The sequence below is a fragment of the Hyla sarda genome, chromosome 11 (assembly GCF_029499605.1).
Source record: "Hyla sarda isolate aHylSar1 chromosome 11, aHylSar1.hap1, whole genome shotgun sequence".
NCBI lineage: Eukaryota > Metazoa > Chordata > Amphibia > Anura > Hylidae > Hyla > Hyla sarda.
In genome coordinates this window covers 17,791,678-17,863,766 of record NC_079199.1, presented here as the reverse complement: position 1 = coordinate 17,863,766, position 72,089 = coordinate 17,791,678, and the positions used below count along the sequence as shown (strand labels likewise).

Sequence of the window (72,089 nt, the reverse complement as noted above, 5' to 3'; positions counted from 1 at the left end):
ACTTAGCTGCTGTATGCTCCAAAGGAAGTTGTATGATTCTTTCCAGTCTGACCGCAGTGCTCTCTGCTGACACCTCTGTCCATGTCAGGAACTGTCCAAAGCATAGTAAACCTCTCCTGCTCTGGACAGTTCCTCACATAGGTGTCAACAGAGAGACTGGAAAGAACTACACAACTTCCTCTGAAGCATACAGCAGCTGATAAGTACTGAAAGGATTACGATTTTTAAATAGAAGTAATTTACAAATCTGTTCAACTATCTGGAACCAGTTGATTTGAAAACATTTGTTTTCCAATGGAGTACCCCTTTAAAATAAACTTCATGGGACATTCCCTAATGGATGATACGGATTGTAATGGTCAAACAGCAGACTGAGCCAATAAAATTGCATTTATTTGTTAAAAACTTAAAAATAAAGAAAGCAGACAGAAATATTACCGCGCTATAACGAACATGTTAACGGTGCCTGTACTGCACTCATGACTAAATGTGCAGTCAAAAAAAGGGAATTTTATTGCACCGCGTTCGCCTGCAGTTTATAGGTCTGTCCGGGGGTGCGATACTTTAGAAGTCTCATCTAAAGTCTCATTTAAATTAATTTAGTTACTTGTTGTGGGATCTGATGATTTAGGGGTCAGAGTTGGGGTTACATAGCCAGATAAGTTGGCTCTATGAAATGTGTGCCCTGCTATCAATGCGCATCCTGCAATGTGCTATGTATTTAGTTTAAGGATCATTAAATTTACATATGTGGGAAAGATCTGCTTAAATTTAAATATTTAAATAACATCCTCAATTCGGCCATATTAAAAAGTAAACCCTGTATTGCATGTTTAAGCAAAACTACAAATCCCAGCAGCTCTCCAGGCATGCTGGAAGTTGTAGTTTTTCCACAGTTTGAAGACCACTGGTAAAGAGGGGTCGCATTAACATTAAAGGGGTACTCCACTAGCCAGCGTTCAGAACATTTAGTTCCAAACGTTGTGTTCGCTCTGTGGGGGTTGTCCACGTTCCCTCGTGATGTCATGCCCCCTTAATGCATGTCCCATAGACTTGCATTGAGGGGGGGACATGATGACATGAGGGGCGTGGCCGTGACATCTAACCCCAGCAACCCACACCAAGCATTCGGAACAAAATATTCCAAACACTGGGGCAGTGGAGTACCCCTTTAAACCTGTCCGGGACCAACAGAATGCAAGTTAATGGACATAAAAGTGTCCCTATACTTTAACGCTATCTCGGAAGAGCCGGAGCACAGCCTATTCCTCAACATCACAGGAACTACATACAGGGTCTTATGTGTATGTACCATCTAGTAACACAGTTCATAAGGTTTATAAAAGACCAGAGTCCATCAAGTTCAGCCTATAACCCTAATGAGTCCCTACTGAGTTGATTCAGAGGAAGGCAAAAAACCCTCATACTAGAGGTAAAAATTCCTTCCCAACTCCAAATATGGCATCAGAATAAATCCCTGGATCATCATTCTGTCCCTATAAATCTAGAATCCATTACCTGTAATATTCTACACAAATGCATCCAGACCCCTTTTGAACTCTTTTACAAAGTTCACCATGATCTCCTCCTCCGGGAGAGAATTCGCCAGTCTCACTGCTCTTACAGTAAAGAACCCCCGTCTGTGCTGGTGTAGAATCCTTCTTTCCTCTAAACGTAGAGGATGCCCCCTTGTTATAATTTTATCAAGATATTCCAAAATAGCATCTCTTAGAAAACCCTCAAACAATTTACACATAATGGAGGTTAAACTACCAGGCCTCTAATTCCCGGGGTCCCTTTTTAAATATTGGCACCACATTTGCTATGCGCCAGTCTTGGGGAACCTTCCCTGTTACTATAGAATCCCTGAATATTAAAAATAGGGGTCTGTCTATTACATTACTTAAGTCCTTTAGAACATGGAGGTGAATGCCATCTGGACCTGGTGATTTGTCTATTTTGATTTTTTGTAGATGGCACTGTACTTCTTCCTGGGTTACACAGGTCACCTGTACTTCTTCCTGGGTTACACAGGAGACCTGTACTGGGGAGTTTACCTTATCTTGCTGTATTTCACCTCGAGAGGTTCCCTTTTTACAGAACAAGTTATAATGTTTTATATTATGATCACTATTCCCTAGGTATCCTTCTACCTTCCTGGGTGAGGCAGCGTATAAACATCTATAATGTTTCTATACTGCCTCACCCAGGTCTGCAGCAGACTAATAGAGCTTTTATCTGTCAATAAACTCCCTACTTTCTAATGAGACAACTGTGAAGACCTTGTCTCATCCTGCACAGCAAAGCTGAAACATTAGTTGCTGGCAATATGCTGTGTGTGAACTAGTGTGAAAAGTAAAATACTCTGTTAGATTGATTATATAATATGTCCATTTCCGTGTACGCACCCAAACTAGTGAACCAGACCCCTATGCAAAATGTAGTGCCTCAATTCTGTAGCATTACGTGCTCTTTGCTTTATGTTCAGCACCTTCTATGTCTAGAGTACAAACCCATTGAAAGCTACTTGCAATATTTCAGCCGCACACGTGGCTTCGCGCACAGCCATAGCCACCCTTGGGCTAAGAATGTAAGTGGCCCACCTACAGAACCTAGTAATTACTATGCCATATGTGATATCACAGCATAGTAAACAACTAGACTTTGTAGCTTATGAAATCTCCTCTCTCATCAAGGGGCTTTATGTATTATGGAGCCTCTCACCGTTCACGTAATACAAAGCCGATACAATTACCTTCATGACATTCGGCTGCAGGTATTAGAGTGAGTTAGGAGAGGAGAACTCTGGGTACATTTATGCCATTTTAATTGCTTTTACTGGATTTCCAGCAGGGACAATTGGTTAAATGCAGGTGCAAGGTCTTCATGTCGCCCTCCGCATTTAGTGATCATCAAGCTCGTTGTCAGAAAAAAAGCAATTCTGTGTTTATTCCTAAACTAAAGTGCCTTTGTGCTACAGACCAAGTCTACAACCTCTATAATCCCCGGGCTAGTGAGACAATATCACAATCATATCGTGTGCAATACGACGCGTTTCTAGACTACATCTGATGAAGAGGCTTTTATATGCATGGTAATATCAGTAATCCCACCACTTCAATAGGTTTAAATAGTACACTGCATTGTAAACCTCTTTAGGTGGCCAAACAATTAAGTTGCAAAGGATACCTATTGTTTTGCTCGTACAGTGGTCCCTCAACATACGATGGTAATTCGTTCCAAATGAACCATCGTTAGTTGAAACCATCGTATGTTGAGGGATCCGTGCAATGAAAAGAATAGGAAGTTATACTCACCTGTTCCCGCCGCTCCGGACCATCACCGCTGCCCTGGATGTCGCCCTCCATCGCTGTCGCCGCGTCCCCGGGGTGTCCCCGTCGCTCTGGACCGTCTCTGCTGGCCGGGAACGACGCTCTCCATCGCCATCATCACGTCGCTGCGCACGCCGCTCCTATTGGATGAGGGGACGGCGTGCGCGGTGACGTGATGACGACGACGGAGAGCGACGGCGATGCAGGGGATCCCGAAGAGGACGGTCGGGAGCGCCGGGGACAGGTGAGTTGTTACGCCGAGCGCTCCGGGTCCCCGTTCCTCCCCGGAGCGCTCGCCTCATCTTCATTGTTGCAGCGCCCCGGTCAGATCCACTGACCGGGTGCGCTGCGGTCCCGCCTTCAGCCGGGATGCGATTCGCGATGCGGATAGCGCCCGCTCGCGATGCGCACCCCGGTCCCCGTACCTGACTCGCTCTCCCTCGGTCCTGTCCCGGCGCGCGCGGCCCCGCTCCCTAGGGCGCGCGCGCGCCGGGTCTCTGCGATTTAAAGGGCCAGTGCACCAATGATGGTGCCTGGCCCAATCTTCCCAATTAGCTTAATTGGTTCCCACCTGTTCCCTGCTTATATCTAGTCTCCTCCCTTGCACTCCCTTGCCGGATCTTGTTGCCTTAGTGCCTAGTGAAAGCGTTCCCTAGTCTGTTCCTAGTCCGTGTTCCTGACCTCCTGCCGTTGCCCCTGACTACGATCCTTGCCGCCTGCCCCCGACCTTCTGCTACGTCCGACCTTGCTTCTGCCTACTCCATTGTACCGCGCCTATCTTCAGCATCTTCAGCAGCCAGAGAGGTAAGCCGTTGCTAGTGGATACGACCTGGTCACTACCGCCGCAGCAAGACCATCCCGCTTTGCGGCGGGCTCTGGTGAAAACCTGTAGTGGCTTAGAACCGGTCCACTAGCGCGGTCCTCGCCATCCCTCTCTGGCACAGGGGATCCACTACCTGCCAGCCGGCATCGTGACAGTAGATCCGGCCATGGATCCCGCTGAAGTTCCTCTGTCAGTGGTCGCTGACCTCACCACGGTGGCCGCCCAGCAAGCCCGACTGATCGCCCTTCTAACCCGTCAGCTGTCGGAAATGTCCACCATTTCGCACCAACTTCAGTCGCAACTTCTCCAGCAATCTTCTCCTCCGCCAGCTCCTGCACCTCCTCCGCAGCGAGTGGCCACTCCTAGCCTCTGCCTGTCCTTGCCGGACAAATTTGATGGGGACTCTAAGTATTGCCGTGGCTTTCTTTCGCAATGTTCCCAGCACTTGGAGATGATGTCGGACCAGTTTCCTACTGAGAGGTCTATGGTGGCTTTCGTAGTCAGCCTTCTGTCTGGAAAAGCCCTGTCATGGGCCGCACCGCTCTGGGACCGCAATGACCCCGTCACTGCCTCTGTACACTCCTTCTTCTCGGAAATTCGAAGTGTCTTTGAGGAACCTGCCCGAGCTTCTTCAGCCGAGATTGCCCTGCTGAACCTGGCCCAGGGTGTTTCTTCCGTTGGCGAGTACGCCATTCAGTTCCGTGCTCTTGCTTACGAGTTGTCCTGGAATAGTGAGGTTCTCTGCGCGACCTTTAAAAAAGGCCTATCCAGCAACATTAAAGATGTTCTGGCCGCACGAGAGACTCCTGCTGACCTACATGAACTCATTCATCTTGCCACTCGCATTGACATGCGTTCTTCCGGATGGCGTCTGGAGCTTCGCCTGGATATGGACTTTGTTCGCACGAAGCGTTTTTTCTCCCCGGCTCCTCTCTCCTCTGGTCCTCTGCAATCTGTTCCTGTGCTTCCCGCCGCGGAGGCTATGCAAGTTGACCGGTCTCGCTTGACACCTCAAGAGAGGACACGATGCCGTATGGAGAACCTCTGCCTGTACTGTGCTAGTACCGAACACTTCCTAAGAGATTGTCCTATCCGTCCTCCCCGCCAGGAAAGACGTACGCTGACTCCGCACAAAGGTGAGACAGTCCTTGATGTCTACTCTGCTTCTCCACGTCTTACTGTGCCTGTGCGGATGTCTGCCTCTGCCTTCTCCTTCTCTACAGTGGCCTTCTTGGATTCCGGATCTGCAGGAAAATTTTTTTTGGCCTCTCTCATCAACAGGTTCTACGTTCCTGTGACCAGTCTCGCCAGACCCCTCTACATCTATTGTTTTTACAATAAAAGATTGGACTGTCTCGTACGTTTCCACACAGAACCCCTCCTAATTTGCATCGGACCTCATCACGGAAAAATTGAGTTTTTTTTCCTCAGGTTCTTTGGCCCCAAGAAGAGGGGGAGACCCAAGGGGGGGGGTACTGTTACGCCGAGCGCTCCGGGTCCCCGTTCCTCCCCGGAGCGCTCGCCTCATCTTCATTGTTGCAGCGCCCCGGTCAGATCCACTGACCGGGTGCGCTGCGGTCCCGCCTTCAGCCGGGATGCGATTCGCGATGCGGATAGCGCCCGCTCGCGATGCGCACCCCGGTCCCCGTACCTGACTCGCTCTCCCTCGGTCCTGTCCCGGCGCGCGCGGCCCCGCTCCCTAGGGCGCGCGCGCGCCGGGTCTCTGCGATTTAAAGGGCCAGTGCACCAATGATGGTGCCTGGCCCAATCTTCCCAATTAGCTTAATTGGTTCCCACCTGTTCCCTGCTTATATCTAGTCTCCTCCCTTGCACTCCCTTGCCGGATCTTGTTGCCTTAGTGCCTAGTGAAAGCGTTCCCTAGTCTGTTCCTAGTCCGTGTTCCTGACCTCCTGCCGTTGCCCCTGACTACGATCCTTGCCGCCTGCCCCCGACCTTCTGCTACGTCCGACCTTGCTTCTGCCTACTCCATTGTACCGCGCCTATCTTCAGCATCTTCAGCAGCCAGAGAGGTAAGCCGTTGCTAGTGGATACGACCTGGTCACTACCGCCGCAGCAAGACCATCCCGCTTTGCGGCGGGCTCTGGTGAAAACCTGTAGTGGCTTAGAACCGGTCCACTAGCGCGGTCCTCGCCATCCCTCTCTGGCACAGGGGATCCACTACCTGCCAGCCGGCATCGTGACATGAGTGATCATCACCGGACCACACGGGGCACCTTAAACGGCTATCCGGTGGCAGCTGAAGCAGTCTGCGCTACCGGATAGCCGTATATGCCATGGCCCCAACATATAAAAGCATGCTGCATTCAACATGCGATGGCCTCTGAGGGGCCATCGTATTTTGAAATTATCGTATGTCAGGGCCATCGTAGGTCGGGGGGTCACTGTATTGTTATTTATTAGTAGTTTATAGTTTATTATAGTTTTTGGGGGCCATGTTTCGTTGTCCATGGTGCCTGGACAGTGGAAACCTCTACATGTGACTCAATTTTGAAAAAAGCACCCCTTAGGGGTGCAATGAGCATTTGGACACCATAAAAATGAAACATTTTGGTAAAGCCACAAACTTCAAATTTTTACAATGGGTAAAATGAGAATAAACACCATGAAATTGTAACCCGATTTTTCCCGATCACGGAAATACCTCATATGTGAACATAAAGTGCTCTGCAGGGGCACAGCAGGGCTCAGAAGTGAAGGCTTTTGGAGAATGCATTTGGCTGGAATCGATGTTGGGGGCCATGTTGCGTTTATAAATCTCCCACATGTGACCCCATTTTGGAAACTGCACCCTCCAAGGAATCTAATAAGTTTAGTGAGCATTTATACCCCACTGGTGTTTGACACATTTTTGGAACAGTGGGCCGTGATCATGAAAAATGTAATTTTTTATTTTCACTGACCTATGGGCTCTAAATGCTGACTGAACTTATTAGATTCCTTGTGGGGTGTAGTTTCCAAAATGTGGTCAAATGTGTTTGTTTTTTTTGTTATGTCAGAACCCTTGCCAACTATCAGCCATTCTAATGCAAATCACAAATTGAGACCTCAAATGTACATGGTGCTCACCACACAGGTGTATATAGACCCCAAGTTTTCCTTTTCATAGGAGGTAAAAGAAGCAAAAAGCCACCATCACGTCACGCCCCATAGACTTGAATGGAGAGGGCATGGAGTGATGTCACTAGGGGGTGTGGCCGTGACATCACGCCCCCGTCTCTAAGGCAGCGCCCAGTACAGAATGCCAGTACAGAAGGTCTGAACAGAGATAGCGGGGGGTCCTCTGCGGCAGGACCCCTGCGATCATACATCTTATCCCTTTAGATAGGGCATAAGATGTATAAAGCCGGAATACCCCTTTAAACTGTTGCCTTGAGTGAGAGCTCCATGCGCATTTGAGGCCTAAATTGGCGATTTGCATGGTGGAGGCTGACAGTCGCAGGGTTTGTCTCGCTTTAAAGGAGCGGGCCAGGGGGCATGTCCTTCTCAAATTTAGTGATGACTTGCAACATGTAAAATCGCTAAAATAGATATCTCCTCTATAGGTGGTGTATATATTTGTGACCAGCACAAGGGCAGCAACAAAGCCGCTGGGTTTACTGAGAAGCAAGTCTTTTTATGGCCATAAGTGAGTGCAGTGTTGTACAGAACCCCCCCCCCCCCCCCCTCCAGCATTACCTAATAATAATTATTTTTTGACTAGGCCCATATGCAGGACAAGGACCCAATAGGTCCTCATCTCGGCTGCATTGATGGGGGTCCATCTATTGGGCCTAGTCAAAAAAGCATCGGGGTGCTGAGCCACAAACTGCTGGGAGGATAAATTTGTTTGAGCCGCCTTCAAAATGTCCTCACTGACAAAAAATTTAAGGCCATTTCATGTGGCTCAATCGTCTGGAACCGGGGTCGCCTATATGGGGGACAGGGAAAATTGTACGGGGACAGATTCACTAGTAGTGATGAGCGGCATAGGCCATATTCGAATTCGCAATATATTTCGCCTCCAAGTTAAAAATGGCAGTCTGAGTGGCCTTTCATATTGTCCTGACACGTATCTCAATATCTTATTTTTTCTTGTAGGTATGAAAACTTAAAGGGGTACCCGGCGCTTAGACATCTTATCCCCTATCCAAAGGATAGCGGATAAGATGCCTGATCGCGGGGGTCCCGCTGCTGGGGACCCAGTGATCTTGCAGGCCCCCCCGCCGTTAGAATCAGTCCTCGGAGCGTGTTCACTCCGTTTCTGATTACTGCCGATCACGGGGCCGGAGCATTGTGACTAGTGTTGCTCGTGAATATTCGCAATTCTAATTTTATTCGCGAATATCGCATAATCGCAAATTCGCGAATATTCGCGAATATAGCACTATATATTCGCAATTACGAATATTGTTTTTTTTTTCCACATAACACATCACAGTGATCATCCCTCTCTGCTTCCAGCTTGTGTGGCGTAAAGAAAGCTCTAATACTACTGTGTGAGACTGGCGTGCGAATTTTCGCATATGCGAACATTTGCATATTCAGATTTTCGCATATTAGAATTTTCGCATATGCAAATTTTTGTATATGCAAATTTACGTATATACAAATATACCGCGAATATTACGAATATGCGAATTTAGCGAATATATGACGAATATTCGTCCATATATTTGTGAAATATCGCGAATTTGAATATGGCCTATGCCGCTCAACACTAATTGTGACGTCAAAGCTCCACCCCATGTGATGTTGCGCTTTGCCCCCTCAATGCAAGCCTATGGGAGGGGGCGTGACAGCTGTCACGCCCCCTCCCATAGGCTTGCATTGAGGGGGGCGGAGCGTGACATCACACGGGGAGGAGCCTTGACGTCACAATGCTCCGGGGACTGATTTTAATCAGTAATCAGACCCGGAGCGAACATGTTCCGGGGACTTATTTTAATGAGGTGCGGCGTGCAAGATCACGCGGGTCCCCAGCGGCGGGACCCCTGCGATCAGGCATCTTATCCCCTATCATTTGGATAGGGAATAAGATGTCTAAGCGCCGGAGTTCTTTTTTTTCCTCAGGTCATGATGTATTTTCTGCGCTATTACAAAGGTAAACGAACTGTAAGACACAACCAACAATAATAAGAAGGAGTTACGGAACATGTTCAGCCGCGCCTGTGTATATGGTGTAATGTTTGCTCTACAATATGTCCTTGAATCTCTTTGTAAGATTCTGTAAACTAAATGATACACAGTAGGGATCCACAGTGAGAGGAATTGTTAATAAGTCTGCCTGGGAAAGACAAAAACAACACATTTTAGATGTTGAATAAAAATAAAAATTGACCCTGACATTAACTGGGGAAGACGGAAAGGAGAAGGTCGAGACTCATGTAAATGAGATGATTACATAATAGAAAGAACTAAGGCGATCGGAGGAAGGGGAACGCACAACAGGACGCCGGCGGAATATCTATGAAAATATCACATCAACAATTAAAACTACAATATATATATATATGTTTCTAGGGATCATCATTTTAAGAAAAATGATGCAGATTCCCAGGTCTAAAGTTTAATTCTTATGTAGTTATTGAAATTCATATTTCTTACTTTATCCATTATAGAATGTCACATGTAATCAATCAGTGTTCTAATACCAAATCAATTGCACCCATTAATAGAATCCATCTCACCATTTCCGGCCTATCTCTCCTTTCAACCCAACAAGCCTTAGTTGTCTTGCCCAGAGAACAGTATCTTGCTGTTTAGGGGTTAATAGAACCCCCTCCTTGACCTTTGATGTACTGTATATGTATGTAATAATGTCAAGGGAAAGGGAGACTGGGTACAGAGTGGGCTCAGGTGCTTAAAGGGGTATTCCAGGCCAAAACCTTTTTTTTATATATCAACTGGTTCCGGAAAGTTAAACAGATTTGTAAATTACTTCGATTAAAAAATATTAATCCTTCCAATAGATATTAGCTTCTGAAGTTGAGTTGTTGTTTTCTGTCTAACTGCTCTCTGATGACTCATGTCCCGGGAGCTGTGCAGTTCCTATGGGGATATTTTCCCATCATGCACAGCTCTCGGGACGTGACATCATCAATGAGCTGTTAGACAGAAAACTTCAGAAGCTAATAACTATTGGAAGGATTAAAATTTTTTAATAGAAGTAATTTACAAATCTGTTTAACTTTCTGGAGCCAGTTGATATATAAAAAAAAGTTTTTGCCTGGAATACCCCTTTAAAGCATGCTGGGATCCTATATACCTTAGAGTCTGGCCTTTTAACCACTTATATGCCACAGTCAATGGAACACCCCAAAGTCTATTGGCCAGCTGTGCCCACCCACTCCTGAATTGTGCAAGGGAGATGCCAGCAAGCAGAGTTGAATAGCTGGCACTGTAGGTGGAGGAAGCCTAGGAAAGCTGAGTGGGCTCACGTTCAAGGTGACAGAAATCTTGATAAGTTTTAAAGGGGTACTCCGGTGGAAAAAAATTTTTTTTAATCAACTGGTGCCAGAAAGTTAAACAGATTTGTAAATTACTTCTATTTAAAAATCTTATTCCTTCCATCACTTATTAGCTGCTAAATACTACAGAGGAAGTTATTTTCTTTTTGGAACACAGAGCTCTCTGCTGACATCATGACCACAGTGCTCTCTGCTGCCATTTTAAGAACTGTCCAGAGTAGGAGAAAATCCCCATAGGAAACATATGCTGCTCTGGACAGTTCCTAAAATGGACAGAGATGTCAGCATGTTTTCTGTGTTCCAAAAAGAAAAGAATTTCCTCTGTAGTATTCAGCAGCAAGTGCTGGAAGGATTAGGATTTTTTTTTAATAGAAGTAATTTACAAATCTGTTTAACTTTCTGGCACCAGTTGATAAAAAAAAAAAAAAAGTTTTCCACTGGAGTACCCCTTTAAAGACATGGTCAAGAGTACAGGTCAGGCACAGGAGAGTTACCGAGATACAGTGGCACTGATCAGAGCAGGACAGGAACAGACACCTTTACTAGTAATAAACTACAATATCGATCAGGCACCAGAGCATAGGAGGAACAAGCTATATACCGTATTTTTCGCCCCATAGGACGCACTGCGATCGGTGATGTCCTGTATTAGCCGCGGGTCCCGGCCGTTGATGGCCGCAGGTATTCGCCGTATAAGGCGCACCAACTTTTCCCCCCCAGTTTTGGGGAAGAAAAAGTGCGTCTTATACGGCGAAAAATACGGTAGATGGTGCCTTGCAGTGATTGGTGGGAGAAGTCAGGAAAGACTGGTCCTTATAGAAGTATCCTGTGCACAGGGCCGGATTGGGGCTAAAAACCAGCCCTGGAAAAATGATCAAACCAGCCGCACAGCGTCATTGTGTCATTGTGGCCGCCGCCGGCTGCAGGGAAGGGACAGGGAAGCTTGGCACATGATTTGCCAGGCCTCCACAAGAGAACTATGTCGTGACTGCGCTCTGAAGTTAAAGGGCGCAGCCGCAACATACAAGACAGAAACGCTATATAAAATCCACTTGGAGAAGACAGTAGAAAGAGGAAAAAAAAAAAAAACATCTCTTCTTTGCTCTTGCGCTACCGGCAGAATCTCGAAACTCAGTTCCTGGTGTCCAGCGTTTCTGAATTAGGTGACGTGACGTTACACAGCTGCTCATTCAATTACCGTCGAAGCAATGTCCAGCCTCAGCCGCTGATTGGATGGCTAGCCATATGACGTCACGTCGCCTAACCCGGAAGTGCCAGATACCAGGAACAGAATTCTGTAATTCCAGTAGCAGTGCGAAAGTGAAGAATTTAAAGGGAACCAATCATCAGATTTTACCCTATATAATGCTTGGTAAAGCGTTATATAGGGTAAAATCTTTATTTTCACCATTCCCGGGGTGACGCTCCTGCCCCCAGGGATGGTGAAGATATGAAGTTATAAACTAGTCAACGCCGCCGCTGTAAGTAGTCACCTGGGCGGGGAGCTCTTCTCATCTACTCCCGTTCTTCGGCCGGCAGCGACGCCCCCTCCGCTTGATTGATGGCAGCGTCATCACTCTGCTCCGTCTGTTCAGTGAGCGGAACAATGACGCGGCCCATCAATCAAGCGGAGGGGGCGTCGCTGCCGGCCGAAGAACGGGAGTAGGGGAGAAGAGCTCCCCGCCCAGGTGACTACTTACGGCGGCGGCGGTGACTAGTTTATAACTTCACATCTTCACCATCCCTGGGGGCAGGAGCATCCCCCGGGAATGGTGAAAATAAAGATTTTACCCTATATAACGCTTTACCAAGTGTTATATAGGGTAAAATCTGATGATTGGTTCCCTTTAAGTGTATAGGGAATAGGTCTCCAAACTGTGGACTGCTGGCTGTTCCAACAAGGGTCTGGGCATGCTGGAAGTTGTAGTTTTGCTGGGAGTTTTAGTTATGCAACAGCTGGAGGTCCACAGTTTGGAGACCATTGGCATAGGGAGAGATGCGTCACCCACCCCGCTGGGACCGGCCCCAGGGACTAATTACTCGGGTTTCAGTGGGATTTTCAAACTAAGATTACTCTGAATGAACAAATTCATAGTGTCCTGGGATCGTGACGCCTGCACCAGTTTTATGCTGCCCACGGTTTGGGCAGCACAAAACTGAGAAAACATTCCCCTTAACTGTAGCTAAATATAAAAAATAGTTAATTAAAAATAATAAAACAACTTAAATTGCAAAAAAAGAGAACCAAAGTGCCTCTCTCTTCTCTCCCCAAGTAGTAATAACAGCAGGTCTTCTCTCCCCAGAGGCCACACCCCAACCCACATCACAGGTCCCCCTTCTCCAGCCTCCACATCACAGGTCCCCCCCTCTGCAGCCACCCCCCCTCTTCAGTCCCCCACATCACAGGTCCCCCTCTGCAGCCCCTAACATCACAGGCCCCCCCTGCAGCCCCCCATATCACAGGTCCCCCCATCTGCAGCCCCCCATATCACAGGTCCCCCTCTGCAGCCCCCCACATCACAGGTCCCCCCTCTGCAGCCCCCCATATCACAGGTCCCCCCTCTGCAGCCCTCCACATCACAGGTCAACCCTCTCCAGCCCCCACATCACAGGTCCCCCTCTGCAGCCCCCCACATCACAGGTCCCCCCCTCTGCAGCCCCCACATCTCAGGTCCCCCCTATGCAGCCCCCCACATCACATGTCCCCCTCTGCAGCCAACACCACAGGTCCCCCTCTCCAGACCCCCACATCACAGGTCCCCCCTCTGCAGCCAACATCACAGGTCCCCCTCTCAAGCCTCCACATTACAGTTTCCTTCTGCTTCCCCCTACATCACAGGTCCCCCTCTGCAGCCCCCACATCACTGGTCCCCCCTCTGCAGCCCCCCACATCACAGGTCCCCCCTCTCCAGCCTCCACATCACAGGTCCCCCCTCTCCAGCCTCCATATCACAGGTCCCCCCTCTGCAGACCCCCACATAGCAGGTCCCCCCTCGGCAGACCCCCACATAGCAGGTCCCCCCTCTGCAGACCCCCACAACACAGGTCTTCCCTCTGCAGCCCCCTACATCACAGATTCCCCCTCTCCAGCCCCCCACATGACACGTCCCCCCTCTGCAGACCCCCACATCACAGGTCCCCCCCTATGCAGCACCCCACATCACAGATACCCTCTCTCCAGCCCCCCACATCACAGGTCCCCCCTCTCTCCAGCCCCCCACATCACAGGTCCCCCACCCCACACACTCTATATAACAGGACTCTCACCCCGTTCCCTTACATAGTAATAGCATTAGGCCCCCTCTCCTCTCACACAGTATAGTAGATCTTCCCCCAAGTAGCTCCAGTCACTGTGTGCCGACAGGAGGAGGGGCCAGGAGCAGTGAGAAGGCCAAGAGAAGAGGCCAAGGTGTCCTGTCTGTACAGATCCCAGTTCAGAATCTGTAGCCCCGGACCGCCGCTCACTGTATAAGCCTGTCAGGATTCTCAGGACATGTGTGTAATGCTTCAGCTGCCATGCACACAGGTCCGAATACAGTGATTTGTCTGGACTCCAGACACTGCCAGCCCACAGGTCGACTGGCCTACTGGGAACTTTCCCGGTATCCCTTTAGACCAATCCGCCCTGCCTGTGTAGCCCCTATGAGGAGCATCACAAACGGATGAAGTGTACAACAGTGCTGGAGAGGAGAAGGAATGGAGCTGAGCATGCAGCTAGGTGGAGATAGACAGTGGCGCACACAGTAGGCAGGTAGATGTCAACTTGGCGTTAGTCAATAGTGACTGTAGCATCTAAGCTGTAACACTGGGAGCTGTAGCCCTGTCTGTCATCTAAATGCTTACCCTTATCTCTAAAAAAGAAGTGATCCTAAAAGTCATAAAGTATGTATTCCAGAATAGTGCCACGGAAAACTAAAGCATAATTTCTCACATTGGTCTATAGATAGAAATATGGTGACACAAATCAAATTTATAGAAAAAAATTAAAAGTAAAACTAAACTAAGCTGTGTTGCTGGGATCATACTAACCTGCAGAATAAAATGAACATGTATTTATGCCACTTAATCTGTTATTACCCAAAACAATAAGAAGATGGCACCTTTTATTTTTTTATTCTAACCAACTTTACACATTTTGTAAAAAAACTTTAGATACAAGATATGGTACATGTAATGGTGCCATTAAGTGCAATAGGGATCTTATGGAAATGCTTTGAATGCTGGGACATCTGTTGCTCTGCACAAAGACTTTTGTGTATGCTTAGCTTGTGCTTGGATTCCCTCATTGTTTGGTGCTTCACGATGATACATCACCTAAGGCATGGTTGATGTACATTTGTTTTATTATGCTTAAATATTTGGTGCCACTTGTTTTTGCCCCTTTTTTTTTTCTCTGTGAAAAATTCTGTAAAACTTTATTAAAAAAAAGTTTATAAAAAAAATGGTGCCATTAAAAACATCAACTTATCCCGCAAAAAACAAGCTCTCATAGAGCTAGTAAAGGAATACCCCAGGATAGAGAATATGTTTCTGATTGCGGGGATCCGACCAATACTCTGTAAAGGCTACAGCTACTCACCCATCCTCAGTGTGCTTTGGCCCCCACCCTCGGAGACGAGTTTCAGTGATGCCCCGATCAGCCAATCACCAGCTGATCCATACTGGCGTAGTGGGCTCTCACTGCTAAGACTAGTATAAGTGTGGGTTCACACCACGATTTTACTATACGGTTTCGGCATACGGTTTCATAAAAATAACGAATGTAACCGTACAGGAAACCGTGCCCATAGACTTCCCATTCAAAATCATATGCACCATAATGTATACGGTTGTCTCCGTTTTTCAAACCACACGGTTTTTTACTTTTTTTTTCCGGACAGAAAACCGTGGCCTACCACGGTTTTTGGTCCAGGTGAAAAACTGTATTAAACCGTATACGTTTTTTGTTTTTTTTACATGGGAGTCAATGGGAACCGTACAGAACCGCATGTGCGTACGGCTCCATCCGGTTTTCACCATACGGTTTTTGGCTTTGCTCAGTTTTTTTTTCTTGGAATTTCAATCCAACAAGTAAAACTTTATTCATAACGGAGTGAAAAAGTTAAAAACGTATACGTTTTTTTCTTAAAAAACGGATGCAACCGGACATCATTTTTCAAACCATATACAGATAAAAATGTGTACACACGTTGTGATTCAGTTTAGTCAGGTTTTGAGGAATCCGTTTTTTTTAATCAAAAACCTGATACAGGAACTGTATTGCAAAAACATGGATGAAACACTCAGCAAGGAGAGATAGGCCCCATTCTGGAAATTTTGGGGGGGGTCCCAGCAGTCCAATTCCCTGCGATCAAACACTTTGACCTCTCCACATAATAGGGGATATCAGTGGGGGAGAGTTGGTCCCTGTTCTGGAGATTTTGTGGGGGTCTCAGCAGTTGGACCCCCACTATCAGACACTTATCCCCATCCTTTGGCTGGAGTACCCCTTTAAATTTAGAAAAAAGTAAAAAAAAAAAGATGGCTCTTGGATGGTGGGGGTTGAAGGATGGGGGAATCCTCAAAAAGGTTTGTACCTTTTCTATGAGTCTCTATCTCTATGCTGAGATTTGTCAGTATTGTATTTTTTGAGTACTACTATGACCCCTGCACACGGGATGAATCACAAAGGAACGATTAGATCCTTATTAAAAGAGGCTCCCGGTATACAAGGACTAACTAATGGCACTCTATCTGCCATACACCTTCCAGATCACTGCAGAACCTTCCCCTGAACACATATTATTTCTGAGAATGGGTTCTGCTCCTTTCAAGCCACAGAAGAGTACATGACAGCGAATACGTTCCATTTAGAAGTGAGGCCATTGATAAATTAGTTCTTGTTCGGAATTGGCATTCTGTCTGTAAATTGAAGGAAAGTGCTGCAAGTGCTGCAATTAGAGCTCCCCACAGAGCTGAGGCAGCGCGCGGCTGCCTTTGCACACACACGGAATAAAGCCAGATAATATTACACCAGCAGCGCTCCGATCACGCCTCAAGCACGTGGATGGCTTCTACAATCACTATAGGGGACACCGGGGATGGGACTACCATGGTCTACCAGGATCAAGTCACATATTGGCAGTAGTGGTCTTCAATCTGTAGCCCTGAAGATGTCTCGAAACTACAACTCTCTACATGCCCGGACAGCCGTTGGCTGTCCGGGCATGCAGAAAGTTGTAGTTTTGAGAAATCTTGAGGGCCACTGTATGGGCATGCAAAAAGTTGTAGTTTTGAGACATCTTCAAGGCCACAGATTGAAGACCACTACTTTTTTTTTTTTGCTGTAAATGTTCCCATATCATGACAAAAATGGAGGTATTGTACCACAATTGCGCAACATATGTTGAAAACATTGAATTTTTTACCACAGTTTTACATAATCGCTGCAAAAACCTCTAAATTGCCGTAAAAATTTGTGAATACATAAAGCACCTCAATTGTGATTATAGGTGAAATCATTTTTGCCTCATAAAAGTGTGGTGTCCCGGTACCGTATTGCATCCAGTACCTAGTGTAGAGGTCCCCAAAGTCAGAGTAACTACATTCAGGTAGGGTTCCTCCGGTGGGACAACCCCTAGTCGCCTCTCCTTAAGTCTAACTTTAATGTTCATGATATTAATAATTATAGCTATATTGTATAGAAATGTATAGTATTTACCTTGTTCAGCGTCGCAGGACCTTCGGTCATGTGACCATGCTAGTAACCTCTATGGTATGTTGTAGGACCTTAGGAGGTCCTTGGGTCACGTGTTACCCACAAATCTCTGTAATGGTGATTGACATCCGTTTGGACCAATTAGCGTTAGTCCAGCCCCTGCCCATATAAGGGAACGGCGCCCAATTATCGCTCTCTTAGGTTGCTGCTCTCGTGGATGCCGGACTAACAGGATGGTGCTACGCAACTTTCAAAGACACGCTAGGCCTCAAAACCTACGGCCTCAGCAGAACCAAAAATCGTGAGTTTTACTCTAATTCCTGCTAATGGTAGCCTGACTACTGGACCGCAACTAATTCCCCTAAATCCAGTGGAACAGCGCAATAGACTAAAGACTTTTAAAGCTAAAGTCTCAACCATTGTCAATCTCCAAAAGGAAGCTGTATTGATGAAAGACTGTTATGTTAATGAAGTGTACAGAAATTCTTCAGTAAAGTTAACGCTGTTTACAGAAGCTTTCCGGTTGTGGACAATCCATTATTACTCACTACCTCAAACCTAGTATCATCTACCTCCCTATCGTTCCTGGGAAGGGCGGCGGTAGGAAAAGCTTTATTGAGGAGCCCTCACCCTGGCGTCACGAATAGGAAGGGTTAACAAGCACACTTTATTACCTGCACAGCTACACTCCCCATACCCTACATCCCCAGGCTACCACAAAAAAGTTAAAAATATTTGAGAAAATGCATGAAAACGGCAGTACGACTGACCTCAATCCATTTATGATTCTCATGAGTTCACCTAGCTGGTCCCCAAAACCAGCAGTCTGACGAGATGACCAGGTGCAGTAATCAAACACCACACCCCCAGCCAGAGGATTCATGGGAAATGTTGATAGCATTATCAAGTCATTTCAGAGATTCTGTGTACATCCATCATGGAGCCTGACCCATGCCTGCCACATCAGCTAACACAGGTAAGCACAGGGCATACACAATAATCTCTATATTATTCTCTAATAATAGCTTATGTTGCACAATAGAAGCAAAAAAATTTATAAAAATTAAATAACATCCCAGAGATCTTCTTTAAATAATGTTTTCTGCAAGGGTATGCAAATGTTTGAGCACCACTGTATCTATCTATGTCTACTATCTCTATCATTACTAATATACAGATTCGTTATTCCCCAATATATTGCTTTTATATTGCCTCTTCATTACGGCCTGAAGCCATTTTCCCTAATAAAAACGTGATAACTGCGTGTGATTCGGGGTCCCGTCCTCTCTCCTCTCCATTTCATGCTCTCCTGATGTCTTTATATAGTAATTATACATTAAAGATTATTGGCGTAATAATTTGGAATAACATGTTTGCAGGTCATGAAAATTCCCGGTCGTTCTCTTTTGCTGATCTCTAACCCGTATTATCCCTCATTTAATTATATCCATAAAAAGCTTCAGAGGCCGCGCTTGTCTTCCTGGTGGGATCATTTTGTTTTATGGGGCCATATCTAACAAAGATGAGTATTGTTATCTGGGGAAATAAGTTGGCGTTGTCACAGATTAATGAACCTGGGATTTTTAATGGGGACAAGCAATGTTCTCTGTAGGTGAAACTTTAAGGGGTTGTCCCACAAGTAAACATTACATTACGGATTCTTATAGCGTCACTCAACCAATGGGATTGTACATTTTCATCCTACTCAATTTTTGAAAGAATTAAACAGATTCCTTTCAAATTCTTAGTCTAAACCTCAATGCACCTGGGTGGGATGTGGCTCATGATGAATGGGCTATCACTTCACTTTGACCCCACTAATCTCTCCATGTGAGATATGGAGGGGGGGGGGGGGTATTTATCATTGGTATTTGTGTGTGTTTTTGTTTTTTTCTGTGTTGAATTTTGTAGACATTTATTAAAAGTCTGCACTGTGTGTGCTTGGGGTGGTATAGAAGTGCAATTTTTTGGTGGGTTTGCACTCTATGTTTTATGCGAATGGTGGTGGATTTATATTGCTAGATTCAAGTCTTTGTTCTGTTAGCCTGTCCAGTGCAATGTCACCCGCACTGTGTTATGGCATAGCAGGGAGGAGTATGTAATGTGTCGTGCTGTGATTTGCTAGAGAAGTAAGGAAGGAATTAACTATGTGTGCACTATTAACAAACATTTTGTCCTGGCCCTGCTACCTAAAATAGAGAAAAAAAGAAATAGATGTCCACCATAAAGGAGGCTCTTAGGGGCTCAAAAACAATAGTGAGAACAACTAAATCACCTTGTGACCTTTATAAAGGGTTAAAGTGGTTTCCTGGGAACTCAAAGTATCCCCTTTCCACGGGAAAGATAGAGGATAAGTGTTTGATTATGGGAGGTCCTGTACGGGGCCTGCAAACTCATCTATCCTCAGCATGCTCTTGCCTCCACACTTGGAGGTTAGCAGGAGTGAAGGCCCGTTTCACCTATCACCAGCTGGGATGGGATCCCCTGACAACAGACATTTTTGAAACAAAAGGAACCCTTTAAATTTAAGGGCAGAGGTGTAACATGAATCCCCCTGAAGAATAATGATATAGGATACTCCAGTTATAGGATAGGAGGATAGAGCCTCTACACTGAAGACTCATATCAACTGGGCCCCAATGCAGAATCTGTGACAGAAATATTTAATGTGTTGTGATGTGATTGGCCAGAGAATTAAGATGAATTAACTACATTATATGTGTACTACTAGCAGACATCCAACTCTGGTCCTACTCCTTAAAATGGAGAAAATGAGAAATAGCTGTGCACCATGAAGGTGGCTCTTTGGGTTTTAATAACAAAAGTGAGAACAACTTGTGAGCTCACTAAATGGTTAAAGGGATTCTCGTGGGAACTCAACTGAGATTGCACTGTAGGTACTTTTTAAAAAATTAAACAACACCTGAGCATGCTCTTAGATGAACCCCCCCCCCCCCCCCCCCCCCGCCCACCTCCTTTGAGTTATTATGCAGGGGATCTAATTCTAATAGAGATCTCATCTCTACTATATACAAAATGTTGTCCTTAGAAGGAAGCGTCTCTAATCATCGACATACCTATATGGATGAGTGGGAATCTTACATTGGTCAACTGCTATCCACATTAAAATGGCAAAACATTTGGGCAGCTGCAGCCAAATCATCTTCCTGCATTTCTTATCAAGATAATGAGAACAAAATCCTTATTTTCTGGTACCATATCCCTGAAAAGTTGCATTATCTATTTCCAAACATGTCTCTTCCAGGCTGGACCTGGTTCTCTCCAACACATTTTCTGGGATTGTCCCTTATTCAGGCATTTTTGGCTCGAGGTCCAATCTTTAATCAGACAGGTTGTGGGCATTCATCTTTCATTCCACCCGATCACATACCTTCTGGACCTCTCCCCCCTCTGGTATGTCCAATAACTCATCTCAATTACTTCTTCATATATTAACTGTCTCCAAATGCCTTATGCTGGTGGAAACGTCCTCCGATCCAGGCTTTATTGGATAAAATCAGAGAGATTCACAGGATGGAACGTCTGTCTGCAATCTTTGAGAACAATTTACATATTTACCAGAAGATATGGAGGTCATGGGAGGAATATGTATGTAGGAAGATGTAGTTTCATAGTAGTATTCTATCTACCATGATCATGCGAGAATCTGTCCTTCAATCTTTACTCTCCCCCTTCCCTCTTTTCTTACCTCAACATTCTACTCTCCAGTGGTGATCCATTTTTTGCTACTTACTCTTTAATTTGTTTTATATCATTAAATACCATCTCATTTCCCATAAGTAATTTGACTTACTGTTACTGATAATCTCATGTATTTTCGTATCCCTATATGGATATAGTACCCCTTATTTTTGTTTGATTCATTACTGTGGTGGCCCGGTACAGGAGGTGTTACCCCGTACCCTTGCTGCCCTGTCCGGCAGCCTCCCTTCACTGTCCCTTGCGCCCCTTGTACTTGTTCCCTCCCCCTGTATATATGTTTTGCTATGTATAATTATATATAATGTGTTGTTGCTTTAAGAAATGTACCATGTGATTGTTATCCAGGAGGTACCAGTGACCAGGTGACCCCAAGAGTGACCTATGGGTTCCCTGCTAGTCTCCCCCATATAAGCCCTGGGAGCTCGCTTTCTCGGGGCTTAGACCTCTTGTTGCTGAGGTCCAGTACAGTGAAGCCGAGTCCTAGTGTGTCCAGAGTCATATGAGACCTCAAGTCAAGTCTGCATCCACAGTCAAATGCATCCACAGTCAAAAGCTACAGTCATAGCTTTGTTACTCATCAGTCAAGTCAAGTCAGTCCCTGTCATCTGTCAAGGCAGCGTGGCCTGCATTAAATTGTCCAGTCCTACTACAAGTCCAAGCAAGCCCTTAAGGTCTTTGAGTCACTGGTCACCTCCGTGGGCCCTGGCTGAACTGTATAGACTTTACCATCTGTCTACCCTCCGTAACTTGGCGTCGGAGTCATTATTGCCCCTGTGCCTAGCCCAGGATCCAGCTGTATACCTTCGGGTGGTATCGAGGATAAACCACACCCTGGCATCACGAATACAAAGGGTCAATGCTATCTGCCTTTGGGTAACAACATCTGCCCTCATCACACCCCATTACCACATTATGATAATATTTTGACATTCCTCTTCATACCTTTCTCTTCCACTTGCCCTGTTGATTTTTTCCCTCTTCCCCTTTTCCTTTATTATTTCCATGGTTTAACCTGTATACTGGCATATAAGATGTTAACTTTATGCTTTAATTGTACGTGCTGTTTACTCTTTTACGTAAAAAAATAATTAAACAGTTATATATAAAAAAAATAAAAAAAACCTTGGAGGCGCTCTGTCACCTGAAGCCCCCTGAAGAATAACAAAATAGAATACACAAGTTATGGGACAGGGAGATATAGCTTCTGATCTGATGGCTCATGTCAACTGGGTCCCAGAGCAAAATCTGTGACAGCCCCCCCATTTCTAAAATGTGCTAAATTGTCCAATGCTAAACATAACAACCAAGAATATCAAAAGGTTAAATCCAGAATGTAGACAAGAAAAAGATAAATAAAAGTCAGTATGAGCTTAACAGGATGCATCTATAAATAGGAGGCAATTACCATAGAAGTCATCAAATGCACACGTTAGATATCTGTAGAAGGCTGCCTGAGACGCCACTTAAAACACCGTCGCCTTCCGTGCAATTTGTCTATTGTCTTAGCATCAACAATGACGGGGATCAGTGCGACGTCTTTTCCGAGAACTTTCTTGACTGTTGCGCTAGACAGGAAGCTTTTGACTTCATATCCCGTCCTCATATATTGTTGTCATATCCCGACCCCACATCCCGACCTCCTATCCCGACCTCCTATCTCGACCTCCTGTCCCGACCTCCTATACCTTCCTCCTATCCCGTCCCCCTATCCCGACCTCCTATCCCGTCCTTCTATCCCGATCTCCTATCCCGACCTCCAATCTCAACCTCCTATCCCATCCTCCTATCCCGACCTCCTTTCCCATCCTCATATCTCGACCTCCTATCTCGACCTCCTTTCCCGTCCTCATATCTGGACCTCCTATCCCAACCTCCTATCCAGACCTCCTATCCCGTCCTCATATCCCGACCTCCTATCTCGACCTCCTATCCCGACCTCCTATCTCGACCTCCTATCCCGACCTCCCATCCCGTCCTCATATCCCGACTCGTAATATGTGTACCAGGTAATGAAATAGCTCCAGCCGTACGGAAATTATATGGGAGGGCAAAGTTTCATGTTAATATCTTAAGCCATTTGAAAGTTTTTGTGGAACATTCATACATACATAGAAACACACACACACACACACGTTGAGTTTTATATATATAGATATACACTAGCTGAGTACGCGGCGTTGCCCGTTTTTTCCTTCCTAATCCTTTTTGGGGAGGAAAATAAACAAAGGAGGATGCTTTTGACTTCATATCCCATCCTTATATATTGTTGTCATATCCCGACCCCACATCCCGACCTCCTATCCCGACCTCCTATCTCGACCTGCTATCCCGTCCTCCTATCCCGACCTCCTATCCCGACCTCCTATCCCGTCCTCCTATCCCGTCCTCCTATCCCGTCCTGCTATCCAGTCCTCGACCTCCTATCCCGTCCTCCTATCTTGACCTCCTATCTCGACCTCCTATCCCGTCCTCCTATCCCGACCTCCTATCCCGATCTCCTATCCCGTCCTCCTATCCCGTCCTTCTATCCTGTCCGGCTATCCAGTCCTCGACCTCCTATCCCGTCCTCCTATCTCGACCTCCTATCCCGACCTTCTATCCCGTCCTCCAATCTCGACCTCCTATCCCGGCCTCCTATCCTGACCTCCTATCCCGACCTCCTATCCCGACCTCCTATCCCGTCCTCCTATCTCGACCTCCTATCTCAACCTCCTATCCCGTCCTCCTATCCCGACCTCCTATCATGACCTCCTATCCCGTCCTCCTATCCAGACCTCCTTTCCCGTCCTCATATCTCGACCTTCTATCTTGACCTCCTATCTCGACCTCCTATCCTGACCTCCTATCCCGACCTCCTATCCCGTCCTCCTATCCCGACCTCCTTGCCCGTCCTCATATCTCGACCTCCTATCTTGACCTCCTATCCCATCCTCCTATCTTGACCTCCTATCCTGACCTCCTATCCAGACCTCCTATCTTGACCTCCTATCCCATCCTCCTATCTCGACCTCCTATCCCAACTTCCTATCCAGACCTCCTATCCCGTCCTCATATCCCGTTCTCCCATCTTGTCCTCCTATCCCGAACTCCTATCCTAACATCCTATCCCGACCTCCTATCTTGACCTCCTATCCCGTCCTCATATCCCGACCTCCTATCCCGACCTCCTTTCCCGTCCTCATATCTCGACCTCCTATCTTGACCTCCTATCCCATCCTCCTATCTTGACCTCCTATCCTGACCTCCTATCCAGACCTCCTATCCCGACCTCCTTTCCCGTTCTCATATCTGGGGGGAGCTGGAGATCATGTCACCTCCCCAGCTGTCCGACCAATAGCAACCACACCATGGACATCTTATCCCCTATCGAAAAGATAGGGCATAAGATGTCTGATCGCTGGGGTGGTCCGGTTGCTGGGAGCCCCCCACGAACTCTGAGTACTCCTTTAACCACTAAAGGACACCGGCCTAGCTCCCTGGTACTTAAGGATCCTGGGCGTACCTGTATGCCCGTGGGAATTCTGGTCCCCGCCACCGCACGTGTGAGCCAATAACCCGGAATTAGAAGGTCATCGATGGTATATTATAATCACCTCCTGATCCTGGGGGGAGCTGGTGATCATGTCACCTCCCCAGCTGTCCAACCAATAGCAGCCAGCAGAGGAGGGGTTAATGTCTTCATCTCTCAGCTCTGCCAGCCCACCGATCTCAGTCAACGGGCAGAGCTGAGAGAAGGTGCCAGGGACCCCCCACTGCGAAGATCTGTGACCAGGGCAGAGAAAGTGGCCTCCTGCCATCCTTAGTGCAGGGACAGATAAAGTGAGGGAAAGATAGTGAGGGTGTTAAAAAAAAAGTTTTTAATAGGTCCCTAAGTGTCCGCTACACATTTTTTTTTAGTGTGGCCCGGGCCCTATTAGGAGTTCAGGGTGCTGCGATATGCCACCCTTTTTTTTGTGGGGGGGGGCCCGCAGCGTTTTTTTTTCTGTTGAAATATAACGGTGTGTGACTTATAATCACACACCATTATATAGTTTGCACCCAAGCACACACACACATACACACTTCCCCCCTCCCCCCCCACACACACATCCCCTCCCCTATTTCAGCAAAATTCTCTCTCCAAAGGCCAAATGTGACTCCTTCTCTTCTGAGCATGGTAGTGCGCCTGCAGAGCACATGATGTCCACATATGGGGTATTTCCATACTCAGAAGAAATGAGGTTACAAATTTTGGGGGGCATTTTCTCCTATTACCCCTTGTAAAAATTGTACTTTGGGGGGGGGGGGGGGGTGGGGGGACTGCATTTTAGTAAAAAAAAAAAAAAAAAAATGTACACATCCAAATTTATCGAAAAGTCGTCAAACACCTGTGGGGTGTTAAGGCTCACTGGACCCCTTGTTACGTTGCTTTAGGGGTGAAGTTTCCCAAATAGTATGCCTTTTTTTTTTTTTGCTGTTATGGCACCATAGGGGCATCCTAAATGTGACATGCCCCCCAAAAATCATTTCATCAAAATTCTCTCTCAAAAAGCCAAATGTGACTCCTTCTTTTCTGAGCATTGTAGTGCGCCAGCAGAGCACATGACGTCCACATATGGGGTATTTCCATACTCAGAAGAAATGGGGTTACAAATTTTGGGGGGCATTTTCTCCTACTTTATCTTGTAAAAATTTGGGGAAAAAAATTGCATTTAAGTGAAAAAAATAAATTTCATTTACACATTCGAATTTACCGAAAAATCGACAAACACCTGTGGGGCGTTAAGGCTCAATGGACCACTTGTTGGGTGTAGTTTCAGAAATAGTATGCTATGTGGTTTATTTTATTTATTTATTATTATTTTTTGCTGTTATGGCACCATAGGGGCATCATAAATGGGACATGCCCCCCAAAAGACATATCAGCAAAATTCACTCTCCAAAATCCCATTGTCGCTCCTTCCCTTCTAAGCCCTCTAGTGCACCCAAAGAGCACTTTACATCCACATATGAGGTATTTCCTTACTCGTGAGAAATTGGGTTGCAAATTTTGGGGGGCTTTTTTTCCTTTTACCCCTTGTAAAAATACAAAAACTGGGTCTACAAGAACATGCGAGTGTAAAAAAATGAAGATTATTTAACAGATTGTTTCACAGATATTCCTGTGAAACACCTAAAGGGTTAACAAACTTTCTGAATGTCATTTTGAATACTTTGAGGGTTGCAGTTTTTATCATGGGGTCATTTATGGGTTATTTCTGATATGAAGGCCCTTCAAATCCATTACAATACTGCACTGATCCATGAAAAATTCTGATTTTGGAAAATTTCGTGAAAATTGCTGCTGAACTTTGAAGCCCTCTGGTGTCTTCCAAAAGTAAAAACATGTCAACTCTATGATGCAAATATAAAGTAGACATATTGTTTATGTGAATCAATATATAATTTATTTGGGATGTCCATTTTCCTTACAAGCAGAGAGCTTAAAAGTTAGAAAAATTTTCATGAAATATTGGAATTTTTTACCAAGAAATGATGCAAGTATCGATGACAATTTACCACTAACATAAAGTAGAATATGTCACGAAAAAACAATCTCAGAATCATCAGAATGATTAGGAAAAGCATCCCAGAGTTATTAATGTTTAAAGTGACCAGATGTGCAGATAATGCTCTGGTCCTTAAAGGGGTACTCCGCCCCTAGCATCTTATCCCCTATCCAAAGGATAGGGGATAAGATGTCAGATTGCCGGGGTTCCGCTGCTGGGGACCCCCGGGATCTCCGCTGCAGCACTGCGCTATCATTACTGCACAGAGCAAACTCGCTCTCTGCGTAATGACCGGGGGCCGGAGCATTGTGACGTCACGGCTCCGCCCCCTCAATGTCACGGCCATGCCCCCTTAATGCCATGCCCCCTCAATACTCTCATAGACTTGAATTGAGGGGGCGGGCTGTGATGTCACGGGGGGGGGGGGGGGGGACCCGTGACATAACGATGCTCTGGCCCCTGTATTGCCGATCATTAGGCACAGAGTGAGTTTGCTCTGTGCAGTAATGATAGAGGGGTGCTGCAGCGGACATCCTGGGGGTCCCCAGCGGCGGGACCCCCGTGATCAGACATCTTATCCCCTATGTAATGTAATGTAAGGCTATATTCACACGGCTTAAAATGTGTGGAATGTCGTCCCCCCTCCCTGCCGGTAAAACAAGGAAAGACATTACGCACATTTTAGTCTGAACACTATAAACATTCAGATCCTGACTGATAAAAGCTTTGTCTCTATGACATATCAAAAGTTTTTATAAATGCCAGGTACCAGGTTAAATTTTTTATATCCTTGTAGCAGCCACATATCTATTTTTTTTACCCCTTTGTTACCCATGTGTATAGAGTGTATAGGTGGGGGCTCCCGACTTGAGCCCGCTCCATACCCGGCGGCTCCCAGCTGATATCAGTATGCAGGATGATATCAGTAGCTGAGGATGCAGTGATCGCCACAGCCAGCTATTAATCCTTTAGATCACCGCTGTCAAAGCTGACAGGAGCGTCTAAAGGGAGCTTTAAACCATCCCTGGTGCATTAATGGGGTGGATCGCCCCACTCACGCAGCATGACCGCGGGAGGGCAATTCACTGTAGAGGTAGCCGGAGGGCTTAGCTCTTGTTTCCTGGTGTCTGTGGCTCTGTCATTGAAAGACCCTGGCTGGATGAGGCTTTATCAATGGAGTGCAGAGCACACAGATCAATAGAGTTCAATAGAACTGCATTGATCTGTATGAGGAATGTAATGATTCCTCCTAAAATTCTCCATAGGGACCCATAAATTGTAAAAAAAAAAAAAAAAAAAAAGTTTAATAAAGTTTAAAAAAACAACAACACATTAACCATTTCCATATTAAAAGTCCAAATCATCCCCCTTTTCCCATTTTCCATATATATATAAAAAATAAAAATAAACATATTGGGTATCACTGTTTTTATATTTCCATATAATGGCATTGTCACGATGCCGGCTGGCAGGTAGTGGATCCTCTGTGCCAGAGAGGGATGGCGAGGACCGCGCTAGTGGACCGGTTCTAAGCCACTACAGGTTTTCACCAGAGCCCGCCGCAAAGCGGGATGGTCTTGCTGCGGCGGTAGTGACCAGGTCGTATCCACTAGCAACGGCTCACCTCTCTGACTGCTGAAGATAGGCGAGGTACAAGGGAGTAGGCAGAAGCAAGGTCGGACGTAGCAGAAGGTCGGGGGCAGGCGGCAAGGATCGTAGTCAGGGGCAACGGCTGGAGGTCAGGAACACGGGCTAGGAACAAACAAGGGAACGCTTTCACTAGGCACAAGTGCAACAAGATCCGGCAAGGGAGTGCAGGGGAAGTGAGGTGATATAGGGAAGTGCACAGGTGGAAACTAATTAAGCTAATTGGAAGATTGGGCCAGGCACCATCATAGGTGCACTGGCCCTTTAAATCGCAGAGACCCGGCGCGCGCGCGCCCTAGGGAGCGGGGCCGCGCGCGCCGGGACAGGACCGACGGAGAGCGAGTCAGGTACGGGGACCGGGGTGCGCATCGCGAGCGGGCGCCACCCGCATCGCGAATCGCATCCCGGCTGGAGGCGGGACCGCAGCGCACCCGGTCAGTGGATCTGACCGGGGCGCTGCAGCAACGAGGATGAGGCGAGCGCTCCGGGGAGGAACGGGGACCCGGAGCGCTCGGCGTAACAGTACCCCCCCCCTTGGGTCTCCCCCTCTTCTTGGGGCCAAAGAACCTGAGGAAAAAAAAGTCAATTTTTCCGTGATGAGGTCCGATGCACATTAGGAGGGGTTCTGTGCGGAAACGCATGAGACAGTCCAATCTTTCATTGTTAATATAATAGATGTAGAGGGGTCTGGCGAGACTGGTCACAGGGACGTAGAACCTGTTGATAAGAGAGGCCAAAAAAAATTTTCCTGCAGATCCGGAATCCAAGAAGACCATAGTAGAGAAGGAGAAGGTAGAGGCAGATATCCGCACAGGCACAGTAAGGCGTGGAGAAGCAGAGTTGACATCAAGAACTGTGTCACCTTTGTGCGGAGTCAGCGTACGTCTTTCCAGGCGGGGAGGACGGATAGGACAATCCTTCAGGAAGTGTTCGGTACCGGCATAGTACAGGCAAAGATTCTCCATGCGGCGTCGTGTCCTCTCTTGAGGTGTCAAGCGAGACCGGTCAACTTGCATAGCCTCCGCGGTGGGAAGCACAGGAACGGATTGCAGAGGACCAGAGGAGAGAGGAGCCGGGGAGAAAAAACGCCTCGTGCGAACAAAGTCCATATCCAGGCGGAGCTCCAGACGCCATCCGGAAGAACGCATGTCAATGCGAGTGGCAAGATGAATGAGTTCATGCAGGTTAGCAGGAGTTTCTCGTGCGGCCAGAACATCTTTAATGTTGCTGGATAGGCCTTTTTTAAAGGTCGCGCAGAGAATCTCACTATTCCAGGACAACTCGGAAGCAAGAGCACGGAACTGAATGGCGTACTCGCCAACGGAAGAAACACCCTGGACCAGGTTCAGCAGGGCAGTCTTGGCAGAAGAGGCTCGGGCAGGCTCCTCGAAGACACCACGGACCTCAGCGAAGTAGGACTGGACTGTGGCTGTGGCAGGATCATTGCGGACCCCATCAAATTTGTCCGGCAGGGACAAGCAGGGGTTAGGAGCGGCCGGTTGCTGCGGAGGAGTTGCAGGAGCCGGCGGAGGAGATGGTTGTTGCAGCTGTAGCTGTGACTGAATTTGCTGTATCTGTGACTGAAGATGCAGTGTCACGGAGGTCAAGTATGCCAGCTGTTGATTTCGCTGGGCGATCTTTAGGGCTTGCTGGGCGACCAGTGTAGGGAGGTCGGTGACAACTGGCAGAGGAACTTCAGCGGGATCCATGGCCGGATCTACTGTCACGATGCCGGCTGGCAGGTAGTGGATCCTCTGTGCCAGAGAGGGATGGCGAGGACCGCGCTAGTGGACCGGTACTAAGCCACTACAGGTTTTCACCAGAGCCCGCCGCAAAGCGGGATGGTCTTGCTGCGGCGGTAGTGACCAGGTCGTATCCACTAGCAACGGCTCACCTCTCTGACTGCTGAAGATAGGCGAGGTACAAGGGAGTAGGCAGAAGCAAGGTCGGACGTAGCAGAAGGTCGGGGGCAGGCGGCAAGGATCGTAGTCAGGGGCAACGGCTGGAGGTCAGGAACACGGGCTAGGAACAAACAAGGGAACGCTTTCACTAGGCACAAGTGCAACAAGATCCGGCAAGGGAGTGCAGGGGAAGTGAGGTGATATAGGGAAGTGCACAGGTGGAAACTAATTAAGCTAATTGGAAGATTGGGCCAGGCACCATCATAGGTGCACTGGCCCTTTAAATCGCAGAGACCCGGCGCGCGCGCGCCCTAGGGAGCGGGCCGCGCGCGCCGGGACAGGACCGACGGAGAGCGAGTCAGGTACGGGGACCGGGGTGCACATCGCGAGCGGGCGCCACCCGCATCGCGAATCGCATCCCGGCTGGAGGCGGGACCGCAGCGCACCCGGTCAGTGGATCTGACCGGGGCGCTGCAGCAACGAGGATGAGGCGAGCGCTCCGGGGAGGAACGGGGACCCGGAGCGCTCGGCGTAACAGGCATGGCCGGAGGAAGCACGATCACCGTGCGAAACGGAACTTGGTCGCCATCCTGTGTCCCCCCCATTACCCTCTTCCCATGTAACATATTTGTGAGTATGAAATAAAAGAAGATTTATTCAGCCGGTTGCGGTGAGTTGCCGATTATTTTCCTGCTTCTTTGAAACGTTTTCATGTACTATTGTTAATCAGAGCACCACCTCCAGCATTCCTAGTCCAAGTCTGCCATTTCATCATTGTTCTACACTCAAATAGGGAAGCAGTGCCGTGCTGGCTTTCTACGAACTGTGTCTAAAAATTCTTGATGACCTATCCATAGAATAATCCGTCGATAGTTGACCGGTGGGGACCATAACTCAGCACCCTAATCAGCATCAGTTGATTGACACATCACCAATGTATAGAAAATAGAAGCCTCAGCTCTGTACCATTTATTTAGGTGGGATAGGCCATCAATAATTTTTGGCCAGAAAACGTCTTTTGAACGGTCGGAATTGCATCCAAAGGATGACCATGCAACGGCATTAACCTCTGTACTGAGATCAATACCAATGCATGGTCATCCCTTCGGGAGCAATTCCAACTGGCAAAAAGGTGTTTTGGAGCCCCTTAAATAGCCATGGAAAAGTAAAACAACTAAAGCTCATGCATGAAACGACAGTGACTACTTTTGCTGCATCAAACAATCCATCGAAGAAACATGTGGCTAGTGCTTGAGGAATAAAATATCTTTTTTATTATATTTTCATGAAATCCAACTTCATCATAGATTGAGGAGTGGTCCCTGTACAGGATCCTTATCACTTTGCCAATATAGAAAATGGTTAAGGGGCAAAGGTTTAAAAGTAATATCAGGAATTATTACTTTACTAAGAGGGTAGTGGATGCATGGAATAGCCTTCCTGCAGAAGTGGTAGCTGCAAACACAGTGAAGGAGTTTAAACATGCATAGGATAAGCATAAGACTATGCTTCATATAAGATAGGGCCAGGGACTATTCATAGGATTCAGATTATTGGGCAGACTAGATGGGCCAAATGGTTCTTATCTGCCGACACATTCTATGTTTCTATGGTTACAAAAAGTATCTCTTTACTCTGGAGGACCTGTCCTTCCCTGAATTACGCAAACAACCCATTGATTTTTATGGGAACATTGTAATGCTTAGTTTCCCCTATAGTAGTGCTATGGTAGTGTGGTGCCTGGGGTGTTGCAATGATATTACAGGGTCTGGTGGTGTTAACCCTTACTTGTCGTGATGCCATGGTGAGGTTTGCTTAGTATTGGAGGTCCTGCCGCCAAAGGCCACAAATGGCAGGGATAACAAACGGAATGTCAACAGCAGATTTTATGAGATAACTGGAAACTTTTGAAATTGAACTTGAACTTTTATGCAAACAGTATTTACAATTGTACAGTTTCTCTTGAGGTACCCGGGATGCAGGTTCCTCATAGGCTTTGCTGGGACTTGTAGCTTTTAGCAGGCCACTGTGCTACTAATTATAAGATTTGAGTGGAATAGTAGTCACACAGGATTGGTAGGTTGAGCTTTATAACTCACGGTTTTAGTGGTTGTTGGTCCTTTAGGCTTTGGCCTAGTTGCAATTGGGCTTGAATTGGTATGGCTGAAGTGTACGGGATGATGAGCAGGAAACAAGAGAAAGAATGTTGTGACTACAGCCCCATATATATCCAAAAGGGCTGGACTAATCCCATTGGCTGCAAAGCCTGTAGGTCCTGAACCCAGAGAACTCTGGGTACATCCCATGACATTACCACATGACCCAGGAAGGTCCTAAATATCTGTACAACCATTATAACATATCACATGACCTAGGAAGGTCCTTTACATTTAGATTATCTCTAAATACTTTAAATAATATACAGTAACAGATTTATGTGAGGCGAACAAGGTGTAAGCCCTGCAGGAGAGCCCTGTGGAAATGGAGGGACTCTAGCTGAGGGGACTTTAGACAGGGACAGGACAAGGTCCTGTACCGGGACACCACAGTAGTGTTAAAGGGGTACTCCACTGCTCAGCGTTTGGAACAAACGGCAGCTCGTGACACCATAGCCCCGCCCCCTCATGGGGCATGATAGCTGAGTACCCCTTTAAACACTTTCTACCAGATTTCTTCCAAAATCCCATTTGATTGTTGGGGGGTCCGATGGATTCTCAGGCCTTGTTTACCCAAGTGCTTCACACCTACAATAAGCTTATATTTATTTTAGTCATTTCTTATGAAGTTATCTAAAATGGCCAACTAGGTTGCAGGTTGGGAGAAACCGCTAACCTCTTCCTAATAGATCGATATGACTATAAAAAAAATGCAGATCTGTATCCTTGTAGCTTTTTCCGAACACGAGTCATCACGGTTCAAGGAGTTACAGCTCACACGTTCAATCCATCACTTGTGTCAATGTCACCGATCCGTCTTCCATGGAGACCCATTGCTCATTCCGACAGGCCTTGCTGAGGGGGCACTATCTGTGCTACCTGCCTCCGCGACATGAAAATAATGCACTTGACGAGATCCACTCCCGATATCCGAGAACGCTTGTTGAGTTTTTATTTATCAACGTTCCACACCACTGGACATTATGCAAAGTACTCGCTCTTCTAGGAAATTCTCTAGTGGTCGAGACTGACAGTCACACTGAGTCCAGCTGCTGCCACATCTGCAGTCTCTGACACAATAGGACACCATGCTGAGGCCCAGAGACCGATTATGTGTCTTTCTGGAGAAATCCCACATGGGGAGGAGATAGCAGCAATGTGGCATCTTTCTAGCATATGGTGTGAAGATGATTTTGATGGAAATTATATATTTTACGGCTAAAGAGCCAAAAAATTCATCAAATATATTGACAATTTCAATAATGAGTAATCAACTAATAGTTGACTATTGTAGCAAAAATGTAGCCTTTCACCTTCCTTGTCATCAGTCCAGTGGGGTGCAGACCCTAAGAAAGCTTTGATCTTAAAGGGGTACTCCACTGCTCAGCGTTTGGAACAAACTGTTCCGAACACTGGAACCGGGAGCTTGTGACGTCATAGCCCCGCCCCCCCCCCAATGATGTCACGCACAGCCCCCTCAATGCAAGTCCCTTGGAGGGGGCGTGACAGCCGTCACGCCCCCTCCAAGAGACTTGCATTGAGGGGGCGGTGCGTGACATCATAAGGGGGTGGGGCTGTGATGTCACGAGCTCCCAGCTCCAGCATTTGGAACAGTTTGTACCCCTTTAACCCGGAGTACCCCTTTAACCCATATGCCCCAATGTGATGTGATATTTGCTCCAAAGGAATTCCTAGGTCGCAGTCGTCAAATGATGCCCTGAAGAATATCCTGGCAGACTGGAGGCGAGGGATCCCTGGTTCATGTAAGAAACAGGACATAAGATGGTAGACCAGCCTCAAGGATCCATATTGAAATATGTATCTTAAGGATCAATAAAAAGTAGTGTGGAGAAAATACTTTCACTTTCCTTTTTGTTCAAAAGTTTGACAAAAAATGAACCTACACTTGAGGTCATCAGTGGTATTAATACCTAATGATAAATAAACAAGGGTGGTGCATGGATTTTTGCCACCCTAGGCAAAAGCTAATTTTGCCGCCCCCTTGACTCCGCCCATTGACACACCCCAACTTACTACTGGGTTGACACACTGTAACAAACCTCCTCCTCATGTAATCTTCTTACTACTGGGGTGACACACTGTAACAAGCCTCCTCCTCATGTAATTACCTTACTACTGGGGTGACACACTGTAACAACCCCCCTCCTCATGTAATCTCCTTACTACTAGGGTGACACACTGTAACAAACCTCCTCCTCATGTAATCTCCTTACTACTGGGGTGACACACTGTAACAAGCCTCCTTATGTAATCACCTATTACTGGGGTGACACACTGTAACAAATCTCCTTATGTATTCACCTACTACTGGGGTGACACACTGTAACAAACCTCCTCCTCATGTAATCCTCTTACTACTGGGGTGACACACTGTTACAAACCTCCTCCTTGTGTACTTACCTTACTACTGGGCTGACACACATAAAAGCGGGGATTTCCGTGGTGCTGCTGGCTGAGCTGGTTACGTGAGTGGTTCAGATAATGGCTGCCTAACTTTCTTGTGGCGAACAGAGCTGCACCCCCATCAGGAGTGCGCTCTAGGCAGCTGCCTATTTTGCCTATATACATAGCTGGCCCTGTAGATAAATAGATAGATATATATGAGCAGGGCCGGCTCTAGGTTTATGTGACAAGTTCCCCTGGATCCATCTGATGGACTCTCTTGTGTATAATGGGCTCCCTCTAAGTGTCTGTCTTTTTGACGTGAACCATAAAGCTGCATTCTGCACTAAATCTGGTGGAACTACCAATGGAAGCTCCAAACCTCTCACAATAGTACGAACACAGTGTAAGTCAATGGGGTCTGTCAAACCATTAGTTACCATAGTTACCGTTGTTTAACAGACCCGGCACTGCCGTCATGGTTTCCGAAACAACAATAGCAACATGAACAGAACTTTATAATGACGCCTGTCGGGTTCTGTCATTTTGATGGGAAGAATAATGATGTTTCCTTCTCTATTCATACCTAAAAACTTTTCAAAACGGACATTATAGAAAGCTGGAATAACTAGTAAGATAGATAGATATGACATAGATAGATAGATATGAGATAGATAAATAGATATGAGATAGATAGATAGATAGATAGATATGAGATAGATAGATAGATAGATATGACATAGATAGATAGATATGAGATAGATAAATAGATATGAGATAGATAGATAGATAGATAGATAGATAGATATGAGATAGATAGATAGATAGATAGATATGAGATAGATAGATATGAGATAGATAGATAGATAGATATATAGCTATGAGATAGATAGATAGATATTAGATAGATAGATAGATAGATAGATAGATAGATATTAGATAGATAGATAGATAGATATGAGATTGAAAGATAGATAGATATGAGATAGATAGATATGATATAGATAGATATGAGATAGATAGATAAATAGATAGATAGATATGAGATAGATAGAAATGAGATAGATAGATAGATAGATAAATAGATATGAGATTGATAGATAGATATGAGACAGATAGATAGATAGATAGATATGAGATATATAGATATGAGATTGATAGATAGATATGAGATAGATAGATAGATATATAGATAGATAGATATGAGCCAGATATTAGATAGATAGATAGATATGAGATAGATAGATAGATATATATGAGATAGATAGATATGAGATAGAAAGATATGAGATAGATATGAGATAGATAGATATGAGACAGATAGATAGATAGATAGATAGATATGAGATAGATATGAGCTAGATCGATAGATAGATATGAGATAGATAGATATGAGATAGATTGATAGATATGAAATAAATATTTAGATATGAGATAGATTGATAGATATGAAATAGATAGATATGAGATAGATAGATAGATATGAGATAGATAGATATGAGATAGATAGATAAATAGATATGAGATAAATAGACAGATATGAGATAGACAGATAGATAGATATTAGATAGATAGATATGAGATAGACAGATAGATAGATAGATATGAGATAGACAGATAGATAGATAGAAAAATAGATATGAGATAGATAGATAAATATGAGATAGATAGATAGATAGATAGATGTGCAGAATGAGATAGTATAATATAAATATGCAGTGGCGCAGTCCTTTACAATAAGTATTTTTTTAACAACAATAATATAAATCACCTGATCTCATGTTGCATTTTGGTAAACAAATTCCAGTGTTTTTCCATTCTATCCCATAAGGATTAATCTAATTCTGTGCATATTCTGGGCGTACAGTATGGTTAGATAATGAAATAATTGTATCTCTGGTGCTTTATCTAATTACAATAACAATGAATTAGTGAGCTATATCCATGTTATGATGGAAGTAATCTCATCACCATTTGTAGATGTGGTCGATGTCAATGCTGTAATTTAAAGGGATATTAATTTTTGCTTTGATACATTTGGTGGATTTGTGCTGCGCTATTCTAAGTTCAATTAAGTTTTATGAATATGAGAGCAATGGAAAAGGATATATTGTTGATTACTTGTATACATATTTATTATAGCTTGACTTATAAACATCCCCTATTCATATGCCCCCTTAGGGTGTAGGGGGGGGGGGGGGGGTTCTTCCGGACCCCTCTATGAGCCAGGAGATCCAGCCATCCATACATTACACAATCAGACATTAATTTGGATGGCTGACATGTAATGTTATGTAATGATACAAGAGAATTAATTATTCAGAAATAACTTCCCCTAGGGGCTAGAGAAGCAGGGCCCACCATAATCTGCTGATGTACAGACAGCTGCTTCATGAGAAACAATCCCTTTAATGGGCCGACATGTGTCTATAGCTATTTCCTAGTTTCGTGAGTCTTGATAATGGATCCTCAAAGTCATAACAAGGTCAGATGCAGAATCTAAGAAAACTCTTGTCCCAACCATTAATTTTTGCAAAGAGATATTAAAATTTCTCTACACCTGTCCTTAAAGAGTACCTCTCATGATTTTGTTACATTTTATAATCCTCCCAGGTCACTGCCCCATCATGATAAACCACCCCCTGACTTTATTTTTATAATTTTTTAGTTTTCTACCTTGATATTTCTCTGTATTTTCTGCTCAGTCTCAGATTCACAGATTGGGAAGGGGCATTCCCCAGCAGACGGAGAACTTCTCTATCCATACAGGGGAGAACTTCCTCCCTCACTCTGCTACACACAGCCCAGAGCAGTTCAGTGTGAGGAGAGCTGTGATTGGCTAAGGCTGCACACAACCCCCTTAGCATTTCCAAATTTTGGACTTCTGCCAGGCCAGCCGGAGTCCAAAGTCTGTGCAAGAGTTGAAATGTACTCTGGACAATTAGGGAGACACCTTTTTTTCTTAACACAAATAAAACATAGAAAACTTCATTGTTTTTTTTTTTTTAAAGCAAAGTACATTAGAAAGATTTTTTTTTATTTTCTATAAGGAGTGTTTAAAAAAAATGAAGTTTTCTATGTTTTATTTGTGTTTAGAAAAGGTTCCACTACTGGACTCTGCTGCTGGGGGAAGGATGGAGTTGACAGCACTGGATAGCACTAATATGTGTTAGGTTACAGCATGCATTAGGACCAGGGCTCAAGTCCTGCAGGAACACATGGGAATGCAAATCATGCACTTTTTTTTCACAGCAAGACCACTGTTCCCATTAGTAGGAGTCCTGCAGGACCATCCCTTGAGTGGAAATTTTGGGTGAGTTCCCAGACTTATTTCTCAGGACTTGACCCCTGATTAGGACTAGTGTTGGGCGCAAATATTTGCATTTCAAATTTTTATCGCAAATTCGCGAATTCACAAATATTGCGAATATATTCACTATATATTCGAAATCACGAATATTCCCTTTTTTTCCGCATATGTGCATATTCCTTCTTTTCACTTGTGAGCCAATTACAATGATGCAAATACACTTGTCAGAGGTTATCAACAACATCCCTAGCAACCAATAGTAAAGTTGCCCTCCCCATCACTATTTTCTTCCTCGAATACGCGAATATGTGAATATGCGAATATAATGAATACACAAAATTTTCGAATATAGGGCGAATATTCGTCTATAAATGCGCGAAATATCGCAAATTCGAATATAACCAATGCCGCTCATCACTAATTCGGACACTAAGTGCCACTAGAATGTGGGTAAAGTAAGAGTTTAGTTTAGAGCTCCTCCTATAGACAATCTAATCCAAGTCAAGTCTTTCATGATGATGACAAGCTTAACTGGGCACTGTCATTAAATGTTACATTTAAAATGTTCTTCCTTAACTTATTATAAAAATATTTCTAATATACTTTAATGAAATTTTTTTAACTATATAAATTCAGTGTCTCCAGCAGACCTGACTTTTGTTCTCTTGCTTGCCGGGTATGAGACCAAAGTCAGGAAGTTTGGGCGGGACCTCCTCTATACACTGCATTCGCTCTCTGCCTTGTCAATCATGCCGGGCAGAGTAAATGCTGTGTGCAACCAATCACAGCAGTTCTGCTCTAATCCCCCCTCTCTCTGTGATACACATGCAGAGAGGAAAGGAGCGAGAACAGGCTGTGACTCTTCTATGCTGCCCTCCTAGTGCTTCGCGCCTGCTAGGGAATGCCCCCTCCCACCCGCCGATGCTCACATGCAGTAAACCAAAAAAAAAGGGGCCAAAGAAAGGGCCAAAAATGTTTTAAAAAAAAGAAAAAAAAACGAAAATTTAAAATAAAGGCTGGTGGAGGGTTATCTGGGTGGTGGGAATGTACAGGGAGGGGCATTACTTCGTGACAGGTACTCTTTAAAATAAATCTGTCATCTGTCGGTACAGACAGGTAGTGCAGGTGACACTGATGACAACGGTACTTACCTTGTCGTGTTCTGTGCTGTCGTTCTGTCAATCCTCTTCGGTATCTTCAGCTCGACTTGGAGAATGGGCGGAGCTTAGTGATGTCACCGCTGTTGTTTGCTAGCAGTGGGACCCAGCAGAGAACAGCAGCGTTGACGTCACTAAGTTCCGCCCATGCTCCATGTCGGGCCCAGAGCTGAAGATACCGAAGAGGATTGTCGGAGAATGACAGCATGAAACGGGATAAGGTAAGTACCGTTGTCATCAGTGTCAGCTGCACTACCTGTCTGTACTGACAGGTTAGTGCAGGTGAAACTGATGACAGATTTCCTTTAAAAGAATATCAACCATCAGACAAACAAAGCCCTAATAATTGACAAGAAGTGGGCGCAACTCAAAGTGCTGATCCGAGTAGGAAGGCAGAAATTATGGTGCATCTACTACTTAGCCGTCAGGACCAATCACCTATTTTTAAGGGGCGCCCTATCGGTATTCTCCGGGCCTGTAGTCATTGGATATTTTACAGATGCCATTTATGGGGTCTACAGTATGACAAATGGATCATCTCTAATGATATTTACTTCCAATCATTTATTGATACTGTTTATTGAGTAGAAAGAGGGGAAGCAGGATGTGTTTAGAGCTTTTTTTTTTGTGAAAAAAAATGCAATCAAAATGTTGATGTCACATCAGTTCCATAAGTCATACATTCAGAGGCAAATGGGTTATGGATTTCTTCCATTATTATTGTCCCCTGCTGTATTCCTTCCTGTGGAGAAGTAATCACCTTAAATGTGAGTAAGATAATTATATCATTAACTCAATACCGACTGTCGAAACTGACAGGAACATAAGGTAAGTCGTCTCCATTACAAAGTCTATGCTTAGGAAACAGGATTCCTCAATTAAAACAATGGAATGACTTCTCCATAATGTCCCAAAACCCCATATATCATATATATGGGATAATGTAGCTGTAGGGTAGGTGTACCTTGGAACATGGAACATTGGAACTGCTATCAGCCTGGTGCTGACTAAAAAAAAGTGTAGTGAAAGCATCTTCACTAGGAATTTCCTCATGGAAGTCTGGACCTACCTGGTTGGATCCCCAGAGGAGTTGCTGATAGGCGGCAGTCACAGCAGTAATACAGGCACAAGAACATAATCAGTCAGAGCCATGGGTCAAAACCAGAAGATCAAACAAGAATACAAAATCCAGTAGAGGTCATAGAGGAATAATAAAATGTCCAGGCCAGGGGTCAATAGTGGAAAGACAAGATGAGAGAAGGTGGCTACACCAATGAAAAGACAAAACAAGATGAGAGAAGATGGCTACACCAATGGAAAGACAAAACAAGATGAGAGAAGATGGCTACACCAATGGAAAGACAAAACAAGATGAGAGAAGATGGCTACACCAATGGAAAGACAAGACAAGATGAGAGAAGATGGCTACACCAATGGAAAAACAAGACAAGATGAGAGAAGATGGCTACACCAATGGAAAGACAAGACAAGATGAGAGAAGATGGCTACACCAATGGAAAGACAAGACAAAATGAGAGAAGATGGCTACACCAAAGGATAAAACAAGACAAAAAATCCAAATACAAGCTGGATCAACCATTTTGGGAATAAATCCGGTATAGTAGAAACGAAATACTCCTGCACTCATCACTAGGCTGTGGGCTCTACTTTCCTCTCATGGAAATAACCGGGGACACCGGGCTGCAGATAGTGTGCGCTCAGCGCACACTATCTGCAGCCCGGTGTCCCCGGTTATTTCCATGAGAGGAACGTAGAGTCCACAGCCTAGTGGTGAGTGCAGGAGTATTTCGTTTCTTCTATACCGGATTTTTTTTGCTGACACTTGCTTTTTTTGTACGTCCTAGCACCTCCGATATGGACTCATTTATATTTTGTCCGGACTGTATTGTTAATACTCTCGCATCTCATACGATTGATCCTAACTACATGGACAGTGCCATCGATCCCCTTCTCACCTATATCAACCATGTAGGGGTCTACACTCATTCCACTCAAATACTGTAGAAAAATGCTTAAGGAACCCATATACTTTAGCTGCATATAGAGGCTGAAGAGGTAAGTGGTATTGAGCTCAAGCTAGGGAAGCCTGCAAGAGGTGTAAAATCTTTGGGTGACAATGACCAGACACCAATTTGTGTTTTTAACTCTTACTGATCATTTAGGGGGGAAAAAACAATGGCAACAACATGTTTGGCAGTATTAGCATATGAAAAACAATGTCTGATAAAGATAATGGTCTCTAAATTTGAGCATCAAACAGTCTATTTGAGGAGCTGATTAATATATCTGCACGGAACTGTTTAGGCACATGCAATTTTCCATGGCCCATGCTTCTGGTCCATAGAATGTGGTCATGTTCTGGGTAAAGGAACTGCAGATGTTCCCTCTGCTGCTGCTGCTCACACTGGCACTTCTCTCTTGATCAGTGTCCTGACTGACTCAGTTGTAGTAGGATCTAGACATCTTTTGTAAGGTCAAAAGCTCTTTCTAATCTGCTTCTGTCTATCCCGGTGCATGTGCACTGGGCTGACCAGGAACTTAGACAGACATTGGTTCCTCCTTTAAAGGGGCTGGCACTTTGAATTGCTGGTGGTTACATCGTAGTCAGGTACAAATCCTTGGTTAAGTCACATGATAGGGCTGGGTCCAGTCAGACATCATAAGCCAGTTCTGTGGGGAATGGAGAAAAACTATAAGGCAAAGGAGTTTAGATCCTTGAGAACTGGATTTGGTATTTGGAATATTGCTTTGTAGAGTGGGCCCAAAGACCATAGATAAAGGGTCCTAAAGAGGATGGGGACGAGTGAGACACCTTCCTGGTCTCCAGGGGAAGCTGAATTAGGAGTTGAGGCCTGTGTGAAGTATTATAGTCCTGAGAACCTGGTGGAGTAAATAGGGGCCTAAGATGCCAATCTAGTCTATATACTACTCTATATGCCAATCTAGTCTGTACTCCCTTCATGCTGAGTGGTCCCATTAAAAATATTATAAAAAATCATAATAAATAAATGAACTATGTTTTTTGCATTGTGCTGCAACATTAGGCATATGTCTGTATATTGTATAAACAAGACACTTGCTGCATCCGATGATGAGACGAGACATAGAATGAATTTGTTGGTCAGACCACCAGGGAAAGGTGCGGTACAATCAAATTGATGGAAAATGTAGTTAAACTTTTGTACATACGCCTGAACTGATAATTGATTCCAACCATCTGGTACGGGGAATTGAGAAGCCATTTTGTAGTAGACATTTTTATGGTAGGTATAACACATCAGACTGCACCGCAAGGGGTACATTTCTCTGCTTTATATCCTACCACATAAATGTTTTCTGGGAAAATGATACTTTTCAGGTGTATACGATATACATAAAATTCTCCGAAGATCATTCTGTGCTGAACACGCAGACCCAGGACATCGGTGCACTTCTAATAATAAGAATTATAAAGAGTTTCTTGGGGGTTGTAAAACAGTAGATAATATATGTGTTGAATATTTTATGATAAAGTGAATGATGCGTGTTTAGAGATCCAATACAGCAAAATTCTTTACGCATAATGTGGTATGACATAATAATTCACCATCTCGCCTGTTCTGGTACCCAACATCCTGTTCCCCACCGCTGCTCTCCTGCTCCATCTCTCTACCCTTTCTTTAGATCCCATGCACGTCCTGGCTCCCACCATCTTAATCCCTTAACGGCACATGACGTAAATGTACGTCATGGTGTGGTGCAACTTCACCCACCATGATGTACATTTACGTTGAATAAAGCACTGAAACGGTGCTCGCATCATGCACGGCAGGTCTCGGCTGCAATCGGCAGCCAGGGACCCGCCGGTAATGGTGGACATCAGCGATTGCGCTGATGCCCGCCATTGACCGCTCAGATGCCATGATTAGTACAGATCACGGTATCTGTGGCAATGCCGGCGCTATATTGGATGACAGCATTGCCCGTGAGGATCTGTTCATCTAAAATGGAGGACAGAGATCCCCTCACCTGCCTCCGTCAGTCTCCAGGGATCTTCTGCTCTGGTCTGAGATCGAGGAGACCAGAGCAGAAGATCACCGATAACTCTGATCAGGACTATGTCCTATGCATAGCACTGAACAGTATTAGCAATAAACTGAATGCAATAAATAGTCCCCTATAGGGACATAAAAAGTGTACCAAAAAAAAGGACAAAAATTCGACAAATCCCCTCCCCAAGTAAAAATGTAAATAGTCTTTTTCCCATTTTACCCCTAAAAAGCATTAAAAAAAATACATATTTGGTATCACCACGTGCGTAAATGTCCAAACTGTCAAAAAATTATGTTAAAGATCCCGTATGGAGCACAGCATAAACGTAAAAAAAAAAGTCCAAAATTGCTGCTTTTTTGTCACATTTTGTTCAAGAAAAAGTTAATAAAGAGCGATTTAAAAGTTTTATATATGTGCAAATGTGGTATCACGAGGCAAAAAACGTAACCTTCCAAAATTCGCAAAATCGTGTATTTTTTTTTTCAATTTCTCCACACAAATAATATTTTTTGGGTTGCGCCATACATTTTATGGTAAAATTAGTGATGTCATTACAAAGGACAACAAGAGAGTTTTGATTTTTCGAAGGCGTGGAGAAGAAAGCAAATATGCAAAAATAAAATTGGCCTGGTCCTTAAGGCCAAAATGGCCTGTGTCCTTAGGGTCAGCACACACCAATAAACCTTAAAGGAGTACTCCGGTGGAAAACATTTATTTTTTTTTTTTTTAATCAACTGGTGCCAGAAAGTTAAACAGATTTGTAAATGGCTTCTATTAAAAAAATCTGTACCCTTTCAGTACTTTTTAGCAGCTGTATGCTACAGGGGAATTTCTTTTCATTTTGAATTTCTTTTCTGTCTGTCCACAGTGCTCTCTGCTGACACCTGATGCCCTTATCAGGTACTGTCCCGAGCAGGAGAAAATCCCCATTGCAAACCTATGTTGCTCTGGACGGTTCCTGACACCGTCCAGCAGAGAGCACTGTGGACAAGACAAAAAAGAAATTCAAAAAGAAAAGAATTTCCTATGTAGCATACAGCTTCTAAAAAATACTGGAAGGGTAAAGATTCTTTTTAATAGAAGTCATTTACAAATCAGTTGATTTAAAAAAAAAAAAAAAAAAAATTCAACTGGAGTGCCCTTTGCCTTTAGCCAATGCCCTATTGCCCCTGGCTTTTAAGGGACCCAAATAGAGTCTTAACAATAGTTCTACTTGGTTTCTGGAAGTCAGCGAAGGTGTCTTGTTCCGGCCATGTTTGAAATTGACCCAGCTTGTCTATTCGGCCATGACTTCTTTTCTATTCGGCCACTGGTTTGGTGCCATGACTCTACACCAGCCATTGCTAACGGAAACTACTTTCGGTATAGTGACTTGGGGATTCCTTGTGGGAAAGTCCACACTCTCTTGTCAAAAGCACAATTGTTCAGACTCCACTTTATGATTTAGGGTACATTCCCACACGGCGTATTTTCTGCGTATTTGCTGCTGCGTATTTTATTTTCTCTGTTGAAGTCAATGGGTAGGAAAATATGCAGCACCAAATACGCAGCAAATACGCAGCAAAATACGCCACGTGGGAATGCGTAAAATCTGGTAGTGATCCACATAGTAATCTCCAGTTGGCTTTATGACACCTACACAGAAAAAAGGTCTAATTCCCAGTACTGGTTTATAGTAGCACACATCAGCCCATCCTTTGTTTTCACACAATGGAAATTGGATGGGGAGGTGTAGATGGTTAGTCTTAAATCTGGTCCCCTTGACCCCTTACCACCTAATGCTAAAATGGGTGTTGAGCAGTTAAGATGGCAGCCATAGGCCTAATGAAGGCCCTAGACCTACCATCTTAGAACTGCTATTTTTTGCTAAAGGGTGCACTAATGGACTGGTCAGATTACAATACACTGCAATACTATTGTATTGCAGTATATTGTTCAACCAATCATCTCTTTTACAAGTCCCCCTAGGGCAATGGTCTCCAAACTGTTGCTCTCCAGATGTTGCAAAGCTACAACTCCTAGCATGCCCGGACAGCCAACGGCTGTCCGGGCATGCTAAGAGTTGTAGTTTTGCAACATCTGGAAGGCCACAGTTGGGAGACAACTGTCCTAGGGAGTCTAAAGATATAACTAAAAGAAAAAAAAGGTATAGAAATAACTTACGCAAATTGAATGCACCTCCTTTTCCTTTTTGATCGTATAAAAAATTGAAAAATATAAAGTATAAAAAAATTGAAAAATAAAAAAATCGCTAAATAAATTAACAATGTTATCTATCACTTTTGTTAAACACTGTTTGAGAAACAAAGTACCCAATCCCACTCCAAAACAAGTGGCAATAAAAACTAAAGCTCCTCCGTGTAAAAAAATAAAAATAAATAAATAAGCCCACATAGCCCGACATAGATAAAAAAAAAATTAATATAGTGTTTTGTTTTTAAGAAGTAAAACATACAAAAGGCCTTTAAAGGGGTACTCCCGTGGAAAACTTTTTTTTTTTTTTTTAAATCAACTGGTGCCAGAAAGTTAAACAGATTTGTAAATTAGCAAAGAGAAGATGTGATATTCGGCACTGCTCCTATTGGCTAGGCTGGATTATACGGCGGGCGTGTGACTTGGATAAACCGATAGAGATATGGTGGTGCTCTGACGTTTCAGCAAGGTATAAATCTTCAATGCAGTAAAGAATAGAATAACATCGGCACTCACCGGTCTTCTCTTAAAAAAGGCTTCTTTATTGATACATACTCACAACATGAAATGCAGTAAGGGAGAGGGACCCGTGCAGGGGGGGTACGTAGTAGGCGACAGATTCTGTTTCACTCGTTATACGAGCTTCATCCGGCCATATCTACCTGGATTTCTGTGCTGCTTCTTATACAGGTGGGCGGCCAATCGCAAACGCTCTGGACTGCCCTCCTCCTCTGCCAGGTGCATCAGAGGAGGAGGGCAGTCCAGAGCGTTTGCGATTGGCCGCCCACCTGTATAAGAAGCAGCACAGAAATCCAGGTAGATATGGCCGGATGAAGCTCGTATAACGAGTGAAACAGAATCTGTCGCCTACTACGTACCCCCCCTGCACGGGTCCCTCTCCCTTACTGCATTTCATGTTGTGAGTATGTATCAATAAAGAAGCCTTTTTTAAGAGAAGACCGGTGAGTGCCGATGTTATTCTATTCTTTACTGCATTGAAGATTTGTAAATTACTTCTATTTATCTTAAAGGGGTACTCCGGCACCCCTATCCAAAGGATAGGGGATAAGATGCCTGATCACAGGGGTCCCGCCTCTGGGGACCCCGTGATCTTGCACGCCGCACCCCGTTAAAATCAGTCATCGAAGCGTGTTTGCTCCGGGTCTGATTACTGTTGATCACGACGCCGGAGCATTGTCACGCCCCCTCCCATAGGCTTGCATTGAGGGGGCGGAGCATGACGTCACACGGGGGCGTGACGTCTCCGGCCCAGTGATCAACAGTAATCAGACCCGGAGCGAACACGCTCCGGGGACTGATTTTAACAGGGTACGGCCTGCAAGATCACGGGAGTCCCCAGCAGCGGGACCCCCCCCCCCGCGATCAGGCATCTTATCCCCTATCCTTTGGAGTACTCCTTTAATCCTTCCAGTACTTTTTAGGGTCTATATGCCACAAAGGAAATGCTTATCTTTTTAGATTTCTCGGATGTCATGACCACAGTGCTCTCTGCTGACCTCTGCTGTCCATTTTAGGAACTGTCCAGAGCAGCCTATGTTTGCTATTTTCTCCTGCTCTGGACAGTTCTTAAAATGGACAGGGATGTCAGCAGAGAGCACTGTGGTCATGTCATCAGAGAAAGCTATAAAGATAAGCATTTCCTCTGTAGTATACAGCCCCTAAAAAGTACTGGAAGGATTAAGATTTTTTAATAGAAGTGATTTACAAATCTGTTTAACTTTCTGGCACCAGTTGATTTAAAAAAAAAAAAAAAAAAAAAAAAGCTTTTTCACGGAAGTACCCCTTTAAATGCTTTAGTGAACAGAAAAAAACAAGACTACGCCTCTTAGGAGGCAAGGAAGGAAAAAATAAATAAATATATATATATCCCTGCAGCGATAACGAGTTAGGCTGCCCCACTAGGGGGCAAAAAACTAGTGACGGAAAAAAAAAAGATATAACTTTTTTTTTGTTTTTTGGAGTGAAATATTTAAAAACAAGTATTTATATGCTTTAGTCAACAGAAAAAAAAATATGACTCTTAAAAGGAAAGAAAAAAAATATATATCCCTGCAGCGATAAGGTGTTAGGCTGGCCCTCTAGGGGGCAAGTTTACTGTAGCAAAGGTTAGAATCATTTTTTATTCTTACATTCTGTGATTGTAGAAATTAGTTTCTGGTCATAATGTTATTACGTTTAGTATTTGCCCCCTGTTCCATTGTCCAAGATATGGGCTGTGCTGCAATGCAGACCCCCGCGCCCCACATTTGTGCACTGTACCTGCAGTCATACGCGATAAGACATATTAAATTCTGTCTCTCTTGCACATAACATACGTAAACAGATCAGACAGTTCAGCTCAGGCAGAAAATAAAATTTTGCTGTCTCAGGAAATGTGCCCGTCGCCAGGCTTTCAGTTTTAAATTTATTTGTTGTGTGGAAATAAAAAGCAGCAAGTTTAGAATTAATTTCCTGAGCTGTTTCCCCAGAAGGCGGCTGAATTGTCACTTTACAGTATTCCTGGACTTTGTGATAAAATGATGTTCTGAGACATCCATATGGCTTTAATTAGACATGACCTATCTAAGCCGAGACACATATCAAGAACGCATTCCCTTCGTGTAACAGGAACCGGGCTCATATGAGGCAAGAAAAATGTACAGGAACTGAAGAAGTATAATGATGGAACAAATCAGTAAAATAATGAAGAATTAGGGCAAGCCTTGTGCCCTCGCTGTTACATGTAAAGTGCCACAGTGCCCTACCAGAAGAAGTTGTTGTATGGCAAACCACATAAATATATTTGGGGTACAGTGAGTTGACTTGCAAAACAGTTTTTGCGCATTGTACAATTTTTTTTGACTATGCTACAGGGCCTGTAAAGTTAGTGTAGTTCATAATATAATGTGTGTACCTGTATTTGATGGCTGGTCTCACAATTCTTATGTGATCTTGGCCCCGGATGTTCATTTTTAGCAGCCTACAAAATAAGTGTTCTCTTGGGATTCTTCCAGATTGCAGTGTGGCCTGAGACATTACATCACTAGTCAGGTGTTGAAAGGGAGCATGGAAGTGCTTCAATTGGTGGAGCCACTGCTGGGTGGGAGAGAGATCATTCTCCACAGGGCTGCATAGAATTGTAGTTTCAAGCACAGCATGCATGTAAAGGAGCCTAGCTGTGCTGCAGTGGATGGGGTGGCTGATGTGTTGGAGGGAGAAAAATGACCTTACACTTACAAAGAAGGGATCCTGGGACTTGTAGGGAGGGAACTCCAACTGGAAATAGCCAGTTCACAAAAAGAAAGCAGCAGTGTTATGGTAGACTACCAACATAGCCATTTAGCCCCAAGACAAGCACAGATCCTTCCTAAGCATGTCCATTACTGTTCGGCAGGTAGGTACTAAAGTCACCTTATGTTGGATAACCCCTTAAATAGCATATACTGAGATACAAAAGTGTAAGAATTTAAAATTGCATTACTGTTGTATAAGATGAATGATGCTTTGGCCATGTGATACTCCATAAGCCAATGGCTGTGGAAAGATGCCATAGTCCAGCCTTTTCTTCCAGAAGAAGAGTGAACCCAAAAAATGTCAGATTTGGCTCTTGCCGGGGAAACATGTCTTCCAGCTTTTCTCCTGCTGGGCAGACCAGTCAGTGTATTCTGAATTTGGCTCAGGCTAGCAAAGTGTGAACATCTCATAGATTTTCTCCAGCTAGGCACACCTCCACCCAGGCCCAAGTATTTTTCCTAGGTGGAATCCTGTTTAATATAGAACCTGCTACAAGCAAGTCAATGTCCGGGTCCAGTCCACGTTGTAAGGATAAAGTGAAGAATCACCACAACACTCCCATTCAAAGTGGAAAAAATTGTGTAGCTTTATTCCATGGTGTGTACAAAGGGTGAGATTTCAGCTGCCCATGCAGCCTTTATCAAGCCGTATATATATATATATATATATATATATATATATATATATATATACAGCAACAAGAGAATACAGCAGCACACTGCTGGCACAAAGATATAGATAAAAATGAGTATATAAATGAAACATGAGTATATAGATAAAACATGAAAAGCTATACAGCTGTAGTGCAACAAATGTGAAATTATGAAACAGTGAGGTACATAGCTTGCAAATTTGGCGGCCAAATAGCTTGGACCGTCCCACCACAGTAAGGTGACCTCATTTTGGGATGGACCCTACACTATGAATATGCCTCTGTGTGAACAGCTCAGCAGGCATTGCAGGATCTGAAACATTTCATAATTTCACATTTTTTGCACTACAGCTGTATAGCTTTTCATGTTTTATCTATATACTCATGTTTCATTTATATACTCATTTTTATCTATATCTTTGTGCCAGCAGTGTGCTGCTGTATTCTCATGTTGCTGTATATTTAGCCCAGCAGCCTGCACCTGTAAGCCAGGTCCATATAATAGTTTGGAATCACTAGTGCTGGCCAACTTATTCTTTGGTTATATATAAATATATATATATATATATATATATATATATATATATATATATATATATATGTATACAGAAGCTGATAAGTACTGGAAGGATTAAGATTTAAAAAAAAAGGTTTTTAAATTGAAGGAATTACAAATATGTTTAACTTTTTGGCACCAGTTGATTTAAAAAAATGTTTGTCCACCGGGGTACCCTTTTAAGTCTTTGGCCCCAAGAAGGAGTTTTTATTTTATTTTAGTCAGAGTAGAATAACAAGCTGAGCCAGGGTTCCTCTGCATACACTAATTTCTTCAGTGATCTACGGTCGGAGTTTTTGCTGGGTGGTCATCACATCATTAGTAAGTTTCATGTCAGGTACACAAGTCAGGAAAACAGGATACATATCTGGGCAATGGTCCCTATGTTGCAACAGTCAGTAAGTCCAGTTAGCAACTCATAGGCAGATATGGAACAATAAAAAGCAAACAAGGGGTTAACCTAAGACAATCCAGAAGTCAGAAACCTAGAGAGCAGCATAGTACAAAACCACAAACCAAGTGAAAATCAAGACAGGCAAAAGGTCACGCCTAAATAGTGGTGTAGTACAAAACCAGCAGGCCAAAAGTAGTTAGGTTACAAGCAGAGGTCAGGATAACAGGATACACAGAACAAGGAATTAATGGGTAGTCAGAGTAGAATAACAATTTGAGCCAGGGTTCCCCAGCAAACATTAACCTCTTCAGTGACCTACGGTCAGAGTTAGTGCTTGGTGGATTTTATGCATACGTCCATCATGGTATCTTTCCACATACGTTTCAGTATGACTGTGTCCCAGCTCACAAAGCTTGGTCCCTAAATGCATGGTTGGGGGAGTGCTCTCACCTCTTGATAGGCTGGGCATGCAGAGAGGAGGAAAGAGTCTGGAAAGAGTTGCAGGAGTTTCAGGAAGTTTCCCATGTTGAGGCCAACAAAATGAATGGTCACCCACACAACATATCAGTGTTCCCACTAGGGATATCTCTAGCTGTAGCAAAACAGAAACTCCCAGCATTCCCGGAAAGCCAAAGGCTGTCCAGGCATACCGGGAGTTGTAGTTTTGCAACAGCTGGAGGCACCTTAGTTGGAAAACACTGTAATATATGGAGAGGCCACCACCCAGAACATGACCAAGGTTACTGTCGTTTTATATTCAGTGCATAGATTCACTTTAAATGGAAATCAAGGTAGAGGGAATCTGTAAAAAAAAAAAAAAAAACATTTAGCAGCACATATATAAAACAGATTTGTATCACAGCGATGAATACTGATGACTGACATGGAGGCTTATGTTAGAGGCGGTAATGCCTGTGTTATACCCAGCTGCATCATGTAGCATTCTCCAGGAGCCTCCTAACATATATAGAAGGTATGTAAATGATCAACTAATGACAAGATAATGGACATAATAATTAACCACCCTCGTGCACTGTTGTCACCTTGTGTTTGCTCATAGTCTTAGTCTCATATATGCAAATGTGATTTTTTAATGTCTCCTGCTGTTCGGGGGCCTCATCAGCGAGAATCCGGGAGAATTCCAATGGGACATATGCATTTCAATTTCCTTAAATTATCTCTTAAATCCCAAGTCCACCTAAAACCCAGAATGTGTTCATTAGATTCGGCGATGTTCTCGCGGTTTATAGACAATGTAATATATGTTAAATCAATGCTGGGTTAATAGTTGTCGCATTTCCAACAAATGTATGTAAATAGGTCCAAATGTTTGCAAGTATTAATGGGATACTATATCTTTGTAATAGTTAAAGTTTTTTTTTTCTTTTTCTCTTTCTCTCTATGACGGAGCTCCGAACCCTTTCGGAATAAATAATAATAATAAATAATAATCTAAGATTCTGATTGCCTGTAGAAATCAAGGGAGCTTATGACCTATAGGTTTATACAGCTCCATCCTAAGGCAGTACTAAGTTTGCAAGCCAGTGTTTTCCCAACTTTTGTGCCTCCAGCTGTTGCAAAACTTCAGATCCAAGCATGCCTGAACAGCCAACGGCTGTCCGGGCATCCTGGGAGTTGTAGTTTTTCAATAGCTGGCAGCACACTGGTTGAGAAACACTGGTGTAAGCAGAGAGTGGTGTAGACCTGGATCTTGTCCCAACCACTGTGCCTACCTACTTGGTAAACCGTGGCCCCAACTAGGTGACGGCCCCAATGTTACAAAGGCATCAAGAATCATCAGTTCAGACAGCAACTCATGGGCAAAGGCAATACAAAGAACAGCATACAAGGAGTTAACCAAAGACATGCCAGATGTCTGAAACCTATAGGGCAGCATAGTACAAACCAAGGTGAAATTAAGACTGGCAAAGGGTTAAACTGAGATAGTGGTGTAGTACAAAATCTGCAAGCAATGAGTAGTTAGGTCACAAACAGAGGGGTCAGGTACACAGGTCAAGATAAAATGACACATAACTGATGCCTATACTTTGTAAAGGCATCAGGAATAGTCGGTCAGTCCAGTAAGCAACTCATGGGCAAATACGGTACAAAACACAGCAAACAAGGGGGTTAACCAAGGGCAAGCAAAGAGGGCAGCAAAGTGAAAGACCACAAACCAAGGAATAATCAAGACAGGCAAAGGGTCAAACCTAGTTACTGGTGTAGTCCAAAATCAGCTAGAAAAGAGTAGTAAGGTCACAAGAAGAGGTCAGGTACACAGGTCAGGATGACAGGATACACAGAACAAGGAATTCTAGTGAAGGGAAAACAATCTATGCTTAAATGTGTCAGCATCAGCAAATTATCTATTGTTCAAATCAAGTTTTTATGTGAAACATATTTTTTGAGAATTTTTGGTGATTCTTCCAGAGAGCTAAGGGAATGTTAGGAGACAATCCCTTATGTAGTTTCCTGCTGGTTAAAAATGCTTAAGTTGAATGAGTGGAGTGCTGGCCATTCTCTCAGCCCTTGGCAGGGAGCACATGGTGGATGTTCGCACTAGTGTGATGCTTTGCATCGGTTATTGTTGCTGTGGTGCTTTGTTTGTGGGGTGGCGTGGCCCAGAGCCGGAGGCTTGGTCGGGAAGCAGTGGAGCTACCTGCCCACTGGGTCATTCCCCCTGTGGGCTCTTTTTGGCCGCAGCTGTGGTCAACACCCAGTGCTACGCCAGTGTTAGTTTAGGGACCCACTCTCATCAGGTGGCCTTGATGTGGACTTGCACACTAACAACCTGTAAACAACCTGTTAATTTTAAAAATTATGCTGTGAAGCAATTCGATCACAGTACAATTTGTGAATGCGTGGCCATGGTTATATCTCTATTTTTGAGCAACACAACATATTGACTATCTCTTGGACCTTGGCCTTGGTGCCTAAGGGGACACAGGGCTCCTTTGCCACAATGACCCTATGGTGTTGGTCCCTATTGCCGATTTTGCACTGGAGCCCGAGTGAACCAAGCTATCCCTCTGCTCTCAATATTTAACATATGCTCAATGCCGGTGGCCCTCCTGTATTTTACTGGTACATGTTAAGACCTATTGTACTATATCTAGACTCTCTCGGTTCGGTGCCAATTAATGCCGTCGCTCCCTGTTAACAGATTGTGCAGAGTTTTTTTTACATCAGTTACAAAAAAAGGCTCCTTTGATGCAGAGGCGCACGCTCGCACTGCAGTGGGGCATCTGACAACTTTCCAGCAATTATAATTATTACTTCACAGTTCATTTCTGCATTTACATTTCATTTCCTTTTTCCTTTGTCTACTTTAAATGAGCCCCACGCTGCTGCGAATGAAGGTTGAGTTTTCACTGGAGACGTCACACCGGCAGATTGCCGTACAATGGGGTACCCCTGGATCTCGCCCATTCATTGTTCCGCTTCTGTGGCAGCTTCTCATTTTCTTTTGCATCGTACTGTATATAACCACATCAAGGTTTGGATTGTCGCAGGTGCTGACTGACTTCTGGCCTGAATTATTACAATCGAACCCACTGAGGGTTTTCTTTTTCCCGACAAAAATGTAAATTATGCAGATATTAGTAATATGCTTTTAACTCTCTATGTCTAGGAATCCTATTATCCAAATTCAATTGTTAAATATTCCTTGCAAAAGTTAAAGGGGTTATCCAGGAAAATTTTTTATATATATATATATATATATATATATATATATATATATATATATTGTTACGCCGAGCGCTCCGGGTCCCTGCTCCTCCCCGGAGCGCTCACGGCGTCTCTCTCCCTGCAGCGCCCCGGTCGGTCCCGCTGACCGGGAGCGCTGCACTGACATGGCCGTCGGGGATGCGATTTGCACAGCGGGACGCACCCGCTCGCGAATCGCATCCCAAGTCACTTACCCGTCCCGGTCCCCTGCTGTCATGTGCTGGCGCGCGCGGCTCCGCTCTCTAGGGCGCGCGCGCGCCGGCTCTCTGAGACTTAAAGGGCCAGTGCACCAATGATTGGTGCCTGGCCCAATTAGCTTAATTGGCTTCCACCTGCTCCCTGGCTATATCTGCTCACTGCCCCTGCACTCCCTTGCCGGATCTTGTTGCCTTGTGCCAGTGAAAGCGTTTAGTGTTGTCCAAAGCCTGTGTTACCTGAACTCCTGCTATCCATCTTGATTACGAACCTTGCCGCCTGCCCCGACCTTCTGCTACGTCTGACCTTGCCTCTGCCTAGTCCTTCTGTCCCACGCCTTCTCAGCAGTCAGCGAGGTTGAGCCGTTGCTAGTGGATACGACCTGGTTGCTACTGCCGCAGTAAGACCATCCCGCTTTGCGGCGGGCTCTGGTGAATACCAGTAGCCTCTTAGAACCGGTCCACCAGCACGGTCCACGCCAATCCCTCGCTGACACAGAGGATCCACTACCTGTAGCCGAATCGTGACATATATATATATATATATATATATATATATATCTCAATTGGCTCCAGAAAGTTAAACAGATTTGTAAATGACTTCTATTAAAAAATCTTCATCCTTTCAGTACTTGTGAGCTTCTGAAGTTGAGTTGTTCTTTTCTGTCTAAGTGCTCTCTGATGACACGTGTCTTGGGAACCACCCAGTTTAGAAGCAAATCCCCATAACAAACCTCTTCTACTCTGTGCAGTTCCCAAGATAAGCAGAGATGTCAGCAGAGGGCACTGTTGCCAGACAGAAAAGAACAACTCAACTTCAGCAGCTGATAATTATTGAAAGGATTAAGATTTTTTAATAGAAGTAATTTACAAATCTGTTTAACTTTCTGGAGCCAGTTGAACCTTTGGCAATGTTTTGGTCTAACTTGCAAAAAAATGTGTCAGTCACATGGCAGAAAGGGGAAGGAGAAAAGATCACATGACCTCAATGTAGGCCATAATGCCTTGCAAACAGCTCTTCCAACCAAGGCAGTATAGTATGCAGGAAGCAGTAGAGTATGGATTGTTTCCCAACTAGTGTGCCTCCAGCTGTTGCAAAACTACAACATCAAGCATGCCTGGACAGCAAAAGGGAAACACTGCTCTGTATTAAAAGGGACATAGTATACAAAGCGAGTAAATAGGTAATGATGGAAGCTCTATGGCATTTAGCTGTATACAAGGTATATCAAGAAAGTATCCAGCCATGACATTTTGAAAAATTAAGACAATTATTAAAGAAGATAGAATATACAAAATACAAGACTAGAGATGAGCGAACCTAACCTGAGTTTGGCCAGAACTTTGCTAAAATCCTATAATGCCTTTGAAACAGCTCTTCCTCCCAATCAGGATGCAGTATAGGGTTGATGTTAGAGCTACTATCAAGGCCTATGTACAAGGCTTCAGCAGCCATTTTAGAGATAGCAGGTGTAAGAAGAAGATTTCTTTGAGGGACAGTAATAAATGAACAACAAAGATAGGAGTTAGACCACAAAAACACAACACGTGGTAAAAACAGCACTGCAGTGAGTGTTCTGCATCTGTTCTGTCAATGAAGAATTTGTTTCACTGCAAGTTAAGTGTGCCATTTTTTTTTGTGGTGCACTTTTTGTTGTGAAAAGCTGCACACATAAGGTTTTGTTTCTTTTTTGCGCACAGTGATGGATATTTATCATAGTAAGTGTAGATGCACTGATTTTATACACAGGTTTGGATGGTGCAGTTGTAGTGAACATGCACCAAATTTATTAAATGGTGCAGGGCTTGTGCTAAATATGGGGCTAGTACACATTTTTGTTCACTTCAGAACACCACTTTGTATGACTCCCTTCTCTCCGACTTTTGTGCAACTTTTGCCACCCACACAACTCTTGTTCGGCTTTTTGTGCCAGTTTTCTGGGGGGGGGACCTACACCAGCCCAGACCTGGCGTAGGTGCCCCCCCCCCCCCCCCCCCGAAAAGTTGCATGTCATAAATTACTGATCATTGCAAAGTAAAAGTAAGAACCTGTGTAAAACATCTGTTCTGAGAGAAATTGTGCAGGCCGGCATACATCAAAAAGTTGCGGCAAATGTACACAGAAAATCTGTGTAAATGCTTTGATAAATGCAAGCAGGGAGAGGACAAGCAGGGCTCTGTACACTGAGGACAAGCAGGGCTCTGTACACTGAGGACAAGCAGGGCTCTGTACACTGAGAACAAGCAGGGCCCTGTACACTGAGGACAAGCAGGGCTCTGTACACTGAGGACAAACAGGGCTCTGTACACTGAGGACAAGCAGGGCTCTGCACACTGAGGACAAGCAGGGCTCTGTACACTGAGGACAAGCCGGGCTCTGTACACTGAGGACAAGCAGGGCTCTGTACACTGAGGACAAACAGGGCTCTGTACACTGAGGACAAGCAGGGCTCTGCACACTGAGGACAAGCAGGGCTCTGTACACTGAGGACAAGCAGAGCTTGTGCACCGATGACAGGCAGGGTTCTGTGCACAGAGGACAGGCAGGGCTCTGTACATTGAGGACAAGCAGGGCTCTGTACATTGAGGACAAGCAGGGCTCTGTACACTGAGGACAGGCAGGGTTCTGTGTATAGAGGACCGACTAACAAAGCAGGATGATTGACAAGCCAGGAGTCTGCACAGAGCCCTGCTTGTCCTGCCCTCACTTCCTATATTTGTACTCCTCACAGAGACACACATGCAATAGCTGCAGGGACAGTATCTTTCCTCCCAAAAAATATACAAATATTTTAACCAATGTATATTATAAATATACATATAATGGTATTATCTACATTATATAAAATGTTTTTACAAACGACAGGAACACTTTAATAGTCGGTGAATTACAAAACTCTATGCAAATAAGTGATGCCCTAATTGGCCAAGACAATTTACTCCTTCCTTCTAGTCTGTCCAGAGATAAGACGTTTGTTTAATCTTGTGTCACTGAGTTGGAAATTGCTTTGCAATTCACCGGCCATTCAATTTGCTTTGGGCAAATTTGAGACCGATAATTTTATTGTATTCATTAGGCTCAAACAAGGCGAAGCAATTCCCTCTTCCCTATTCAGGACTCTAAAAAAAATTTTGCAAAACGACATGCTGGGAGTTGTAGTTTCGCAATCGCTGAACACTGGTTTGGAAACACTGTTCTATTATGAAAACAACATGGTATACAGTGGGAATAAATAGGCAACGCAACCAACTCTATAGAATTCCACAGCATACAAGGTCTATCAGAAAAGTATCCAGCCATGACATTTATTTTTTTATTTTTTTTACAAAACACATTGTAAATATGACAATGAAACCTCAGGGATCTGACACAGTTCTCCTAGCATCTCTTTTAATGTTTTAAATACTGATAATCCTTTGTTGGAATCTCCATCAGCGGCCTTGTTAAATTTTTCTAAATCTCATCGACAGCCTGAAACCTCATTCCTTTCAAAGGTGGTTTTAGTTTTGGGAAAAGACAGAAGTAGCATAAAGCCAAATCTAGGCTAGTGGAAGACCAAGTCACTTGGGTGATTTGATTATTCCCCAAAACACCAACCAAATAAAACTCTGCACTCGCCCCCGAATAATTTCTGCGGACCTCAGGGAATCCAATAATGCCTTTTAGATAGCTTTCCCAGCCAATCAGGGCCTATGTACAAAGTTTCAGCAACCAATTCAGAGATAACAGGTGTGAGAAGAAGATCTCTGTGAGGGTAAGTGATAAGTGAACAATGCTGATTTTTTTACCAACATAAACTCAGCTCCGAAAGTCTTTTGAATAATCTGAATAACTCATCATGGCAAGTTCAATGGGCTGATTTGTGTTATCTGCGCTCCACTATTACTGTCTGCCATGTCTTCCTGCAGTAAGGTAGCGCCGATTTGATATGCTAGATTCAGATAAGACACCTCCACCTGTCCTTTAAACTGATTGGGACCCCACAATTTTTTTGCAGTGGTCCCAATCAGCCTATTGAACTTGCCATGCTGAGTTTTTTCCCATTTTAGATGCCGCAATCAGGCAACAAAATTGTGGGGTCCTGATCAGTTGACAGGACGGGTGGAGGCCTCTTACCTGACTCCAGCCTGTCCAATCGGTGCTCCCTTACTGCAGGAAGACATGGCAGACAGTAGTAATGGAGCGCCGATAACACAGATCAATGCTGTTCTATGGCACAGCATTGTTCAGTGTTTGTAATCTAAAGATTCCATGTAATAGTCTCCTCTGGGGACTAAAAAATAAATAAATAAATAAATGTTCATAAATGTCAATAACCCCCTTGCCTGATAAAATTTTGAATCCCCCTTTTTCCCATTTTGTAAAGAAAATAATGTATAGAAAAATAAACATAAACATATGTGGTATTGCCAAATGTGAAAATGTCCAAGCTATTAAAATATAATGTTAATTAAACCACGTGTTCAATGGCATATAATAAAAAAAAATTGTCCAGAATTGCGTATTTTTGGTCACTTCATATACCAGACAAAAATTAAGCAATCAAAAATCGAAACGATAAAATATACACAGCATATTGCAAGAAAGAGCCCTTATACAGCCCGTATACGGAAAAATAGTTAAAGGGGTCAGAGAAGGACAATTTTAAGCATACTCATTTTCACACAAAAAGTTATAAAGTAGTAAAAGGAAACAAAACCTATATAAATTTGGAATCGTTTTAATCGTATGGACCTTCAGAAATTACATTAAGTTGTTTTTTTTTGTTTCATCATAGATTTTGTGCTAAAATATAAGGAATCCTTACAAAGTGCAATTGGTGGCACAAAACACAAGCCCTTATATGGGTCTGTAGGTGGAAAATTGAGTTATGTGAAAAAAAAAGTCCTTAAAGGGGTACTCAGGTGCTACAGCATTCTGAACATTTTGTTCAGAACACTCGGAGCCGGAGGCCGTGATCATGACATCATGGTCACGCCCCCCTTGTGACGTCATGCCATGCCCTCTCCATTCATGTCTATTGGAGCGGACGTGTTGGCCAACACATCCCCCCCCATAGACAGGAATGGAGGGGGCGTGGCCATGACATCACAAACCCGTTTGTTTAGAAAGCCGGGTGCTGCGGGAGATCGCAGGGGCCCCGAGCAGCGGGACCCCTGCGATCAGACAAAGGATAGGGGATAAGATGTCTAGCAGCAGAGCGAAGGTGTTAAAAATGTAGGACTCATTGCTTCAATAGTAAAGGATCTAAAAATAATCTTTACCGTGTGGTCCTCTCAAAGAAGCCAGTATGTTTAGGACCGCACTGAAAATACAGTCTTGTTAAAGATCTTTCGGAAAGGAACAAAAAAAGAAAATTAATAAATAAAAAATAAAGTTACATGTTCATCCAATAAAACTTGTAAAACTTTCCTTCTACAACCCAAGCTTGAATGGATACCATATGATCAAACATTTCTAGATCAGATGCATCAAAAACAACCAGTGCAGATCGATATAGTGCAAGAACAAATGTTGCCTCATCGTAATAGCTTTTTTTATTTTTCTCAGGAAATATTCAGTATATGGCACATTTGTCATCCGTCTGATAGGTTAATAGAGCATACAGATGGACCTACTGTCTTGTATCTTTATTCCTTGATGCTTATGTGATCACCGGAGAAGTTACGATGCTCAGAAATCCATTAGGTTGGCTGATGGAGATGTTCTCGTTCGAACACCTAAAACTCAACACCCCCCTTCTCTCTCGCCCCGGTTCCTTAAAAAAAAAAAAAGTAGATGGGTGTTTGATGTGAAAGTAATAGCGCAGAAATGTATTCTTAGGGAGTAATGTGGTGTAGATTCTAATGTAATGTGCCGCTCCGCAAAATAAAAACAGAGAGGTGTGATCATGTGGCGGAGTATAATGAGCCATCGGGAAACGATGATATGATCGAGAGCTCCTTCTATTTTGACTGACAGGTTGGAAACGTCGACTATTTAAGGTCCATAAAACTAATTGTATTTGTTCTGCTAACTCCTGCCTGCTGTTAGGTGTATAACTGATGATATATCTATACGTATCCATCATTCTGTTTTTAAGCAGATGTTAAAGAACCTCCTGAGATTAGCTTATTGGACATGGATCATTAAGAGGACGTCAGCTCCTTCCATAAGGACATTCAGCATTCCGGATGAACCATTGTTAGGTAAAGATGAAAACTACATCTTACAATGGAATACCACTAAGAACCATGTGGGACCCTTCATTACAATGTTATTTTTTTAGACCTAAACAGTAGTTTCCTGTAGATGACTAAATATTTCAATTTGATGTCATAGCTTACCACTACATTACTGTACATTATTGTATGTATTCATAAAATGAGTCAGGATAACACGTGAACATTTGGCAAGGTGAGGAGGTCCACCCAATGGTGGGATCTAGCTGGTTCTTCCAAGTTTGGGCAAACTAGTTGTTAAAGGGGTATTCCGGGCAAAAAGCATAGGGGATAAGATGTCTGATCGCGGGGGGGAGGGGGGGGGGGCGCTACTGAGACCCCCCGCGATCTCCCTGCAGCACACGCATTCTATGCAGGTGCTGCATCTCCAGTTTGGGAAACCTCCGAGTTTCTGGGACTGGGGAACGTGACGTCACGCCATGCCCCCTCCATTCATGTCTATGGGAGGGGGCGTGATGGCCGTAACGCCCCCTCCCATAGACATGAATGGAGGGGGCATGGCGTGACGTCACGTCCCCAGTCCCGGAAACCCGGAGGTTTCCCAAACTGGAGATGCAGCACCCGCAAATGTTTTTGCCTGGAATACCCCTTTAAACTCACAGATGGTTCACCAAATCGGGGAGAAACAGTGTCTAAATCGTATCTCATTGTTATCAACATTTCCTGCCCCCCTCCCCACTACTTTAAGCCCATTTAGTGACAGCAGTGAACAGCGCAGAGTAGGTCTCTTGGCTGTATCCTCTTCCTCACATTTGTGGCTACTTCATCTTGCTCAGGTAGGGGGAACCAGTAGCTAAAACCTGGAATGCTACCTCTAAGTCCATTTCATAAATGTAATGGCAACGAAAGAATTCACAATTTGGATGAGAATGTTCCTAAAATTTAAAGGGGTACTCTGCTGCTAGACATCTTAATCCCTATCCAATCACGCCCCCTCTCTTCATATCTATGGGAGGACGCGTGTCGGCCAACACACCCCCTCCCATAGAAATGAATGGAGGGGGTGTGGTGTGACATCATGAGGGAGCGTGGCTGTGACATCACGATCAGGGCCTCTAGCTCTGAGCGTTCTGAACAAAATGTTCAGAATGCTGGAGCACCAGAGAACCCCTTTACCCAGGGAGAGGCAACTGGCTTGGCAGTTACAATTATGTACTGGTGTAGTTCTTACTTGGAGGCACAATTCCTAAGTAATACTTAATATTATTTTATTTCTTTTATTTTTATTTTATTTATTTATATAGCGCCTACAGATTCCGCAGCGCTGGTGACTGCAGTTCCCTTATGTTGTTCAGGCTATCATATCATATAGTTTCTGTACATTTGGTCAACATGTAGAGATCTTTTTCACCGGCTCTTGTTCCCCCAGCTCCTTCTTTGACTGCAGGTCTCTAATAGTCTTGACCCAACGCAGTGCCCTTTGCTTATCTCTGCAGTTTGAGCCCTTGGAAGCTCCAAACATCTTTCACAGGGGCTTGCAGCATCCTTTACAAGGCAAACAATATACCATGTTTTATTGGTTACTTTATCCATTGGTATCTTCTAGCTCCACTACAAACCACAGCAACAACCACTTATCGGGAAACCGACCCATTTTATTAACCAAAAGTCTCTATCATAACACATAAAAAACACAAATATTAATATCCGATATTAATATCACCAGAGGATTCTCTTTTACAAAGCCCAACTCTACCAACACCAACACTATTGTCACGATGCCGGCTGGCAGGTAGTGGATCCTCTGTGCCAGAGAGGGATTGGCGTGGACCGTGCTAGTGGATCGGTTCTAAGTCACTACTGGTTTTCACCAGAGCCCGCCGCAAAGCGGGATGGTCTTGCTGCGGCGGTAGTGACCAGGTCGTATCCACTAGCAACGGCTCAACCTCTCTGACTGCTGAAGATAGGCGCGGTACAAGGGAGTAGACAGAAGCAAGGTCGGACGTAGCAGAAGGTCGGGGCAGGCAGCAAGGATCGTAGTCAGGGGCAACGGCAGGAGGTCTGGAACACAGGCTAGGAACACACAAGGAAACGCTTTCACTGGCACAATGGCAACAAGATCCGGCGAGGGAGTGAAGGGGAAGTGAGGTATAAATAGGGAGTGCACAGGTGAACACACTAATTGGAACCACTGCGCCAATCAGCGGCGCAGTGGCCCTTTAAATCGCAGAGACCCGGCGCGCGCGCGCCCTAGGGAGCGGGGCCGCGCGCGCCGGGACAGGACAGACGGAGAGCGAGTCAGGTACGGGAGCCGGGATGCGCATCGCGAGCGGGCGCTACCCGCATCGCGAATCGCATCCCGGCTGGAGACGGTATCGCAGCGCACCGGGTCAGTGGAGCTGCCCGGAGCGCTGCGGTAGCGAGAGAGAAGCGAGCGCTCCGGGGAGGAGCGGGGACCCGGAGCGCTCGGCGTAACAGTACCCCCCCCCTTGGGTCTCCCCCTCTTCTTAGAGCCTGAGAACCTGAGGAGCAGACTTTTGTCTAGGATGTTGTCCTCAGGTTCCCAGGATCTCTCTTCAGGTCCACAGCCCTCCCAATCCACCAAAAAGAACCTTTTTCCTCTGACCGTCTTGGAGGCCAGTATCTCTTTCACTGAGAAGACGTCAGAAGAACCGGAGACAGGAGTGGGAGAAACTAATTTGGGAGAGAAACGGTTGATGATGAGTGGTTTAAGAAGAGAGACATGAAAGGCATTAGGAATACGGAGAGAAGGAGGAAGAAGAAGTTTGTAAGAGACGGGATTAATTTGGCACAAGACTTTGAAAGGACCAAGATAGCGTGGACCCAGTTTGTAACTGGGGACACGAAAGCGGACATATTTAGCGGAGAGCCATACCTTGTCTCCGGGAGCAAAAATGGGGGGAGCTCTTCTTTTCTTATCGGCAAACTTTTTCATGCGAGATGAAGCCTGTAAAAGAGAATCTTGGGTCTCTTTCCATATGGTGGAAAGATCACGAGTCACTTCATCTACAGCGGGCAAACCAGAGGGCAAGGGAGTAGGGAGGGGGGGAAGAGGGTGACGGCCGTACACCACGAAAAATGGGGATTTGGAGGAAGATTCAGATACTCTAAAGTTATACGAGAATTCGGCCCATGGTAGAAGATCTGCCCAATCATCCTGGCGGGAGGAAACAAAATGTCGTAAATAATCACCCAAGACCTGGTTAATTCTTTCTACTTGTCCATTGGATTGAGGATGATATGCAGAAGAAAAGTTTAATTTAATCTTGAGTTGTTTACGGAGAGCCCTCCAGAATTTTGACACGAATTGGACGCCTCTATCCGAGACTATCTGTGTGGGCAACCCGTGAAGACGAAAAATGTGTACAAAAAATTGTTTAGCCAACTGAGGCGCTGAAGGAAGACCAGGAAGAGGGATGAAATGTGCCATCTTGGAGAATCGATCAACGACCACCCAAACAACAGTGTTGCCACGGGATGGGGGTAGGTCTGTAATAAAATCCATACCAATCAGAGACCAAGGCTGTTCAGGGACAGGCAGAGGATGAAGAAAACCAGCGGGCTTCTGGCGAGGAGTCTTATCCCGGGCACAGACAGTGCAGGCTCGCACAAAGTCCACGACATCCGTCTCCAGAGTCGGCCACCAATAGAAGCGAGAGATGAGTTGCACAGATTTCTTGATGCCTGCATGACCTGCGAGATGGGAGGAGTGACCCCATTTGAGGATTCCGAGGCGTTGGCGTGGAGAGACGAAGGTCTTTCCTGGAGGAGTTTGCCTGATGGAGGCTGGAGAAGTGGAAATCAGGCAGTCAGGAGGAATGATGTGTTGCGGAGAGAGTTCAACTTCCGAGGCATCCGAGGAACGAGAGAGAGCATCGGCCCTAATGTTCTTATCGGCAGGCCGAAAGTGAATTTCAAAATTAAATCGGGCAAAGAACAGAGACCACCTGGCCTGGCGAGGATTCAGCCGTTGGGCAGACTGGAGATAGGAGAGGTTCTTGTGATCGGTGTAAATAATAACTGGAAATCTTGATCCCTCCAGCAGATGCCTCCATTCCTCAAGTGCTAATTTAATGGCTAGAAGCTCTCGATCCCCGATGGAGTAGTTCCTCTCCGCCGGAGAGAAGGTCCTAGAAAAAAAACCACAAGTAACAGCATGCCCGGAAGAATTTTTTTGTAGAAGGACCGCTCCAGCTCCTACAGAGGAGGCATCAACCTCCAATAGGAAGGGTTTAGATGGGTCAGGTCTGGAGAGCACGGGAGCCGAAGAAAAGGCAGACTTGAGCCATTTAAAGGCGTCTTCCGCTTGAGGAGGCCAAGACTTGGGATTGGCATTTTTTTTTGGTTAAAGCCACGATAGGGGCCACAACGGTAGAAAAATGTGGAATAAATTGCCTGTAATAATTGGCGAACCCCAAAAAACGTTGGATAGCACGGAGTCCGGAGGGGCGTGGCCAATCTAAGACGGCAGAGAGTTTGTCTGGATCCATTTGTAGTCCCTGGCCAGAGACCAAGTATCCTAGGAAAGGAAGAGATTGGCATTCAAACAGACATTTCTCTATCTTGGCATAAAGTTGATTGTCACGAAGTCTCTGAAGAACCATACGGACATGCTGGCGGTGTTCTTCTAGATTGGCAGAAAAAATCAGGATATCGTCCAGATATACAACAACACAGGAGTATAAGAGATCACGAAAAATTTCATTAACAAAGTCTTGGAAGACGGCAGGGGCGTTGCACAGGCCAAAGGGCATGACCAGATACTCAAAGTGTCCATCTCTAGTGTTAAATGCCGTTTTCCATTCATCCCCCTCTCTGATGCGGATGAGATTATAAGCACCTCTTAAGTCCAGTTTGCTAAAGATGTGGGCACCTTGGAGGCGATCAAAGAGTTCAGAGATGAGGGGTAGGGGGTAGCGGTTCTTTACCGTGATTTTATTAAGACCGCGGTAGTCAATGCAAGGACGTAGAGAGCCATCTTTTTTGGACACAAAGAAAAATCCGGCTCCGGCAGGAGAGGAGGATTTACGGATAAAGCCTTTTTTTAAATTTTCCTGGATGTACTCCGACATAGCAAGAGTCTCTGGGGCGGACAGAGGATAGATTCTGCCCCGGGGTGGAGTAGTGCCCGGGAGGAGGTCAATAGGACAATCATAAGGCCTGTGAGGAGGTAGAGTCTCAGCTTGTTTTTTGCAAAAAACATCCGCAAAGTCCATATAGGCCTTAGGGAGACCGGTTACAGGGGGAACCACAGAGTCACGGCAAGGGGTACTGGGAACCGGTTTTAGGCAGTCCTTGAAACAAGAGGGCCCCCAACTCTTGATCTCCCCAGTGGACCAATCCAGGGTTGGGGAATGGAGTTGAAGCCAGGGTAGTCCAAGGAGGATTTCGGAAGTGCAATTGGGGAGGACCAAAAATTCAATCTTCTCGTGATGAGGTCCGATGCACATTAGAAGGGGCTCCGTGCGGAAACGTATGGTACAGTCCAATCTTTCATTGTTTACACAATTGATGTAGAGGGGTCTGGCGAGACTGGTCACTGGGATGTTGAACCTGTTGACGAGAGAGGCCAAAATAAAATTTCCTGCAGATCCGGAATCCAAGAAGGCCATAGTAGAGAAGGAGAAGGCAGAGGCAGATATCCGCACAGGCACAGTAAGACGTGGAGAAGCAGAGTAGACATCAAGGACTGTCTCACCTTTGTGCGGAGTCAGCGTACGTCTTTCCAGGCGGGGAGGACGGATAGGACAATCCTTCAGGAAGTGTTCGGTACTGGCACAGTACAGGCAGAGATTCTCCATGCGGCGTCGTGTCCTCTCTTGAGGTGTCAGGCGAGACCGGTCGACCTGCATAGCCTCCACGGCGGGAGGCACAGGAACGGATTGCAGGGGACCAGAGGAGAGAGGAGCCGGGGAGAAAAAACGCCTTGTGCGAACAAAGTCCATATCCTGGCGGAGCTCCTGACGCCTTTCGGAAAAACGCATGTCAATGCGAGTGGCAAGATGGATGAGTTCATGTAGGTTAGCAGGGATTTCTCGTGCGGCCAGAACATCTTTAATGTTGCTGGATAGGCCTTTTTTAAAGGTCGCGCAGAGGGCCTCATTATTCCAGGATAATTCTGAAGCAAGAGTACGGAATTGTACGGCGTACTCACCAACGGAAGAATTACCCTGGACCAGGTTCAACAGGGCAGTCTCAGCAGAAGAGGCTCGGGCAGGTTCCTCAAAGACACTTCGAATTTCCGAGAAGAAGGAGTGTATAGAGGCAGTGACGGGGTCATTGCGGTCCCAGAGCGGTGTGGCCCATGACAGAGCTTTTCCAGACAGAAGGCTGACTACGAAAGCCACCTTAGACCTTTCAGTAGGGAACTGGTCCGACATCATCTCCAAGTGCAGGGAACCTTGGGAAAGAAAGCCACGGCAGAATTTAGAGTCCCCATCAAATTTATCCGGCAAGGATAGTCGTAGACCAGAAGCGGCCACTCGCTGCGGAGGAGGTGCAGGAGCTGGCGGAGGAGATGATTGCTGAAGCTGTGGTAGTAGCTGCTGTAGCATCACGGTCAGTTGAGACAGCTGTTGGCCTTGTTGCGCTATCTGTTGTGACTGCTGGGCGACCACCGTGGTGAGGTCGGCGACAACTGGCAGAGGAACTTCAGCGGGATCCATGGCCGGATCTACTGTCACGATGCCGGCTGGCAGGTAGTGGATCCTCTGTGCCAGAGAGGGATTGGCGTGGACCGTGCTAGTGGATCGGTTCTAAGTCACTACTGGTTTTCACCAGAGCCCGCCGCAAAGCGGGATGGTCTTGCTGCGGCGGTAGTGACCAGGTCGTATCCACTAGCAACGGCTCAACCTCTCTGACTGCTGAAGATAGGCGCGGTACAAGGGAGTAGACAGAAGCAAGGTCGGACGTAGCAGAAGGTCGGGGCAGGCAGCAAGGATCGTAGTCAGGGGCAACGGCAGGAGGTCTGGAACACAGGCTAGGAACACACAAGGAAACGCTTTCACTGGCACAATGGCAACAAGATCCGGCGAGGGAGTGAAGGGGAAGTGAGGTATAAATAGGGAGTGCACAGGTGAACACACTAATTGGAACCACTGCGCCAATCAGCGGCGCAGTGGCCCTTTAAATCGCAGAGACCCGGCGCGCGCGCGCCCTAGGGAGCGGGGCCGCGCGCGCCGGGACAGGACAGACGGAGAGCGAGTCAGGTACGGGAGCCGGGATGCGAATCGCGAGCGGGCGCTACCCGCATCGCGAATCGCATCCCGGCTGGAGACGGTATCGCAGCGCACCGGGTCAGTGGAGCTGCCCGGAGCGCTGCGGTAGCGAGAGAGAAGCGAGCGCTCCGGGGAGGAGCGGGGACCCGGAGCGCTCGGCGTAACAACTATCATCAGCTTAAACCTGTTAGTAGAGTAGGTTCACATGTCCCATATTTACATTCACTAGGACCACTACCATAGTCACAGAGTTACATGTATAGGTTCCAACAAATTTATGTACTGTATTTATACCATATAGTCAATAGAGGTCATTGACCGAGGACCCTGTAGATGCCATTCTGTGCATATTGGATAACCAGATTTTCACAAAGGACCACTGCCACAGTTCCCCGTTACAGTACCAGTAGGATCCATCTTTTCAGTCACTTGGGTGATGGGCCAAAAAGTGCCCTGAAACCACGGGTGCTATATAAATAAAATAAATATATAAAAATAATTAAATAAATAATAATAATGATAATATTAATGGCCTACCTTTACATTACACCATACACCCACTCATTGTATGATCTGTGTGATCAAAAATGAAGGGCAGGTCTTGAGTTATTTAAAGCCTTTGTCTGGGTCCAGACTCAATGACCACCACTGATGTTGTCTTTGGTGTATTAGAAAATACAGTTAAAGGGGTACTCCGGTGGAAAACATTTTTTTAATCAACTGGTGCCAGAAAGTTAAACAGATTTGTAAATTACTTCTATTACAAAATTTTTACCCTTCCAGGACTTTTTAGCAGCTGTATGCTACAGAGGAAATTCTTTTCTTTTTGAATTTCTTTTTTGTCTTGTCTACAGTGCTCTCTGCTGACACCTGATGCCCGTATCAGGAACTGTCCAGAGCAGGAGAAAATCCCCATTGCAAACATATGCTGCTCTGGACAGTTCCTGGCATGGACAGAGGTGTCAGCAGAGAGCACTGTGAACAAGACAAAAAAAAGAAATTATACCGTAGCATACAGCTGCTAATAAGTACTGAAAGGGTAAAGATTTTTTAATAGAAGTAATTTACAAATCTGTTACTCCAGATAACTTTCTGGCACCAGTTCATTTAAACAAAAAATTTTTTCCACCGGAATACCCCTTTTTTTTTTTTTTTAAAAAGCTTACAGGGAACTTGTCGTGCTATACATTCTGTCCAATTTGTGGACAACATGTTATTTATGGAAAAAAATAACTATTTATGTCATTATTTAAACCCATGCTCATTCTGGGCTTAGGTGTCCAGTGGGTGGTCCTACTGTGGTCAAGTAGGACCGCCTACTGGACTCCTAAGCTCAGAATGTGCAGAGGTTAAAATAATTCAATTAATAGTTATACCAAATCTGTTCCCATGAAACTTTATATGAATCCGCTCAGCTCCTCCAGCTCTATAACATGGTGCCCACAGATAGACTTGCATTTTCAGCCTCAACCTTTCACTTGAGCTTTCTTTTTTTTTTTTTCATCAACCGGAAAATGTAAGTGTTTTGAACAATTGAATGAAAATATAGAAGCTCTAACAAAAACGCTAGCACTTATCTCGCTGTTGTTGTGTTCTGCCTTTTAGAGTACAAAATGGTCCTAGGGTTGATCCATCACTGCCGTCCTCCTAACCACAAAAGTCGGAGAAAATTAGGTTCTGATACTAAAGAATAAAGTGGAAACTCCAGACTGCAAATCACGGAAATGGGCAAAGTCTGCCGGTTATTGCCTATTGATTCTCCACAATACTGATGATCTCAATATCCGAAATGATGTTCTGTTTTTAACTTGGAAAATCAAAAATAGGATATGACATTTATACATTTTCCATCTGCAGCTTCTATTGTCTAGAAGAACACATTACATATATCCGGCATTCATAACTTTAAAGGGGTATTCCAGGAATTGTTTTTATTTGACTATGTTACAGGGGCTGTAAAGTTATTGTAGTTCATAATTATAGTGTCTGTACCTGTGTGTGACGGTTTTCTCACAATTCTGTGATTTTTCACTCCAATATTTATTTTTACCAGCATACAAAATGACTGTTGTCTCAGATTTTTCCCAGCTTGCAGTGCGGCCGAGACCTGACATCACTAGTCAGCTGATGACAGGGAGCCTGTCTGCTTCAATGGGTGGAGGGATCGCTTGGTGGGAGAGAGATCAATCTGCAACAGCTGTAGGCACCCTGATTGAAAACCACACTGATTTGAATGGATGCAGCTCATTTATGTTTCAATGGGTAGGGTGGCTGATGTGTGGGAGGGAGGAAGATGGAATTGTGGGATTTGTAGTTGTTGTTTATTTATGGTGTTGCTTTATTGTTGGATGCCCACTCTTCAACAATAGGTAAAAACAATGGGCCTCATTTACTAAGAGTTTCGGGTTTTTACTAGTAGGAAAAGTTGTTTCAGACTTGCAGAATTCCTCTCTATTTACTATTGGGAAAAGTCGGGAACATTTTCTGACCAGCTTTTTCTAGGTCGATATTTCCATCCATTTATCCACAGGATTTTCTGTGAATTCCATAGTAAATCTGGCGGGTTGTGAAACCACTCCCCTTTTCGGCCCGACCATGCCCCCTTTGCGGCAGACCACGCCCCCTTATCAGCTTTTCACAGTGCAATGTCGGGTTTGTTGGATTTTACAGGCGCACACTGTCGCACACTGTCGCAGACTGGCACAGACATGTCTCAGACACTCTGCGCCAAAATATCCAGACAAAAACTGGTCGGGTTCAGCTTAGCAAATGAGGCCCAATGTCTATTTCATATTCGGTTCTTGAAGAGAGATGTATCGTGCATGGGCAAAAATGTGGTGCACAGTTACGACAGCAAAAATATGTCAGCTGTCAAAGACGGATGTTGCGCATTTGCCCACAAATGGGTCACGCTAGCGTGGCAGCAACAATGTGGTGTCGATTCTCAAAGAAAGATGTCTCACACATGCACACAAACACAGGCCTATATTTATCATTGTCTTTAGACTGTTTTTTGTGTCTAGAAAAGGCGCAAAAAAGGCGCACACCTTTTTTGCGCCTTTTGGTTTACACATTTCTGCTGATTTTTAGTTGCAATACATATGATATGGAAGGGTTTTATGAACTGTGCCTTTTTGTGAAAAGGCGCAAAAAAAGACGCAAAGCCACTGGAAAGTCTCTAAAACGACAGCAGCCCAGACGTAGTTTAACTTTTTTGGTGTATGTGAATTTCAGAAAATGTGTACCTGCACAAAATTCATGAATTGCTCTGCGACCATTTAATAAATTTGTTGCTCCTACACATCATCAGCACACAAAAAAAAGTGTAAAAAATGCTTCACTTCACACCTACAATGATAAATGCCCCCCCCCCCCCCCCCACAGTGTGCAAATGCGGAGGCAACATTATGTTGGTTCTCAAAGAGAGACGTTACGAGCATGTGCACAAACATGGCGCACAAATGCGGCAGCAATAATACGTCAGTTCTCGAAGAGAGCTGTCGCACACATATGCACAAAGGTGGTGCGCAAATGCGACGGCAACAATATGTCGGATCTTAAACAGATAAGGCGCACATGTGCACAAACATGGTGTGCAAATGCAGAGGCAATTTTATGACAATTCTCAAAGAGAACCTTTGTGGATTACCTCCTTGGAGGCAGGAAGAAGCGCATTGTTATGCGTGAAACTTCTGGCAGTCGCCTCTGAGCGCCCCACGCCACCTTAAAGGGGTACTCCCGTGGAAAACTTTTTTTTTTTTAAATCAACTGGTGCCAGAAAGTTAAACAGATTTGTAAATTACTTCTATTAAAAAAATCCAGTACTTTTTTTCCAGTACTTTTTAGGGGCTGTATACTACAGAGGAAATGCTTTTCTTTTTGGATTTCTCTGATGTCACGACCACAGTGCTCTCTGCTGACCTCTGCTGTCCATTTTTGGAACTGTCCAGAGCAGGAGAAAATCCCCATAGCAAACATATGCTGCTCTGGACAGTTCCTAAAATGGACAGCAGAAGTCAGCAGAGAGCACTGTGGTCGTGACATCAGAGAAATCCAAAAAGAAAAGCATTTCCTCTGTAGTATACAGCCCCTAAAAAGTACTGGAAGGATTAAGATTTTTTTTTAATAGAAGTAATTTACAAATCTGTTTTACTTTCTGGGACCAGTTTGATCTAAAAAAAAAAAAAAAGTTTTCCATGGGAGTACCCATTTAAAGGGGTACTCCGGTGAAAACCTTTTTTATTTTAAATCAACTGGTGGCAGAAAGTTAAACATATTTGTAAATTACGTCTATTAAAAAATCTTAATCCTTCCTGTACTTATTAGCTGCTGAATACTACAGAGGAATTTATTTTCTTTTTGGAATGCTCTCTGATGACATCATGACCACAGTTCTCTCTGCTGATGTTATAATAATTATGCTTTATTTATTGTTGTCCTTAGGGGTATTTGAACCCAAGTCCCCAGCACTGCATGGTTG

At 44.7% G+C, this 72,089-nt stretch overlaps 1 long non-coding RNA gene across 1 annotated transcript; it reads left to right on the top strand.

The window, feature by feature from the left end:
- Nucleotides 1-39,246: 39,246 nt before the first annotated feature.
- Nucleotides 39,247-69,347, top strand: LOC130295309 (uncharacterized). The gene is made up of 3 exons (XR_008848766.1): nucleotides 39,247-39,365; nucleotides 60,296-60,398; nucleotides 69,215-69,347. It is a non-coding gene; the product is annotated as an uncharacterized LOC130295309 (long non-coding RNA).
- Nucleotides 69,348-72,089: the final 2,742 nt, after the last annotated feature.